General features: G+C 34.2%; 6 protein-coding genes across 14 annotated transcripts in view; 5 read left to right on the top strand and 1 right to left on the bottom strand.

Annotated features, from left to right (window-relative positions):
• Positions 1 to 689: 689 nt before the first annotated feature.
• Positions 690 to 5,244, top strand: LOC147395342 (cytokinin riboside 5'-monophosphate phosphoribohydrolase LOG1). The gene is made up of 7 exons (XM_086451459.1): positions 690 to 920; positions 1,900 to 1,997; positions 2,165 to 2,195; positions 2,858 to 2,957; positions 3,870 to 3,940; positions 4,188 to 4,331; positions 4,932 to 5,244. Exons 1-7 carry the CDS (start codon positions 801 to 803, stop codon positions 5,022 to 5,024), a joined length of 657 nt encoding a protein of 218 aa, XP_086307585.1. The 5' UTR covers positions 690 to 800; the 3' UTR covers positions 5,025 to 5,244.
• A 3,242-nt stretch (positions 5,245 to 8,486) lies between these two features.
• On the bottom strand, positions 8,487 to 13,040 carry LOC147395343 (BTB/POZ domain-containing protein At5g03250-like). The gene is made up of 4 exons (XM_086452081.1): positions 12,712 to 13,040; positions 11,458 to 11,527; positions 10,029 to 11,249; positions 8,487 to 9,597 (listed from the first exon to the last, which is right to left on the bottom strand). The coding sequence occupies exons 1-4, from the start codon at positions 12,768 to 12,770 to the stop codon at positions 9,064 to 9,066; spliced, it is 1,884 nt and encodes a 627-aa protein (XP_086308207.1). The 5' UTR covers positions 12,771 to 13,040; the 3' UTR covers positions 8,487 to 9,063.
• A 3,178-nt stretch (positions 13,041 to 16,218) lies between these two features.
• Positions 16,219 to 22,417, top strand: LOC147395344 (uncharacterized). Of its 3 annotated transcripts, none has more exons than XM_086451351.1 (16): positions 16,219 to 16,374; positions 17,362 to 17,518; positions 17,829 to 17,940; positions 18,022 to 18,138; positions 18,586 to 18,690; positions 19,167 to 19,250; positions 19,409 to 19,524; positions 19,745 to 19,846; positions 19,941 to 20,054; positions 20,173 to 20,238; positions 20,607 to 20,673; positions 20,805 to 20,858; positions 20,934 to 21,008; positions 21,204 to 21,239; positions 21,447 to 21,535; positions 21,914 to 22,417. In XM_086451351.1, exons 2-16 carry the CDS (start codon positions 17,499 to 17,501, stop codon positions 21,930 to 21,932), a joined length of 1,176 nt encoding a protein of 391 aa, XP_086307477.1. In that variant the 5' UTR covers positions 16,219 to 16,374; positions 17,362 to 17,498; the 3' UTR covers positions 21,933 to 22,417. The 3 variants fall into 3 exon arrangements, with proteins under 3 accessions (XP_086307477.1, XP_086307478.1, XP_086307479.1); XM_086451352.1 differs by having other exon boundaries at positions 20,173 to 20,229; positions 21,914 to 22,411; XM_086451353.1 differs by lacking the exon at positions 21,914 to 22,417 and having other exon boundaries at positions 21,447 to 21,752.
• A 7,422-nt stretch (positions 22,418 to 29,839) lies between these two features.
• LOC147395345 (protein ENHANCED DISEASE RESISTANCE 2-like) lies at positions 29,840 to 40,695 on the top strand. 2 transcript variants are annotated; one of them, XM_086451178.1, is made up of 21 exons: positions 29,840 to 30,298; positions 33,040 to 33,114; positions 33,205 to 33,258; positions 33,356 to 33,421; positions 33,506 to 33,567; positions 34,302 to 34,432; positions 34,510 to 34,556; positions 34,634 to 34,734; positions 35,211 to 35,306; positions 35,526 to 35,608; positions 35,683 to 35,754; positions 36,281 to 36,427; positions 36,521 to 36,837; positions 37,584 to 37,647; positions 37,780 to 37,955; positions 38,370 to 38,471; positions 38,572 to 38,622; positions 38,707 to 38,850; positions 39,019 to 39,114; positions 40,086 to 40,187; positions 40,284 to 40,695. In XM_086451178.1, the coding sequence occupies exons 1-21, from the start codon at positions 30,146 to 30,148 to the stop codon at positions 40,371 to 40,373; spliced, it is 2,229 nt and encodes a 742-aa protein (XP_086307304.1). In that variant the 5' UTR covers positions 29,840 to 30,145; the 3' UTR covers positions 40,374 to 40,695. The 2 variants fall into 2 exon arrangements, with proteins under 2 accessions (XP_086307304.1, XP_086307305.1); XM_086451179.1 differs by having other exon boundaries at positions 35,526 to 35,590.
• A 13,581-nt stretch (positions 40,696 to 54,276) lies between these two features.
• LOC147395346 (GATA transcription factor 8-like) lies at positions 54,277 to 59,323 on the top strand. 3 transcript variants are annotated; one of them, XM_086450736.1, is made up of 5 exons: positions 54,277 to 54,451; positions 55,040 to 55,115; positions 55,297 to 55,553; positions 57,311 to 57,565; positions 58,215 to 59,323. In XM_086450736.1, the coding sequence occupies exons 4-5, from the start codon at positions 57,317 to 57,319 to the stop codon at positions 58,995 to 58,997; spliced, it is 1,032 nt and encodes a 343-aa protein (XP_086306862.1). In that variant the 5' UTR covers positions 54,277 to 54,451; positions 55,040 to 55,115; positions 55,297 to 55,553; positions 57,311 to 57,316; the 3' UTR covers positions 58,998 to 59,323. The 3 variants fall into 3 exon arrangements, with proteins under 3 accessions (XP_086306862.1, XP_086306861.1, XP_086306863.1); XM_086450735.1 differs by lacking the exon at positions 54,277 to 54,451 and adding an exon at positions 54,458 to 54,831; XM_086450737.1 differs by lacking the exon at positions 54,277 to 54,451 and adding an exon at positions 54,458 to 54,831 and having other exon boundaries at positions 55,043 to 55,115.
• Positions 59,324 to 62,725: 3,402 nt separating this feature from the next.
• Positions 62,726 to 70,437, top strand: part of LOC147395347 (phosphoglucosamine mutase family protein) — a 9,823-nt gene continuing 2,111 nt past the window's right edge. For 2 of the 4 annotated variants that reach the window (XM_086449868.1, XM_086449866.1), the window contains exons 1-13: positions 62,728 to 62,876; positions 63,874 to 64,098; positions 64,320 to 64,386; positions 65,296 to 65,479; positions 66,493 to 66,545; positions 66,755 to 66,843; positions 67,130 to 67,366; positions 67,565 to 67,629; positions 69,351 to 69,411; positions 69,494 to 69,611; positions 69,683 to 69,764; positions 69,869 to 69,941; positions 70,018 to 70,079. In XM_086449868.1, the coding sequence (XP_086305994.1) occupies positions 62,870 to 62,876; positions 63,874 to 64,098; positions 64,320 to 64,386; positions 65,296 to 65,479; positions 66,493 to 66,545; positions 66,755 to 66,843; positions 67,130 to 67,366; positions 67,565 to 67,629; positions 69,351 to 69,411; positions 69,494 to 69,611; positions 69,683 to 69,764; positions 69,869 to 69,941; positions 70,018 to 70,079 (1,323 nt within the window). In that variant the 5' untranslated portion in view covers positions 62,728 to 62,869. Of the gene's footprint in view, positions 62,877 to 63,873; positions 64,125 to 64,319; positions 64,387 to 65,295; positions 65,480 to 66,492; positions 66,546 to 66,754; positions 66,844 to 67,129; positions 67,367 to 67,564; positions 67,630 to 69,350; positions 69,412 to 69,493; positions 69,612 to 69,682; positions 69,765 to 69,868; positions 69,942 to 70,017; positions 70,080 to 70,437 lie in introns of those variants that run through there. The other 2 variants (XM_086449869.1, XR_015180366.1) reach the window with 2 other exon arrangements.

Raw genomic sequence — 70,437 nt, forward strand, 5'->3', positions numbered from 1 at the left:
ATATATGTATAACCCCACAAGCCGGAAAAAAAAAAAATTGATAGAACGAAACAAAAACAGTAATTCATACAAAACATCATCTTCAATTCAACCCAAAAAACTCAAAGATCTTCGTAACTTTCAAGAAGAAATGTATGGTGTTTGAGTTCCAAACCAAATGAGAGAGAGAATCTTGAATTAAGAATTTTTTTTGTTGATATTGTCGGGTTTTAGATTTCATTCATCGGAGGAAGAAAGGAATCATTGTTTCGATTAAAATTTGAGAGAGAATCCCAAATTGATTTGTTTCTATCATCGAAACTTGATTTTTTCGTTATTCAGAGCTTGATCCACGTTATGGTTATGGAGAAGAAGATGGCTGTTGGTACAAATTTGGAAGAAAAATCCTAATAATTTAGATATTTTTAGTTGGAGTGTGTAGGAGAAAAGGGAGAAAAATGACGTGGTAAGTGGGTGACGTGACAATTATATTGAGATTTGTATTGATTAAATCCAACCGCAATAGAGGTAGTTGGCATGCTACTCTCCCACGAACGAGTATGACTATGGGAGAGCTCAGCTCATATTTTAATACTCCTTATTTAATTTGTAAGTATGTGTGTGGGCTGTACGCGTGCTAGGTTTTGGCACGTGCCATTCGGTTTATATATACTCATTAGAAAACGCACTAAAAAGTGGCTAAGAGAGTAGTGGATATTTGTATTTATACCCACACTTAGAGAGAGAGAGAGAGAGAACAAAGGAGACTTTTCTTTCAAATACTAAAGGCACTCTAAGCAAGACAAACCATAAAGAAAGAGATGGAGAGAGAGAAGGAAATGGGAAAATCAAAATTCAATAGAATTTGTGTGTTTTGTGGGAGTAGTCAGGGGAAGAAGAGTAGCTATCAAGATGCTGCTATTGAGCTTGCAAAAGAGCTTGTAATGCTCTGTTTCGATTGAGTTTTTTGGCCTTTTTTTTCAAATTTTTGTTAGAATCTGAACTTGGGTTGTTGATAGATATTGGATTTCTCTCATGGGTTCTGCTAGAAACTAGTTTATTTTATGTTCTAGTTATGGATTTGAGATAGGTTTACTTTGTAATGCTCTGTTTCCATTGAGTTTTATGTGTTTCTTCCCCTGTTTTTCAATTTTTTGTTAGATTCTCTACTTGGATTGTTGGTAGATATTTGTTCTCTCTGATGGTTTTTTGCTTGAAACATGTTTATGTTATGTTTTACTTGTGGATTTGAGATGGGTTTTGCTTGAAATCTATGAAAAGTTATTAATATTTGTGTTTTTAATGAATTGGGTAATTGGGCTCTCTGTTTGGTGATTGATTATCTCAATTTGAATTTCGTTTCAATGGTTTTCTTCTAAATTTATTATTGGTTATTACTACATATTGTATCTATAGAGTTTCTTTTCCTTCTTTGTTCCTTATCACTTTTGGAGTTGTTTCTGGCATGGTTTTCTTGAAATGTGGTCTGGTCTGTTTTTCTCTCTCCCTTGTTTTCTGAATCTCTCTCTCTCTCTCAGACATTAGAAGTAGGATTCACAATTTCACACATTCTGTTAATCTACTATCTTTTAGATGGAAAGATATTTACATTGTGTCCTCAATTTTCATCTTTTATTCATAGAATCTCCTTTAATTTGTTGGGTTCCTTTCATTTTCCCCATTGTCATCTACCCATTAATATTTGCATTTACCACTCTCTCTCTCTCATTATTATACTTACTAATGCTCTTTGAAACATTAATTAGTGCTCATTGAATCATCCATTTTGACATCTCTCTCTTTCTATTGGTAGATTAGTGGTAAATGTACTTTGATGGGATTTTTTTTTTCTTTTTTTGTAAAGTGGATTCTGCAGTAAAACATGGGTTGGCTAATCTGTTTGAGTTTACCTTATTATAGGTATCAAGGAACATTGATCTGGTTTATGGAGGCGGGAGTATAGGTTTAATGGGTTTGGTTTCACAAGCTGTTCATAATGGTGGTGGCCATGTTCTTGGGTAAGCTTCTTCTGTCCTTATCAAACCCAACAAACAAGCATATTAATCTAGTTGGGTTTCTAGTATTTGTTCTCCTCCACTTACTCTTCATCTTCTTCTTCTACACCTTATCCCAATGTTTGTTCTTCATCTCAACTGATTTTTGTCTTGTACTTGTCTCTCTGCAGAGTTATTCCCAAGACACTCATGCCTAGAGAGGTATGTTTGTTCCAACCCAGAAGTCCTTAAGCATTACTTTAAACAACAACAATTCAAAATATCAAAATCTTCTCTTTTCTAGTTGGGTTTATTACTTTCCAACACTTGCTTCTATAACTATTGATGTTAGTTATGTGTTGTGATACCAACAAAATGATACCAAATTGTTAATTTTTTCACTACTTTGGGTTCATGGGGTTTCTCCCTTTTTTAATTTTTTTCTTAAAGCTTCTTCCTTTTTTCTGGTTTTGACTACTTAGATTTTGGGTATTTTTCTATTTTCATGATTATTCTCATTTGTTACTATAAGTAGCTTTATTATTTTCTTTTCTATTTTCTATATATGTGATTTATCCTTCTGTTTATCTGCTCTGTAGTCTGTACCCTCTCTCTCTCTCTCTCTCTCCCCCTCCATACAGTTTTTCTGCTTTTAATTAGATTAATTCATAAAGAATTTGTCAAGTTGAAAGTTTTGGGCTGAGCCCACCACATCCTGCAACTTTTTTATTGCTTCTCTGCACAAAGCCCCATAAAAAGTTTTCTTGGAAAATTTTGCACTCTTTGGGGAGCACACACTCTCCCTCTCCTTTGGCCAACCCATTTGTGGTCTCTTTTTTATTTTGTTTGTTTTGGTTCTTATTTTTTTGGTACCCTTTCTACAGATAACTGGTGAAACTGTAGGGGAAGTGAAGGCAGTTGCAGATATGCACCAAAGGAAAGCAGAGATGGCTAGGCAGTCAGATGCCTTTATTGCCTTACCTGGTTAGTGTAAAACTCCTATAAAATTCTCAACCAAACACTCTTACTGAACCAAATAAAATATAAAAAAAAAAAGATGAAGACCCCTTAATTATTTTATTTTTCCAACTTTGTGAAAGATTAAATAGCACACATGTCTAGAAAGAAAGAAAATATGGTTTGATATTGTTTGTTTACTATATATGGAAAGGAAGTGTTTTGAACCTAAATTATCACAACTGTTTGATATTGGTCTCACAGAACCCAAGACCCATGATTAGAGAGCAACCCATCAATATCTGACACTGAAAATTAGGGTTTCTGAATAGCCTTACTTCTGTGGTAATTATGCCTTTTTGTTTTCTTGGATAAAACAGTATCACTACCTTTGGTTTTACTGTACCATCCACACACCAAATTAAGGGAAAAAGACCCATTAAAGCTTTCACCAAATAGTGTTGCCAACTATGACTTACTAGAGACTGAAGATGATGTTCACTTCTATTCAAAGACTGATAGTCTTCCTAAGTTCTTAAAATTTTGGTAAGTAAAAGAACGACTTGCAGGGGCAAACCAGTCATTTTACATTTCTTGGGGTCCCCTATCCTGTTCATTACATGGAACTATGGGGGAAAACTATTATATTTAATCCCCATAAAATTACCAATTCTATCATAAATTTCAAAATAGGTTCAACAAGCAAGAAAGTAAAGCATTTGATCCTCATAATCCCATAGTTCATGTGACATCCAAATTATAAGCCTCATTAAGATAGTTTCATAAGGGTTAATGGTAATTTTTTGCCACTTAGTCAAAGTTAATTACAATTCCTACTGGAATAGCCTCATTAAGCTAATTTATTACTACTATATTGTAGAAGTAATACTTTGATTTGTAGCTTGGTATATTGGAAAACTTACGATTATGTACATGCAGGTGGTTATGGGACTCTTGAAGAGCTACTTGAAGTAATAACTTGGGCTCAACTAGGCATACATGATAAACCGGTAATGCTCGTACTTTACTTTCAAAATTCAAAATTCTAATGTTTGCTTCGCCTGTAATTGGGCTTACAATTAACACCCCATACCGACCAATTGGATCATGGGGTGTTCATAAGTCGCTTAGTTTCCAATATTAAGTTGAGTACACATACATCCATATATCTAGATAAAGGGTTTAAGTTTTAACTTTCATAAGTAAATGGTTAGAACTAAGGAGCAATAAAGTTCATGTTTTTTCTTAATTTTTCAGGTGGGATTGTTGAATGTTGATGGGTACTACAATTCCTTGCTTTCTTTCATTGATAAAGCAGTAGAAGAAGGCTTCATTCATCCGAGTGCACGCCATATCATTGTATCCGCTCCCTCAGCAAAGGAGTTAGTGAAAAAGCTAGAGGTAACTACATAATATCAATTTTGAATATTATATTTCCCTCCTTACTCTTGCTTAAAATTTGAAAACCTACTTTGCCTTGTAATTTCTTGTTTCGACATTCGATATAAAACCCACTAATTGTTCATTGTGAACATTTTCATCTCTTTTGGATCAATGGGGCCTCAGCTCTCAATTCGATTATTATGATGTACTAGCAAAGTGTCGAAGCATATATATGTATTTAATAAAATACAACAGTTGACCCTACTCCTTTGTCTCAAGATTTATACCCATAAACCTCATATCTCGAGGATGGTTGCCCTCCTATCTTCTCTCTTCTTCCCCTTCCCAAGAATATCCCGAACTTTATTATCTTTTCTCTTTGACCCATTTCCAAAAACACCCCTGCAACTTTCTATATTGATTTTTCTCTTTCCCAATAACACCCTTCCAAGCTTATTGTTTTCCTCTTTCACCCCCTAAAGGGCACGGGCAAACTCTGGTATTTAACAAGTATGAACATGGCCAATCGTTTTACATTTTTGCATTTTTAAATATACATATCTAGTGTTTATCAATGTGGGTATGTGATAGTAACAAAGAGTTCTTCTCTTAATATAGGAGTATTTCCCTCGCCATGAAGGAGTCGCTTCAAAGTTGAATTGGGAGATGGAACAACTTGGCTACTCCCCAAAATGTGATATCTCTAGGTAAGTAGGAGAATAGGTGTGTGCAGAGAAAAGAGGAAGAAATAGTGGAGATGGATGTCGTTTTGGTGATTGAAAGGAGATAACCTTGAAGACCAACAATTTCCACATTAGGGGGAATTCTTTTATGTAAAATACAAGAAATTACCTCAATATATGAGGCTATATTCCCTTTTATCGGAAATTCAGTGTATCTTTAAGTTTTAATCACAAAATGCTTTTGAGTATATTATGTCGCGAAAATGGCAATACAGTTCAACAGTTCAGGGTGATTTCCACTCTGCATATCATGACAGTTTATGTATGTGACTTGGAATTTCATCTGAATTGCATCTCTCTTGACATTTCTAGTGTAATCGATAGTCACAAATTGTCATCATCATTGAAGCCTTATCTCAAAGATTTGGGGTTGATTGAACGAATCTTGCTCCTCCATTCAATTTTGTCTAGAGTCATGTCTTCTAGTATTGGAAGTGTGTTTATATTTGCCTTTTCACCGTCTCAATCAATGCCCACAAATATAATCATGTAAATATCATAATTTTGAAGAAAAATCATACAAATAAATAAGGTATTAGTACAAAGCCTTCATGGTTCTGCCCTTGAATTTCCCAAAGGATTTAGCTTTTTTTTTTATTAGTTAGTGGGGGAGTGGATGAAAACAAATTATGAACACAGGACATGGCACAAACACAATGGTTTTACCTACTTTAGCAAGTTCGCGTCGTATATATAAAAATTTGATTTAATAAATATAACGGCATGTTAAGGTTTATTTCTCTCTTACTTTGTAATGCTTATAGAGTGAGGGAGAGTAGCAAAGGTGATCATGCCCCAAAGAGTGATGTGATCATAGTCATCAAATTTGGCAATTTATTAAAAATGTCACAATTAAATTGTTGACTTTTATTTTTGATAAATAAAGATAATTTTATTAAAAAGGGAGGTCGAGATGACCAATCTGAAAGATACAAAGAGAAAAGAAAAAAGCTACCATAGAACCCAAAACCCCAGGAACCTTGTCAACTTTGATTGCTTTCCCCTGTCCTTGCTTCTTCCATGCAATTCCTCCTGAATGAAACCTTAGAAAAAATGGAGTAAAACATATTTTGTAAAACTTAGATGTATGTAAAACACAACCCTAACCTTAGCTCAAATTTTTTTTTTTTTTCCCATCATCATTTCCTAATTATTTTACCGAATTTTTCACGTTTTTACCTTAAAGATGTATTTCCGACCCCTGACTTGGTGGTTATGGTTATGACCTGAAGATCTCATCTGAAATTTAGATCCATGGGCGCCGTTGCTTATCTTCCCAATCTTTTAGGAACATCAATTAGACAGAGTTAAAAAGACTTGAGATAATTTACTAAATAATGCAAACTAGTTTCCCTTTAATCCAATTTTTTTAATTGTATGTTTCATCCCTAAGGCTTCTTGAATTCATTGAATTGGGTCTTTCATTACTAGTTGATATCTTCCAACTTTTTGACACCCACAATTGGTTTGTCTCCTCTTAGCAGTTTTACAGCTGTTAATTTGATAAATTTGTTTCACAATTCAGCATCTCCTCGAGTTGTGGAGGAACTCAAGAAACAGACAACCATTTTGATTTTAATTAAACCCAAATGATAGGAACATGCATGTGGGTGTCTCTTGATATTTTCGAAAATTAAAGGCAGAAGAAGGAAAAGAGTGGGAGAGGGACCTAATGTTGTTAATCAGCAAGTGTAAGAGGGACCAGGTGTACTTGTTTAGTTTTTTAACACAAGCAAGCAAGATAACAATGGTGAATGAAGAGGGGGCCCTCTCTCCTCAACAAATAAGACAACAACACGTGTACGTATGTTCGACGTGTCATCAAATGAGAAGGGAAGGAGGGCTACAGGTTTTCTATTAGAGAGAAGTGGACAAAAACAAGTGGAAGGAAGATCCATGTGTCAGGGATGGAGAGGGGGGAGAGGGCCATGTACCATAAAACATGTAAGACACTAAGATGACATATAGAACCTTGGTACCACTGGACTTTTAGTTGCTTGGATAACTCTTGTACCCATTATTTTAATAGTAAGGTAGTTGAAGAGTCAATCAAAACTATTTTATGAAAATGGTATGAAATAGAGCAGAAAAGAAGACAACCTTGGGAACATATCATGGTCAATTAAAAGGTCCAGTTGTTGCTATATGCTTGTGTGACATGTGTACCATGAACAATGCACATGATACCCAAGACATGCCACTTAACTAAAGTTGTTTATGTGAATATTAACAAAATCCCACTAAAAAGATGGAAAATAAAAATAAATTACAAGTTTAAAATTTTGAATTAAAAATAGAGTGGTGATAATATGACACTTCCATTACAGAACTGAACCATAGATCAGTTGCCTTGTGATACACAAGAAAAAGATTTATGATTATGCGTATATAGATGATTACTGATCTACGGGAGGTGACGTCAAAATATCATTACACTTAAAAATAACTATATTTCTTTATACAGTCACCATTTTCATTCATAAATAATAACTTACAATTAAAAAACAACAATTGACAATTAATATCTCTAGAAAGATCTTGGCTAGAGATTTTAATTGAACCATTCTTATTGCAATTTGACTTATGAACAGAGTTTTTTTGCCATTTGTATGAGAGTTTTCAGTGTGTCAAAGTGTAAGAATGATTTTGCTTAGAAAAAAAAAAAAAGTGTAAGAATGATTTTCAAAATCTTGATAATTAGTTGAGAATTTTTATTTTGATTATTACATCCCGATTTTAACTGTTAATCTAAATCTGATTACAGTGATATGGTCAATGTCATAAGAAATATTCAAGTTGAACAAAAGGAAGACCTTAGAAAAACGTAGATGGAGATAATGAAAGAAAATATCAATATTCTTTCAATTAAAGAGACGTTCATTTGAACAAAGTGGAATAAGACTCTGAAGATGAGGAAGAACCTAACCCTACCTAAAGAACAAGAACCTATTAGAGTCAAGTCTTTGGGAACCAAACTGATTGAGAACCAAAAGCAATAGGACTGATAAAACTCGAGAACCAAAACCGTTTAAAGAGGAATTTTTTATGGTTCTAGTTTTGAGTCCATTGATTTAAGAACTGGAACCAAAACCAATAAGAATCGAACACAACTGACTCATTGACACACCTACCTAATGCCGATTCAATCCAAGTTGGTCTTCGTTTGAGTAATGGGTACCTTGATTACATGCTTGGACTAAGCATGTAAGACCCCATTCCTTTTGGGTTTGGTTGGGTTTAGGTTCAGTGGTTTTGAGCTTGGGTTGGATTTGGACTTGACCCAATCCCCCACAAATTTGGCCTTAACGACAAATCGATATATTATTTGGTGATCTGAACCCAATCCATGATTTCATAAAATATGTAATATGAATATATAATTTATATTTGTTCTCACATATTATAAGATTGGATCCCTATTGAAGCAGAATATGGTCAATCCAAATGAGTTTGATAAATCAAATCCTTGTTGGATTGGGTCTTTACCGAGACCCAATTCCTTAATCGGAAGCCTAAGTTTTCAGATCAGATTTCAGGTCTAATCTATTCGAGTGACAGCTCTAGAAGAAAGTATTAGTATCCAACTCCATCAAACCCTGAAAGGGGCATAATCTCAGTTGAAAATTCCCTAATTTTCCTCGAGATTCACAATATAACAATTCCAATAAATATTTAATGATCTTACAATGAGTTGATGCCGCTTACAAGTCCAAGTCCGAAATGGTAAAAAAGTTTGAGATAATGAGAGCGGATACAAATACACTTGAATTTTCATAAGATGTGACTTAAACAGAATGGAATAGAGATTAATTTAATATAATTTACAGTATAAAAATGGATCAATTAATTAAATGAATTAAATTACTATCTACCTTCTAAGGTAAATTGATTTAATCACAAACTAATCCACAATAAAATGAAACACAACAAACTAACTCTCAACAGTTAGAACTTGGAACATAAAAAACCATTAAGGGATTTATTTTGTTACTCTAAGCTATACAAATTTACAGCGTCAACTCACCGTTTTCGTGAATTTGTTCACCGTTCATGGGCGGTAATGGTGGTGGCGGTGGGTCTTTAGTATTGCAAGGTTTCGAGGTTTTGTTACTGCTTGGCTGTAATTTTTTAAACCCAAATTTTTGGCAGAATATGTTCCAGCTACTACTCTTAGTCTTTCCCAGCTTTCCAATTTCTTGTTTCATGCTCAAGCATTCTTTCTCAAGCTCATGAACCCGCATTCTCATGTCATCGATGCCTACTACTTGATCTTCCTTCTCATCGTGCATAGGTTGATCGTTCTTTGGGAGTGCTAAGTTCCCACTTGGGCCATTCGAATTTTCGAGATTGTCAGATACAAAGAACCATCCGGAGATTGATGTGCGGAGCCGAAGCTGTTCAAAGAATAGAACTTGAACGATTACTCGGAGAGGTAACCTCTCATTTTGGGCTGCATGGGTACAAGCCTCTAAGGAGAGTTTCTGACAGTTCATGAGCCGACAAAGCAGCTCCCTCTCGGAGTCTGTGAGCCACGGGTGTGCCTGAAGTCGAGAAATATGTTACAAAGAACAAAATAGAGAATCGAGTAAATTTTCACTCCTATATATTATTGATATTAGTATGGCTTGAATTATTGAGACATCATAGGATAACATAAAACTTCTATTAATTAAGCGATCCAGAACGGTGTCCCATTTCTATAGCAACAAATGGTGTCTGTGTGGCACTTATTGGTTGGAGATTAAACACATTGGGCTGCGAGCTATATAAAAACAGCTTGTATAAGAGCCCGATATATTTTAAATTCCGACCAAAGCGTTCAAACATACTCAATTGACGTGGCATGTGCACAGAACCATAGATTTTCCTCACGATACATAAGGGAAAAATTTATGGTTATGTGCACTTTCCACATATACGTTTCATACAAATGTAATACCAATGAGAGTGCATGTAACGAAGATGTTGTTACCTTGAGGTATATGTCGATGGCACGGTAGATGCCATCATCAAGTGGTCTAGCATAATCGGGGATGACAGCTGCAAGAGATTGAAATTTTGGGAGCTTCAAGTTGACATCAGGTGCAACCTCTGCAAGGTACCCATCCACTAACTTGGCCACCATTGTCATTGGGGTCAATGGAGGGGACCCATCAATCAATCCCCCCTCCCCAATTATACAAGGAGAAGACGACCCAACATCAGCCTGATCCACTGACATGAAGTGATCAAGAATCCTCTGAACACAATCAATATCGTAAAGGGTCTCCACTGTGTAACCTGTATTTGGTATGAGAAGATCATCCAATGTGGCATGGTCCAGCTGTGCCCCAACTCTTTTTTCTAAGTTCTCTCTACATGATGGGCTCGCATGTAAAATAATTGCCGTTCGAAGCAGCCTAAGCAAGAACTTGGTCAATGCGACTCCCCTCTTATTGGGCAGTAACCCCACAATTTCTTCAAGAAGAGCCCGTTGATCCCCCTCTGACAGGGTCGAGATAGTAGAACCATGGATCGGGTTCTCGTTGAAGCTTGCATGCCTACTTAGTCCTCGTAGATACCTCTTTGCATAGAATGTGAGGGAGCCTGCAATGCTCTCGGGCTTCATTCCTCTCGATTCAACAGCCAATATCAACCTCTTATACAAAGGTAAACAAAGGAAAGAAACATCTTCATACCACCAATCCTCACCCACGGATCGTGGCTTAGCTCCCGTACATATTCCATTCCAAAAGACGGTGCCCCCTGGGCTCTGCATGTTATTATGGTGTCCTGACATGGGCCAACTGAATAAACTGGGATCTGCGCAAGCTTTCATTGCCAAGGAATTGATGCATCTTGAGACAATGTGAACCTCTTCCACGTCTGGGAGAAGGTCTTCACATGTCTTGAGAGCTTTGATGGAATCAGCCCAATTGCAAAAGACTTCGTTGAGGAAATCCTCTGTTTGTTTGATGAGATTACCCTCACCATAGGCTTCGGTCATCTGAAGGTGCTCAGCGGCACATCGAAGACTGACTACATTTAGGGAAGTGAGTTCTATTCTAACACCATAACAGAACTTGGCTACTAGTTCAAACGCTTTGGCTCCACCAGGTATGTCATGAAGCTGTAAAACACAGCTTGGTCCATCCCCACTAGAGGAATCTTCGATTAACTTTTCTAAGACCCCACTTCTGGAGAGCAAGGGAAACTGCACAAAGAAAAATAAAATAATTAAGCAATTTTGATACTATCAAATTCAATAACAGGTAAGCAAATGAAGCAAGATAGGCACTAAAGAAGAGCTGGTACCCATAGCTCAGTAGGTTGACATATTAAGTGTATAAATAAAAGATAGACATGCTTAACAGCTTAAGCAAGCAAAAGGCGAAGATCAAACTTGGTTGAGTTAAGCACACCTTGTGAAGATGAAAGGATATTTCTCCAACTTCGACGACAACATCACTCTGAAGCCCACTTGTGCAAAGCCTGTAAAAATTCATTTTCAAGGTCAACATCTCAAACATAAAAAATGAAAGAGGAAAAAAATACGTTTCAAATTCTAAGTGAAGCAAGTCTCATGGCCAAACTTGGGTTCAAGAGCTTTCGTATAGCTTTGTTGAGGGAGATAAAAAAATGAAAATCGCTCTTTTTCTGCCAAGGAAACAGAAAGATCAATCTGTATTTCACATTCTCTCTCTCTCTCCTCTCTCTCTCTCTCTCTCTCTCTCTCTCTTCTGTCCTTGACATTCCTTATGTTAGCAATCTCAATATCTCAATCGGTCAATTACCTTCACCCTTCACATTATATTTTTCAAGACTCGGTGATGAGGACAGGTTGTGGGGCATGAGCTTTGATAATGGATAACTTTAGTGATTCAAAATTCAACCTACCTCAAATCATGATAAGGAGAGTGTTAATCAGTGGCAATTGCTTCTACTTCATTTTTCTTTGTCATCTGTACAATATTTGCTTCCTTATTTGAGCCAAATTTATAAAGAAGTTGGCTTGCAATGTGAGGCATGTGACCTCCAACTCATCTCAATACCAATACTGGCTAGAACTTAGTACAAATTCAACATGGAATAAGAAGATTTTGAAGTACCAACACAACATGTTAGAAGTAGGACATAATAGGTATCTCAGAACCTCAAGTGAGTCCCTTATGGGCTTTTTATTGTCAAGGAATACAGAAGAGGATTGCTATAGATAGAATTGAATGGAGGAACAAGATTTGTTCGGCCAAGCCAATTTTATTTTTTTTGGTGATGAGGCTTTGATTGTGGTGAAATATTATAGTTTATCACTCACCACCCTCCAGAGTCCCGAATCAAATGGGAGGGTTTTATAAATTGTTAAAATCTTAGTGATGAACCCATCTAATTTTCTCAAACATAAATTCTTTTATTGAGTAAGCTAGATTTGAATCCATTTGGATCAGAATTACATTATACAGCTCATATATGCATATATACATTCATGCATAAACATGATCATACATTAACAAGCAGATACAATTAAAACCCAAAATTTAGATTTCAAAAGGAAAATCAAGTTGAACCCATTTCATTTTTTCCAAAATTATAACGAACCCAACATTCAAAATTAAAAATTTCAGATAAAAGAGAAAAAAAAAAAAAAAAAAAGGACTAGAAGCAATAGAAAGGGATACCAGGTTTGGCCTTCACGTTGAAAGGTTTCAGATTTGGAGCCCAACTTCATGCATGCCATGTGTCACTCTGATTCGTGAAATCTTAGAACTTTTGTAAACATTGAAACAACTTCAGAAAAGAATTCTCAAAAACTAATAAAGAAGGAAATGGAGGACAAAGAAGGAAAATGGGTTTTTTCTCTGTTGTTAATGAGAGAGAGAGAGAGAGAGAGATGGGTCCGAGTCTAAAGGAAGGAAGAAATTAAATGAGAGAACTACGTTTCTGTTTGTTAGATTTCAGCATTAAAATTCAAGTTTAAGCGTTAGAGTTGCAGGAATGTTACCAAACTTCACTTCTCAGATCCACTTTTAACTCCCAGAGAAAATTTTGTCAGTTTTGGTGGCCCCCAATTTAATCCAATTTTGATGCAAACGCTTTGCATCAAATAATTATAAAAAGAGATATTATATTGGCACACCAACTCTTACTAACAACACACCAATCTGGTTCTGATTTTTATTCTCGACCTTGTTGATAAATTACCAACATTATCGTAGGTAATGTTAAAGTGAACCCTCAATATTTTTAACGACAAGTTCGTTAATATTTTATCAGTAATCAGTAAGATCGTTAATTATAAAACCGACGAATTCACTGAAAAAAACACATGTTTTGAAATTAAAATGAATAATGTATTGAACTAACAATTTTGTCATATTCAACGTGTTAAAATGATAATTTGCCCTTTTGAAATTAAATGGTTGACTACACATAGATTTATGTTATAAGTAAAAGTTGGTGTGTTAATAAAACTTCTCTTATAATAAAGATATAAAAAATAAATAAAAACCCCTTCAAACTCAACGATGCAAATAACCTTCCCTCGAAGGTGTATCATTGATCAAGCTATTCGGCAAGGCTTTAGTTTAGTTGATTCAGATGAGTTCGAGAAAGTTTCATAATAAATTAGAAATTTTTTGGAGATTATACAAATAATGTTTTAAATTTCTTCTCGAAATCCATCATCTTCAACCTCCTTAAAATCGTATATTGTTCTTGAGATTTGAATGTATAAGAAAATAAAATTTTGATGAAGAAACGTAAAAATATAAAAAATTTAATGATTAATTGATAAATTTTCAACTAATTCATCGATTAGTTGATCAAATCTACTGATTGTAACAGAATTTTGGGAAATATTCAAAGGATTATCATTCATCTCAATGAAAAATTTAGCATCATGATCTTAGTAAAATCGGTCCATGAGGATTGAAGAGTCATTTTTTTGAAAAAATTACCTTTAGCTTATTTCTATGAATTATCATCCAACACGGGATGATTAATAGATAATCTTCTATTATTATTATTATTGTTGTAGTTGTTATTGTATTTAAAACTTTGATAGTAGAAATCATAGGGTCTTTTAATTAAAAGATTTTCTTTAGAAGATTTTTACGAGGATCAATTAATCGTGGAAGCCCCTCAAGGAACTTTGTTGAGTCGATTTTTTATTGATTTTTGTTCTCCTTAATTTTTAGTGGATTTTATTTTCAAAACCAGATTACAAAACTTGATTTAATTTTGGTTCCTCTACTTTAAATTGATATTTTTAACTTTCTCCATTCACATGTTTAATGGTAAATTTAGTGTCGGTGATCTTTGTAAATATTGGTTAAAGAATAATGTTAAAGTGACCTCAAGATTGGACCTCACATCGCACGCACTGACATAAAAGTGTATGGGAATCATAGATGCTTTTTCTCAAGTTACAAGTGAAAAAGTGTCTATGATTCCCATCCACTTTCATGTCAAAATGTGCGATATGAGATCCAATCTTAAGGTCACTCCAACATGCCTCTTAATCAAATTTTCAGGACAAATTAACATCACCTTTCATATCTCAAAATCTTGGCAATTTGTCCAATAACTCAGTGTCTTAATGGATAATATGGACCACGCCTTTGTGAGGTGGCTCTGGAACCAATCTTTATGAAAAAAATTCAGAATCAAAAATATAAATTTGAAAAAACAAAAAAGATTAGGAAGATTCAACGCAGAAGGAGCAGCACATGAAATTGTTAGTAATTCTATATACAATATAAAATGGGTCAGACTTGACACAAAATTCAAGGGATCGATCGTAGAATCAATTTTATAGGTTTTGCATCTTGGAGTAGATCTAACTAATAATAAAAAAGTGGGTTAATATAGTTTAATGTCTCTTAATTGATGGTACCCTGCCCCACTCGATGCATGTTGTTTCTAATGTGAAATTCAATTAAAACTGAACTGATGAGTTTGGATATGGACTTAGTTAGTATGATCCGATTCAAATTTGGATCTAGGTCCAAATTTTTTATTTAGATTTGAATTTGAATATACCTAAATCCGACCTAGCCCCGATCCATTTTATGCCATAATACTATTTTGGGGTGATTTAGGGGGTGTTTGTTTCAGATTGTAGAATCTGACTCTGATTATGAATTATTAAAATCAAATATTCACAAAACTGCAGAGGGCATGCATTTAATTGAAAATGAATAGTGGGCCATGTCTCGCATAAAAGAGAAGGAATCCTTCTCTTTTATGCCTCTTTTAATAGATAGTTGATTAGATTTTTTTTGTAAGACTTTGTGGATGGCGCATATTGCACAGAGGAATCAAGGGAACATGGTAGTTAACGTTAGTCTCGAAGGCATGTGGCAGTGCAAGCAAGGGTTGGATTTCGTGTTTCATCGATGACAGGGCAGTGTTACTGGTAACGCCACTTAGTACGAGATGATAAGGAGGACCGTGGTTTAAAAATTCAGTCGAGACTAAGACAATTTGTTTGATTCATCTTGATATCGTCCAACAATGAGATGGATTGACAAATCATCTCAAATTCGACGTGTCTATTAAACTCAGTCGATTATGTCATTCTTGAATGAGACAACTGGAATAAATAAGAAAACTCGTCTGAGACAATTCGATCTCATTCATGGATGAGACGAGATGTCAAAACGGGTTTTAAAACAATGAGGACGACGGAGTCTGTAGAAGAGGTGAGCATACTAATGAAAGAGGCGGTACCCTAGTGTAGGCCTTCTCCTAATAAAAGTGGTATGAATGTACATTGACATGGACACTTAGAAAGCTATAAACACTTGAGCATCAAAGGGGCCTAAGGCACGAAATTCAAGCGCTTTATCCATGCAAAGCTGAAATGATGTATTTTACCCAATACAAACTTGAACCCGTGATCAAGACCTTGTTACACGTTCTTCCCATTATTTAGCGTCAAAACGCTACAAACGGTTCATGCGAAATAAACAAATTGAAGAGCTTTTTCTTTCTTTCCATTTTCAAAGGTATTATGTTCCGATTATTAAAAAACAACTTCAATAAATCCGAAACAAATAATTTTGTGGATTATAAAATTTGATTATGAACAAGAATCAGGTTCTACAATCAGAACCAAACGCCCCCTAAGAGTTTAGGCTTGATTCGGGCAGTCGTGCTTACTACTTAGACGAAACTTTCGAGGGCATTTCCGTCACATCAAAAAATAATTCTCTAAAGAAAAAAAATAAAAATCGATCTCATTTGAAAGAGAAGGAAAACGACTTCTCCTACTTCAAACTCCAATACTCCATGGCTCCATAGCTACGTCTCTCTCATCGAAAACGTTCGATCGAAATTTCGTAAGCTTCTTAACCCTAATCTCTCCAAATGCATCTGAATCTCTTGTGTAATTTACGCTTTTTTCCTTAAATTTCCATTTTTGATTCAAGTATTTTAATTTCAAATTATCGATTTTCAGACGATCGATCTGTGGTGGATTAGAGTGGATATTTGATTCATAACGTTCTTCTTGAACTTCTAGGGTTAATTTCGATTTATATACATTTTTTAAAAAAAAATTTGATAGTGTTTTATGATCTCTTTTTATTATTTATGCTAATTGAATGAATCTCTGGACATTCTTCGAGATTTGATGGAATTATTTATTTTTTTCAAAATTAGGCTAAAATAATTTGGTGCGAAATTAGGAATCTATTTGCGAAAAACCCGATCTTTTAAATCCCTGTTTGACACACTAACGAAAAATCATATCAATTTTGTTAGAAACTAAATAGTGCTTGATTCCCGGTATCTCGTTTGTAAAATATTGTTCTTGAGTTAAATGTTATCATCACTTAGGGTAACTCCAAATTCCAAACTGAGGGTTTGGGGATGTCGAATATATGGTTGTTAAATTATAATTCCATACTGTGTTAATGGAAGCACTGTAATGTTATTTGATGAACACCATTTGAATTAATGCATTTATTTTATTTCTTTATTTGAAAAATTACCAAAAAAGGGTCAAAGTTTTAGTTAATTATAAAAAAAAATTACAAAATTAAAATTAAATCGCTGGACTGTCCACCGTTTTAGTAACTCATTGGGCAGTCAAATGTTTTATGTTATTTCATGAATTTGAATGACAAAAATACCTACCAAAGGCTTAAAACGCTGGAATTTTCAATGCTTTAATTTGTTTTAAGTAAAATTTAGAATGTTAGTGTTTTTTATATTTTTTTAATCAATGTGACATTTGACCCCTTTTGGTAATTTTCCCTTTGTCATTTTGGCCATTTTAAAATTTAAAATTTAAAATTTTCCTTTTTTCTTGGTTGCTTGAACAGTTTACAAGATCATTTGTGCTCTCAGCAAAGATGTACATTTTACTGAAGAATGCTGCATTTGCTTCAAAATTCACTTAAAGGTTTCGTCTCAAAATTCGACTGCTGAATTTTGAGTTGAGTGGCACTACCATTTCAAGATGGCGACCACTCATCGCAGGTTTGTTTTTTTATAGAGAGATTCTATTGCCACACCAACTTTTGCTAATGCCACTCCAATTCATATGTAAATCACCAAAGAATTAGCACACATCTTGGTGTGGCGTTAGCAAAAGTTGGTGAGGCAATAGAAGCTCTCTTTTTCTATATGCTTCTTAATTATATTTACTGCTTAAGATTCTGCTCCTCTGGTTCATCTTACACTTTATAAGTTAGTAAGATAGGATTCTTGCACTGATGGTGATGGGTCTCAAGTGTAATTTCTTTTATTACTCACGGATGGTGATGGGTCTCAAGTGTTTGTTCTGCAGTGGAGTTCTTAAAAAATCAAACAGCAGTGCAAGACTCGTTATCATGACTATTATGGGAGTTGTGTGTGGATTTTTTGTTGGTGTTTCATTTCCATCTGTTTCAGTTAGCAAGGTATGGATGTTAATTTACTAATGTTTTGTTTATGGTTACATCAGACACTTACAATCCTTTGACATGTTGTGATCTTTACAGTTTAACCTACCTTCTGGCCTTTTATCATCCAGAGATTTGCACACTTCTGATGATAATAGATTAATCAGATCTACCCGGCTTAACCTTGATCTGAATAGATCAAGTGGTAGTTTAAAGGTATTCATCCTCTTTACTGTTTAGTTGTTTATGCATTTCTACATAGTTTGTTCAAGATTGTTTTGCATGAAGAAAAGAAAAATAGATTATAGTTTTGTGCATCTGTGTGTGTGTGTTTATATGCATAAAATGACATTTAAAATGGGCATTACTTTACATGAAAAATTGCAATATTGTTCAAAAATTGCAATACCAGATGTCTTTGGGATTCGATTCCAGATACTTACTGCTCCACTATTCACTCGCTTTGTTGACTATGCTTTAGTGTGAGCCCTCCATCTTGAAGAATTAGGTGTGGTATTAATACATCTTGTTTCTGGTATATGATCAATGTGGTTGTACTGTTGATCATTAGAAACCAAACAGTTAATCGGCACAATAATTTGTTCACCTTCTTAAAATCCAATTGAGTTGTGACCTTTCTTGTGCTTCTTTTATTTGTTGCAGATATATGTTGCAACGAATCCTCGTGGTGCAGAGTCACTACCTCCAGGGATTGTTGTTTCCGAAACAGATTTCTATTTGCGCAGATTATGGGGTGACCCAAATGAGGTATGCTTTGTCATTTTAGTGGGTCTTGATTGTTTTGGACATTTTGTTTATGTATATCTCTCTTCACCGTGTGTCATTAACTACTTTGCATGCTTGCCTGCATACACTTAGCCTGAAATGGGACCAATTAGGTAAGTAGATAATGTGGAGATATGGCTGTGTATGACAGTGTTTCTGTTTCATCCTTTCATCATCAAAGACTCAGCTCAGCTGTTTGGAGTCACCTACCTTAGTCTTTTTCGGTCATTCCATGCTTCTTAAGGCATATTTTTCATCAAAGCATGCTTTGTCCAATCTTTTCATACTCTTTCCCTCTGTATACTTGTTATGGCTCATAGCAGCTTTGTTTGGTTTAAAAAATGTGGTAGCATAGGTATGCAGGCAAAATGTCTAAGGCTTCCATTTCTTGTGAATTTGGGTGAATATTTGAAAAATGAGACCTATTTTTCGTACCATCAATGGTTTGAAACCCGCAGGATATGAAAACTAGGCCAAAGTGCTTGGTGACTTTCACAGTTGGGATTAATCAGAGGAACAATGTCAATGCGGCTGTTAAAAAGGTTATATGAGTGACTCTTATTGTTATTTTTTTACATTTATTTAATATCAATGTGACTGTTAAAAAGGTTATATGAGTGGCTCTTATCATTATTTTTTTTTACTTTTCTTTATTCTTTGACTAAGATACTGAGTTTTCTTTCCTTCGGTTTCCTTGTAGTTTTCTGAGGATTTCACAATTTTGCTTTTTCACTACGATGGTCGGACAAGTGAATGGGATCAATTTGAGTGGTCAAAGCGTGCGATTCATGTTAGCGTAAAGAAGCAAACCAAATGGTACAAGTTTATAATCTTTTGCATGTTTTTAGGTTCATTCCTATGGTAGCACCTTATAGGTAGAAGAAATCTTGTCACTTGAAGATCTAATTAGATGTTCAGTACCTTCTGCATTCTATTGAAGAATTAGGTTGTTTTTTCTGCTTTATTATTTCTGCTGCAAAACTTTCAATCTCGCATACGATTTTTAACTTGTGACATCTTTTTTTATCTTTTATAGGTGGTATGCAAAACGATTTTTGCACCCAGATGTAGTAGCAGCTTATGATTACATTTTTATATGGGATGAAGATCTTGGAGTTGAACACTTCAATGCAGAGAAGTAAACACCGTGTTTTTCTTTAATTAAGGTTCTTGGCAAATTGTAAAACTAACAGATTAAATGCTTTGTATTTATATTTACATATCCTTACCAGGTATATTACATTGGTAAAGAAACATGGTCTGGAGATCTCTCAACCAGGTCTTGAGCCAAATAAAGGCTTGACATGGCAGATGACAAAGAGGAGAGGTGACAGTGAAGTTCACAAGTAGGATTTCTAAGTTCTCACTTTTTTTATAATTTAGTATAAATATTTTTAATCTGGGTGAGAATCTGTATAATAGTCCAGTTTACAAAAAGTTGGTGTATGTCTTGATTTTGTGCAGGGAAACAGAAGAGAAACCAGGCTGGTGTACCGACCCACATTTGCCTCCATGTGCTGCGTATGCTCTGTGTGTGTGTGTGTGGTGTGTGTGTGTGTGGTCATCAGTTTAGACCATCCACATGTTTGGATGGACCATAGCTGTAAAATAATACCACCTCTTGATCTAGATAGGCTGTTAAGGAGCATTCTTTCGACATGGGCAACATTTGATCATTGGGTAGGGATAAGTACATGGTTAGAGTTACATAAATGGTGTAACTTTTGGCTTTTGCTAAACTAAGGTGTGGGCCCACTGATTCAACATTCTTGATGACAAGTGGACAACAAAGTGTACCCATATGCACAAGTCCATGTCATGCATTGAGCTCTTTCTCTCTCTCTCTCTCTCTCTCTCTTGCTTGCTTACTGATTTTGTAACTCTTTTCATTGATTTAGTTTTGTTGAAATTATGGCCCCTGTATTTTCTCGTGAAGCGTGGCGCTGTGTGTGGCATATGATTCAGGTATAGTTGGATGATTCAGGAACATACTTCTCGATTATTTGGATTTTGGTTCCCCAATTTTGGGATCCAATATGTTGAATGCTTCAGCTTTTTACCTTCCAGTAACAGATTGTTGGATAATGGACTTGTAGAATGATTTGGTGCATGGATGGGGATTGGACTTTGCACTAAGAAGATGCGTTGAGGTCAGTGAGTTTTATTTTTCCGAAGCACCTTTAGAAAGACATTTCACTCCTTATTTGTCTTAATTATCTGGGCAGCCTGCACATGAAAAGATTGGTGTGGTTGACTCACAATGGGTTATTCATCAAGTCATACCTTCTCTTGGGGACCAGGTGAACATATATCTGAATTAACTTGCAAAATAGTCTTAATAATGTCTTTCTGTACTTTTGTAAATTTATGTTGAAGTTGTTTGATGACAAGTTCTCTCTTTCATTTAATATCTACATCTCATGATCTTAATCATTTAATTTTTCTTTCTCAATCTTCTGTTTTCACCACTCAAAAAATTCCTGAAAATTTTGCAGGGCGAGTCAGATAATGGAAAAGCACCATGGGAAGGGGTACGTTCCATAATATCAGCCGTTTTCTTTACCCCTTAATATTTCGAAATGATTTGGCTATCTTTGTTACTAATTATTGCAAAGTTACTTTTAAATCCATCTAGTTGTTGCTTCAAATGTTGATATTAAGAAGGAAAATACATAGACTTTTCTGTTTTTTTTAAGAACCACATCAAGATTCTCTGAACTAAATTGCTTCAAATGCAGGTGAGAGAGAGGTGCAGAAGTGAGTGGACCGAGTTCCGAAATCGTCTTTCCAATGCCGACAAAGAATACATTGAACACATGGGACTGGGGTAACTTGGATCCTTCTCTCTAAACTCTTACCTCTTCTCCCCCATTTCTGTGATTGCCTCGAGTCTTTTCACTTTTCCTTCTTCTCGAAGGGTTCCGAGAGATTTCATTTTTTCCAAGTTAAATTTTCTTCCTTGAAGAGTAACTTTAGTCCCCACATTTTCCATAGCTTTTGACGATTACACAAGAATGAAATTTTACTTTGTGCCTATAGAACAATACCTTAAATATAGCTTCATTGTATCTTTGTCAACTTTTTTTTTCCCCTTCTGCTTCATCTCTTTCCAATTGTTTTCGCCGCAATCCATAAGCCATTTACATCCACTGTTATAAAGCTCAAAGTTTATTAATTCAGCTTCTTTTTTATTATTGTGTAAAAGGTGGTTGATTATGTGGTGAGGACAAACAACAGTAGAGAAAATATGATGCTTATAATCTGAGACCCATACTAAATGTTGAGCTGCACACTTGACAATTTGATCTACGATTCTAAAATGCTAGGTCACCTATTGGATTTGGCAATAACCATGTGTAACAAAATCCAGATCTATGGCCCGCAATCTTTGACCATCCAAAATTTTCGGATTGATTCAATTAGTGTAAATCTCAGTCTTGGGAACCTTTTTAAGGCTTTCAATTTTACGTTCTGAAACCTGTTTGGAGATGGGTACAAGATCCATGCCTGGAATGCAGCAGAGATCCAACATATGATATAATACCCATATGTTTTCAAACAGATGAAATGTGTCATCTTCAGTCTCTTTGACTTCTATGGTAAATAATTTTTAACACATTTAACCTCATCTTCGAGCCAATGTCTTCACCCAACATGTACTGGGTAATTTTTTGGGATAAATCTCTAGGGTCGCCCAGCAAAGAGGGAGGGGTGCAGCATGAGATCACCCAACTTAATGGGAAGACTAATGATAAACTGACGCTCTTGACATGGCATGTGAATAGAGCCATAGATCTTTTTCCTTGTGTATCCCGAAGAAAAAGATATGGTTCCATGCACTGCCAAGTCAGAGAGCGTACAAAGAGTGTCCGTTTATCATGATTCTAATGGGAACTTTTATTGATACATGTAATGTTTGCTTACAAGGCAAGACATTGTACAACGACCAGTTAATGGGTATACATTTGCATGGTTATGTTAGGCAATGCTAAGTCACTGGTGGGCATTTGCTTGCTTATAGGATTGGCTTGTTTGTCTTCTATCATTGTCCATTCTTTGAAAATATTTTTGCTTTCGCTAATGATTCTGACTCAAAAAATTTCACTTGGTCTATATTTGGTTGATGTGGCAAGGGCACAAAACCATTGATCATTTTTCTTTGTGTATCACAAAGAAAAAGGTCTATGTTTCTGTGACATTGCCATGTCAGCTGATACAGACCTAGTGAAAATTTCCAAACAACTCTTTTACTTTTTAGGCTTGGTATGAGGGAATGTCAAAATTTGGATCTACTTATGATAGACGTAAAGGGTGGAACACCCACTTTGAATGGGTTACGTTGCCTATGTTCATCTGCCCATTCGTCACACCGCTTAAACGCCTTCTCTGAGTATACACCATTCTCCTATCAATCTTTGCAAATTGGTAAGCGCTTATGGGGAGCCCTCAGCATAGCTTGCATTTATAGGTGCCACCATTAGTATCAAAGCACCATATCGAGCACACTGCAGAGTCCTTCCATCATTGATCATATATTATGATGCCCCAGTGGGAGGTCATAGGTTGAAAATCCCAAAACAAATTGTATAGACTTTGGGTCAAAATTATCCTTGCAACAACTAAACCACAAATGATTTTTTGCCCACGAATTTTAATTTTAAGATTTAAAATCTTAAAATGGTTCATTGAACCCACATGTATTATCACATTTTCAATCTAACACCATAACCTTCTAGATTTTATGAAAAAACTCATATTCAAAACAAAACAAAAAAAGATTTTCAAGCTTGATCTTGAGAATTGAAAATGGATGGCTACTGAGTACCCAAATTTAAACTAAAAACTTCACGGTGAAAAATAAAGGTTTTTTTTTTTTTTAAAGTTCATAGAATTTGTTGGAACATGTTTTTTGAATGTCACAAGGAAATTTTCATTTTCATCCGTGGCAAGAGAGAAATTTCCTCTCTTATTTTTTATGTCATTTGCACTATATGTCAAACAGCTGTTGGGCTGTGATCAGAAGTCTCTAATATCAATATGAAAGAGGTCATAGATACCCATACTTTTTTGGAGAATTTTTATAATAATTTTCTTATCTAAAGTATTATTCCACTTAATCTTAAATGATATTTATATCCCATCAAAGAAATGAGTCCATTCCTTTTCTCCTTACGATGATTATAAGAAAATTTTAGTATCTTCTATTTTGCTTTTTCTATGCTTAAATTAAACTGATAAAAAAAAAGTTTTGAATAAATATATATATATATAAGTCAGATAATAATGAGAATGGACCCATTGGAAAGATCTCTAAAATAAACTATATTATTTGTTATTTCTATCATATAATGAAATTTACATGTGAAATCCCTATAATACCTTCAATAAATAAAAATAACGTTAATATTTATTCGAAAACAATTCCAGTACTTGACTATCACTTGTATTTGTCTGCAGCAAATGTCTTGTAAATTGTAGATGTGAGAAAGAAAAAAAAAACTTGTTCCTTTTGTTCTTATGGTTTGGATAAGATATAAAATAAAATAAAATAAACTTTTTTCTTGCTCAGATCAATTGTTTGAAAATGGACGCTCACTGAACTCGTAAACTTAAACGATTAGATGAAACTGTCTTGATGAAGTGGCACACTCTCCACCATCGATATTAACTACAAAAAAAATATATATATATGGGCTACATAGGATTTGTTCCCATGTAACCCAGTATTGTTAATTGCAAATCCATGTAGAACTCCCACCTAAAATTTCAACCCAACCCACCATACAAAATTAAAATTAAAATAATTATTAGAATATTACAGATAGAAGAAAAAAAAAATTGTTTACCAATGATCTAATATTAATTGATGAAATTAAGAGAGAAAGAATCAACATAAAATTAGAATTATAGAGAGATACAAAAGTCGAAGAACATTAAAATAAGTAGAACCAAAATTTAGTATGTATATAAATTTAGTATTGACAATGTAGAGAAATGTCTACTACAGGTTGATGGTTTAAAAACACCATGAAAGGACTACTTTCTTTATTTTGGTTCTATTATAAAAATTGACAAATATGGATCAAATAATTAGAATTTGGATCCCGTTCCCATTTTATAGAAACGATGTCTATGTGGCATGTTTTGGTCGGAGTTTAAGACACCACAAAGAAAATTTGTCTCTTTTTCAATTCTATTTTTTGTTTTTGTTTTTGGAATTGTATTCATTACATAAATGTGGCAGTCTTTGGATATATATATATATAGAGGGTTGGGATCCGTTGACTCCTAAGAATGATTCATTTAAAAACACATAGTCCCAACCCTTTAAACACAAAATTTGATGGTTGAGATTTATGTATATCTTGATAACACAAATCTCGGCGATGCTTATCCTAAGAATAAATTTCAACCATTGGATTTTGTATTTAAATGGGTTGGGAGCATTTTTTTTTTATTTTATTGCTTATTGTGGGTATCCTCACCTTTCGGGTGAGACTAATCCCACTATCACACAAACAGTTCCCCTCAGAAAATCCTATATGCAATTGGTTGAGTCGAGGTAGAGTCAACCAAACCCTTGAGGGTGGCCCCAAGGAATTCATTGCTTTTGGTTTCAAACAGACCTACCCTTCCTAAGGAACTTATCAAGGCTCAGCTTGCCACTAGGGGAACTCCAAGGGGTTCCCTATTCTCTCTATTTATTTGTGATTTTTGCCTGCATTAATATATGACATAATTTATATATATATTTTTATCAGATTGAAGCATGTTTGCTACATAATCAATCTCGTATCTTATTGGTTCGCATGCTTATCGAATTAGATTCTATGCAAATCCCAAAATCTCTATAGAAATCCCAAATTGTTAGATTGATGATAGATTTCGAGTCTGAATCCATTGGCCATCCATTAGGGATGCTAGTATCATTAAGTCTTAGCTATATTATAAAATAAAAAAATTGGGTAGAACTATAAAATATTAGAGATATCTTATGTGAAATGAGCTATAACATGAAGATGCATTAAGCTAATGTTGATCCCTTGTTGTTAAGCCTAAATAGTTCCACATGTCATAAATAGAAACCACTTTGACTAGGCACACAATGAGGTGGAAGGATCTCATTGATCCATCTGTAGTATCTTTGCCACTTGTCAAGGTATCATGTCGGCTAATTATAGCCATAAACCCTTAAGAATGCACCAATATGCCACATGGCATCCATGCACATTTGCCATCTTAGATTCCATTTCATTAGATCTTAATCTTTTATATAAAACATTAGTTCATCTGTCTCTATTCATTAAGGCAAATCTCCTTAACTTTTTCTAATGAGTCGTGATTTTCTGATCCCCCTGACATATGCCCCTGACATGGTATGGGTTAGAACCATAAAATTTTTCTCACAATCGTACATTCCCATAAACATATACAATTATGTGTCACGAGAAAAATAATCAATGATTCTAGCACATGCCATATCAGAGGGGGTGTCAGAAAGTCATTATTATTTTATAATATATAACTAGTAGGTTAGGAAGACTAGATTGAAGGTGATTTCTCACAAATATATAAAATTCCCCCAATGGGGTCCATCTTTTTTAATTAATTACTAGAGTTAGGTCATTGATTTTTTATTTTTTATTTTTCGATAAATAGAGTTAGGTCATGGATACAACCACATAGGAAAAGTTTGAAGTTTAAGAAACACTATTTAAATAAAAATTAAAACTTACATTAACCTAATTATATATTTAAAGTAACAGAAAAGTATAATTAAGTCATACCTAACATTTTATTTAAGGAACAAAAGTACTTCCCTTTCAATATCAGTTTTGTTTCTGATTTTTGTTGGTTTTCTTATTCTTGTATTGTTGTTTATTTGCTTTTTCCTTTTCTTGGATCTTCTTTTCTGGACATTTCTCATTCTTTAATATATTAGCTTTACCTATCAAAAAGAAAGTGGTCCATTCATGTCCCTTTGAAGTCAATGTGTCACTTATCGTACATTGGAAAAGTTACCTGTAAATAGGAGTTCTTGATTGTGATTGATGCATGCATGCAATTTATATTATTTTGAATTAAAATTTCCTTATCAATAATTTATAATAATAATAAATAAAAAAATTTCTTCTTTCAATTGAAATCTTATTCGATTCAAGGTAAATTCACGTTAAATAAAATTCGTTAATTTCGGATGTTTAGTTGTCCCATTCAAGGATGAATTTACAGTGAAAGCAATGGGGGCACTTCTTTTATAAGAATTTTCAAAATTAATAAGAATTTATGATATATTACAATCAATAACAATGGTGAATTAAAAAAGTCGTCATTATTTTCTTCACAAAAAAATTTCTATTTTTAGTTGACCTCATATGGGCAAAATCTTGACTCCATTAGAAATCATTGCGAAATTCACTCTAATGTTTTGCAATCTCGACGAATGGTAATTTGTGTCAAAATTTTCAATGTCCCTAATTTTTTTTTTTTCTTTTAAGAAATTGTATAGAACTTCATCATCTGAACAATCGCCACAACACAAACATTGCTCTGTAAAGATTCACATTAAGTAATTTTTCAAATTGACTTCTGCAAGTAGTGTGAATGATGTCTCCTTATAGACATTTAGGAGAAATGTTAGCAAGTAATACCTCAAATTCATTGAAAGAATTCCTTGCTTAAAATTCTATAACATGAGAAGGACATTTAAAGATGACATTTTTTTTTTAACAATTAAGTTTTGAGGTTGATAGGATCCCACTTTATATTAAAATAAAGAGAGTAATACAACTTTTGAAATATACAATGCGGGAGAAAAAAGACTTTAATGAAACAAGAATGGACATCTCTAAACCGCGTTAAGATGGAACATCGACACACAGATTGGTCTCTCTCTAACAAAGTTAAAAATGATTTCTTGATAAATCTTTAGCGAAGATTTGTTTGTCTTATGATAAGAATTTTTGTTTTATTTTTTTTTTAATCTTTTTTGAGGTTGAATGATTTTACGACATTTCTTGAAATATTATATTAATTTCATAAAATAGTAGAGAGAGAAATAAGAAATGAACCAGTCAAAAAGGGGTAATCCATTGGAGAGAGGGGTTGAAATTGAATTTGACCAAATTAAAGAGAGACAAAGCATAGATTTTGGCATGAAAAGAGGAGCCAAAAGTGCCAGTTTAGGGGGAAGAAAAACTATACTCTCCATACACCTCACAATCTCATCATCTCTAGATCCCAACCATGTTGGGTTGTCAATGGATCGGATCAGATCCGTATCCAGATTAAGGATTTGGGTTCTAATAAGAATCCAAGTTGACGATTTATCACACTGGTTTTGGGTCAATCATCTCTTGATCCGATATATATTTATATTTTATAATTTATTTGATTGTCGACGTATATATTCTACTTAATGAATAATTTTATTAATCAAATGGTATTGGATTAGAATCAATCCAAAAATATTGATTTTTCCGATAGAATGAATTAGATCAAGAATGATACATGTCATATCGGATTGGATTTGGGTCAAATAAATTTCTTATGAGAATGGTACTAATTTGGTATCGATCCAATTGGAAACCCGATCCATTATAACAGTCATACAACCAACTTTAGCTAAAATCAAAATATGTCGTATAAACTTAAAGATGTTATATTACCACACCATTTTTTTATTATAACACATTACAATTATATCATATATAACAAGTAAATAAATAAATTTTCTTCCTCCATTGAGTTTTGTCTAGAGTCCTATCCTCTAATATAGAAAGCAAGGGGTTTGAACTAAAAATAAAGAATAATACTGAAGTGACCTCAAGAGTGGACCTCACATCGCAGACCCTGATGTAAAAGTGTATGGAATCATAGATGTTTTCCTCGAGATATAAGAGAAAAAGAATCTATGATTCCTATCCACTTTCACGTCAAGATGTGAAATATGAGATCCAATCTTTAGGTCACTCCAACACGACTAAAATATAATCAATGCCAGCACCCTGTTTTGGTGCATTAAAAGTAAAAAAAAATGGTGTGGCAATATAAACCATCATATTTATTTACTAGAATTTTTTTTTAACCTATTAATAGAGGGCTGCTATTGCCTCACCAACTTTTACTAATGCCACACTAATTCCTAGGTAAATTATCCAAAGAATTACAGTAGTTGGTGTGAAAGCAAAAGTTGGTGTGGCACTAGTAACCTTGTTAATATGCTTAACTTTTTTAACAGTGCTCTCGTGGGTCCCATCGGCTTCCGTGTGGTTAAAGTATAAATTTTACCCAAATACCCTTCTCATAATGACGTAATCATACCTTAAATTTATTTCTAAAATGAAAATACTGGAATGACACAAATGGAGACACGAAGGTAATAAAAATGATGCGGTCACGCGCATAAACCATGGATGCTTTTTACTTGTATCTCGCAGAAAAGCATCTAAGGTAATGTGCATGACACATCTAAGTTTTTGTCACCCTTATGTCACCCCAACACGACTCTTTCTAAAATTCTTATTTCACCTCAACAAATGTGCACGACACATCTAAGTTTTTGTCACCCTTATGTCACCCCAGCACGATTCTTTCTAAAATTCTTATTTCACCTCAACAAAGTGTCCTGGTTTTTCTAGATAAAAATTATTCTATTTATTTATTTTTATCAATCTATTTAAGTTTTTTTTATTTATTTATCTTTTCTTTTCATTCATAAAAAGATTGAAGCTCTCATAGAATCCAAAGACTTGATCCCAAGACCTTAAGGGTTGGGTACCAACCAGTAACCACATGAACTATACACACGAATGCTTCAAATTACAAATACCATTTATTATAAATTTTCTTTGAAAAAATAAGATAGTAAATCATAATAAATTCCTTCAAGTTTCTATTGACATGCCAACTTTCAATAAGAGCAGGCTAGGATGTATCATATGAACTGGTGTGCTATTAGTAAACGTTGGTGTGGTAATAGAATCTCTCTAATTTCCCAAAAAATATTAATTGCGGAGCCACTAAGGCATTAACAAAGCTAATAAGGGTAAATTCGTTATTTCTGCATGTATTATTTCTGTCAATGTTTTGTCTCATATACGTAGCAATTCAGTTTCTTTAACAGAAAAAAAAAAAAAAAAGAAGAGAGGAAAGAGAGAGAGATAGAGATTGATAGATAGAGACAGAGAGAGAGAGAGTTCCATCGAATGACTCTCTCTTCCCCTTTGATGGGATCAGAGAATCATCTCATCTCCATTTCATTTCCAATTTTGTTTATAGTTTGGAATTCTATATAAACCTCTCATATTCGTTCTGCTGTTGAAACTCACCCTAAAAAAAAAAAAAAAAAAAACCAAACTTTCCATGGATTTGAGCTTTCAAATGATAATCAAATATTAGAATCAAGAAAGGTGGGATTTTTATTGGCATTTCTCAAATGGGTGTCTCACAAAAGGATGGAAGAATGGAAGGATGGATGTATCTCATTCGTTCCAATCGGATTGGTTTACAATACTCCCAAAAACGGTATTTCATTCTCGAAGATCACTGTCTCAAAAGCTTCAAATCGTTACCGATATCGAAAAATGAGGTATATTGGTCATTTTATTTTTACTAGTTTTCATGCTTTAATGATAGAAAACGAATAATCTATATAGCTGTTTGGTTTGAATTTTGACCAAAATGAAAGAACCCATGTTGCAAAAATACATGTTTTGGATTTTCTTTCTCTTTATTTGATGTTAATGTGGTGAAGATCAATGGGTCATTAGTGTTTTTTTTTTCTTTTTTCTTATTTGAATATCAGTTTATGAAACCCATGTGGCAGAAAGATAAATTATTGCTTAAATTTGATTATATCTTGATAATGCATCCCATGTGCTTGAAGGGAAAAACATAAATAGATTCTGGGTTTGTTGCGTAAAAATTCTGAGTTATTCTTGTCAAATTTGGTCTCTGGTTCTATATTATCGATAACCCATATTGTAGAAAGAGGTTTCTGGCTTTCTCCATTTTCCATTTTTCTTTGCACCATAATGGTCTGAATTAATGGATTGCAGAATCATTCTAGATTTTTTATTTTCAATTTTTTATTTTTTATTTTTATTTTTTTATTTTTTATTTTTTATTTTTTGAGGATTTATACATTGTCAAGCTGTTGTTGGCTGGTTGTCTTAATCTTGGGTCTCTTTGGTTTAAATTTGGTATAGGCCCCTCATTTGGCATCCATAATGGCTATGACCCCTTCTTTGAAAAGGCATAAGACCGCATAGCTGTGTAATTCAATTCATGGTCGACTATTTTAAATGGCTATTAAAGTGATTGGTCATCTCTATTCTAAGTGAATAATTTGGGGCAATATGATCGATGGTAAAATTTTCTCGTCTATAGACAGTATCATGCCATAGATCTCCTTTCGTGGGCATACTTTAAAAGTCCCGACCAACATTAGTATCAGCATCAACATCAAGATCAACATTCATCTCTTTCCGATCTCATCAGTTTTGGTGCAAGAATGTAACAAAAGAAATCGGTTCACCTTGTTTAGGATTTCATGATAATTATTGGCATTAATGAAGGATTCATTGTAGTGGGATAACAACTGTCTAGGAGTTTGAGGGAAAGAGCATTCACATGATGGGGGCAAGAATCTCAGACCCTGTTAAAATAGCATGCAGGACCCAATAAAATTAGCATTGGCTGGCAAGTAACATGGAGAGTAGTGTATTTACTACATAAAAATTTATTTACAAAATAAACAAGTTGACACTGAGTTGAGGCGAGACGGCAAACATAGAACAAAATGATATGAGAGCGTAGTAGACAACACTAAACCTGTTAGAGCACCAATGTAAAATCATAAGAGAAACCCTCTAAATGGACATCATAGCAGAGGAAGTTTAGGAAACCCAAGGGACATGAGGAATGGGAGAAGCCAAATATACACCAATACACAAACTGGTGGAGATTGAAATGTAATTTTTAATAAGAGTAACAACTAGAAAAATACCTTAGAAATAGAAAATTTTATTCAACAATTTTGACAGTAATGCCAAAATTATTTTAATAAATAATTTTCCATGTCAATATATGTTTCCATTTTGATTTGTGACGGACAATGTAACAAGGACACAAACACTTGTCTTTGTGTTTGAATTGATACTGATATCTCCCGTTTAATTCTTGAAAATTTCACGAATTTTTCGTTGTTTTCAATGAAAGTATTATTCTCCGGATTATTGAACTATTAGAACAATTCACGAATTTTAAGTTTAAAACAAATAAAATGTATTTTTTAACAATTTTTTATAAAACTCAATGGAAAAATAATGCTATTGTAACTTGTTGTATGTTGCAAAGTGTAAACTTGTAAGTTGTGTCGTGTAGCACAAGTCGACTTTGCAACTGCCATGCTTCAAAATTTCGGAGGAATCCACCTTTTTACATGACATGGCCCTCTACATTTATTTGAAATTACACCTTAATTTTCCAAATTGATTATTTGTCCATTGACTTTAGTCTTCTTTTATAATCTCAAGGCCCTCATTTTCACCACCATCATTATTACCATCACCAAAATATCATCACCTTTACCATCACCATTGCTATCATATTACCAAATTTTTGGTTTTCGAATTTTTGAAATGGGACGAATAATACACGTATGAAGCATATGCCGCATATTTTCCATTTATCGAATTTTGGACAGGATTTTTGCAATCCAAAATCGAATTTTTCAGGAATCAAATTTTTGACGTATTCCGAATTGCTAACAAGAATACTGACACTGTTAGATACCGTGACCCTCGAAGTGTGATCTGATACTCCGTAGATTGAGAGGTATATTTTTTAAAAACTTTAGTTCATGTTAAGTAGACAACATAGAAAGGATGTATTTAGAGATTTTATTCATTAAAATCATATAAACAATGCATAAATAAAAATAAGAGCTGCAAACGAAATATTGAATAAAGTGTGCTTGTATATGTCCTACACATGAGTACAACATGCTATTTGACATAGAAAATTCGTAGAAAATGGAGCACCTTTGTTACAATTGTAAGCAGGCTAAAATAAATACCAAGTTGTCTTCACCATGTTATTGCTATTGACATCCAATTATGCACAACATGTACTGAACTAGGATTACTTCGATTTATTTTGTGTGAAAGATTTGTTTTTTTTTTAATCTAAAAAGTTGTTTTGTATGTTCATTTTCTTCTCATGTTGCTAACCACTTGATTTTTTGGGGTTCATACTTTTGACCAAATGTATGTTGTTGATAAATATAATCAAAATGGCCCAACTAACATAACTTAATTCTTTTGTCAGAATCCTGTAAGAAGTGCAATAATAGATTCTTGCATTCGAGTCACTGACAATGGGAGAGAGAGCATTAATAGGAAGGTATGAAACTCAGAGCCATTTTTTCTCATTGGGGCAGTGATATATTTACTCTTTTTACAGTTTGATAATAATATGTGTTGCAATATGCAGGTGTTCTTCATTTTCACACTTTATAATACCTCTAATCACAATGATCAGCTTAAGGTGTGGTAAAATCCTTGTAAGATGGCAATATTTTTCTGTGTTGATATTCACTCAATAACTCATTGGTTTCTTATATTTTGACATTTCAACTTTACAGTTGGGAGCAAGTAGTTCCGAAGAAGCAGCGAGATGGATCCATTCTTTCCAGGAAGCCGCATTAAAGGTTCTAGATTGCTAACTTTTGCTAACCACCATGGTGATATTTTTTTTTGCTCGAGAAAAGACCGATGTTTTTGCATATTTTCAGGAGTATCCATGTCCAGGAGATAATATTTTGGAATGTGCCAAGAGCAAATGGCAGGCTTTTAGGTAATAGTGTTTCTCCCATCATGTCCACTTGAAATATATATATATATATAATATATATATATATATATATATATATATATATATTACTCCTTGATTTTGTAGTTTTGGACCTCTTGTTCTTGTGAATGTTTTCAATTTAGCTTTTATTTTCAAAAAATTAATTATATCGAAATTGTTTTAGGCAAATATTGGTGGTTCTAAATCGTAAAATTTATTACTTATAACTTCTTCTAGAATCTATACCTCTTCACAAATGGTAGGGAAAGTTTATAAAGTACATACTAGCAAAATGTAGGGTGTCTTCAAGTGGCGCCAAAAAGTAGGTCAATGGATGTGTCGTTGCTCTCCATGTCTTCATTTTTTTCACTGCACTTGACTTTGTTAAGTTTCTTCACAACCTTAAAGGATAGACAATTAAAGTAGGTTATCAATCCTTTGGTGGTGTCCAACAATGCTTTAACAAACCTTCAACGAGATTCAAGAAAATCTCTTTCTGGTATCTGTCAAGATATTAGAAGACATTAGAAAGTTCCCTTGTGCGGTTCTAAAACCACTAACTCCTACTCAAGAGGTTCGCAAAGAGAAATGAGAATAGAACTAACCCTTTTTCATGAAAATTAATCCCAAAAAATCCATGCATTTATTTTTGCCTTATGATCTCCATTCTTATGGGCACATCTTTGTTTAGCATCGATATTATTATTGCATGTTAACTTATCATTCGATTATAACAGGTTACAACGTACCAAGGGGACAAGTCGTACAAATTCCTTAGACTGGGCATTTTGTTCATCCATCCAAGCGGATCCAGTGACATCTGATGTTATCGCACCCTCTCCGTGGACAATTTTCGGCTGTCAAAATGGTAATGTAAAAATGTGTTTTTGGCTTTAAGATAGTTTGACAATTATGATTATCTTTTTTATAAAAAAAATTATACAGGTTTACGGTTATTTCAAGAGACAAAAGACAAGGATTTCCATGAGAAGGTAGGTATATAATTTGATTTAGCTATCATTGATTTAAAAAATATGGTTTGCTTGCTGAAATATGCTCCTACCCTCAGAATTGGGATGACCATCCAGCAATAATGGCGGTGGGTGTGGTTGATGGAACATCAGAGGCAATTTTCCGGACACTTATGTCTCTTGGTCCATCAAGATCAGAGTAAGATTAGTGGATTATTTCATCTTTTTTTGTTACTTCTGGCTTCTATCTTATGTAAAAACTATATGATATTATTGGTGTAGTTATAGTAAAGTAGCGGCTTTTCTCTTCCATAAGATGGTGCACATGCGCATTTATCTACCATGCCCCAATCCTACGGAAGTTTCTCCTTATATAAAATAAGGTTTCATTCCTAAGAAATATATAAATGTAAATCTAGTATAAATATATCATTATGAATTTTATAGTTGGTTAATTCTTACATGCACATGGTATAGAAAATTTGCATTCATACTGATTGATTGACATGGATAAGCTTGAACAATCAAAATTGGACTGAAGAATAAGGTAAGAAATATATAAATATAATTTACATTCTTAATAAATATATCAATGTGCATCTGGCCTTTTGTTTTGTTTTCTAGATGATGGATCGTCCTTGTTACATATATAAACTTCAACAAAATTTCTTGCAGATGGGACTTCTGTCTTTCTAGAGGTAGCGTGGTTGAGCATCTTGATGGTCATACAGATATTGTTCACAAGCAGCTGAACGACGATTGGTTACCTTGGTCAGATCCTGAACCTCTTTAATGTTTGTAGAGAAGATGTTAACTCGGGGCTTAGACCCATAGCTCAGTTGGTTTGACACATTGCAAAGCAACTTTGAGGTCATGGGCTCAAGTCCAGCTTACCCTTAAATAAATAAAAAACAAGAATGTTAACTTGGTTCCTGAAGAAAATCTATTAATATATTTTCCTCTTATTAAAACATGATAGTTGGTTGCCAGGGGTATGAAAAGAAGAGATTTGTTATTGCAGCGTTATTGGAGAAGGGAGGATGATGGAACATATGGTGGTTATGCATTTAAAAGAATGTTTCGAATTCTTCGGTGACTTCAGAGTTATCCCAATAAAAAACTGACTCCTTTTGGTTTTCTGTCACAGTAATTCTCTACCACTCTGTGTTTCACAGAAGGTGTCTACCCCAAAAAGGCTACGTCCGTGCCTGCCTTAAAAGTAATGTATGCTTTGAATTTGGATATAGAAACATTAATCATTTTCTTAAAACATTAAATATTTGCCTACCTTCATCTCTTTTTTCCCTCAACTTCTATCAACTTTATGGTGAAAAATTAAAGTTGGCAAGTAAAGGTTTTTATGCATAGAGAGAATTCTGTGGCCCCTAACACCCTTTATGATTTATTAGGGGGTCTGGAAGGAAAAGGGACAAAGCAATATATGATGGGAAGGAGAAATCACTCCAAGAGATAATAATAATAATAATAATTAGCATAAGCTATAGCTTTTTGGTGTAAGGTGTCTTTTTTGAGGACTTTGTATTTTGATGGGACCTCGTGTTTGGACCCAAAGTAGATTTTGATATTTCATCATGTACAATACTACTAGGATGGAGGGACTTGTCTCATCCTCCCATCCCGACTCAAGAATTTTCTTATATTTCTGCGATACAAATATTTGATCCTTGAAGTCCTTGCATTGTTTAAACTTTATTAATGAGTTACATTTTTTGGTTCTATTGTAGGTGGGGGATACGTAATTTCTCCTGTTAACCAAGGGAAACAATCTGTTGTAAAGCACATGCTTGCCATAGATTGGAAATTCTGGAAGTCTTATCTGCGAAAATCATCAGCAAAAGCTATAACCATTCAAATGCTTGCAAGGGTAGCAGGTAGTACTTCTATTGGTGAAGCATAGTTTCATCTTTTTTTCTTCTTTATAGTCCAACATGGATAAAATTTCAATTTTTTCTTTTTTTTGGCAGCACTGAGAGAACTGTTTAGAGCCAAACTAGGAAAGCAACCCTTCTTTGAGTTCGCTTCAGGAGAGATAACAAGGGATATTGGGTTGCTTCAGAGTGAAAAAGAGGACATCAAGGTTGAAGTTAAAATCCAAGCAGAGAATAGGAACAATGAGGAGGAGAATTCAATCGAAGAAAATGTGGAAAAATCGTCTTCTAAACATGCAAGCCTTGGGGAATTGAATGATGCGGCTGATGAGTTCTTTGATGTTCCTGAACCGTCAGATTGCGACCAATCAGAGAATGGGTGGTTTGATATGAATCCAGATGCGGGCATGCAGGTGCTTATCGTAAACTTCTATGTTTGTTTGTTTTTTTCTTTTTTCGAGAGCTTTTAATACCTTAATAAGTGTTAACCAATGTTCAAATTGGGTCCAATTTCACAAGTTGATAAGAAGAAGAAAAAAACATTTTTTTTATGAAAAACAAAATTTAGATATGCTACTCAAGGAGCGCCAGTGTTGGGTCATTGCAGCTCATTTCTTAGTCGACCAGTGATATTAGAAATGCTATTGATGGCCTTTGGTATTGTTAGCCAACCAACTACTCCAAAAGACCAATCTTTGGAGAGGGGAAGAACTATGAATACAAGAGGGTCAACAGGGCTTAACTGGGGTATGACACACCCGAGAGTGGAGGAAAATATACACTCAACACTCTCCCTCACCCATAAGTGTGGAAAGATTAGAACATGTGACCTATACGAACCTAGCACTCTGATTCCATGTTAACCAACCAACTACTCCAAAAGACCGATCTGTTGGAGAGCAGGAGAACTATGAATATAAGAGGGTCACTGGACTTAACTGGGCATACACACCCGAGAGTGGAGGAAAATATACACTAAACATTCAACAATCCTATGGTTTCACTTGTATTAGGATATATGGGAAGAAACTTGTCCCAGGCCATTTATTCACATGGCATTACATGTGGGGCTCTACTACTTTATAAAGACATTTTACGCTTGGCCTGTTATTTTGACTTCCATCTTATCACATGGACCTTTTGACATCAATAAATGCAGGATCTACGCCAACCCAGGCTATCAACGGCTGCTAATTTTGTAAAAAAATTGCATGATCTCGCAGGTGAGTCCTATTACACTAACCAGCAATTATTTATAATGATGGATGGAAGTCATATGTTAACTGTTTGTTTCATATAGTTTTTCACTCCCCTACCCGTTCTCCTAATGGCTTGAAGAATTCCGCGTGATGCAGTTCAGAAGAAAGTTTACATGGACTTACAAGGATCTGATAGGGAAGAAAGTATCACTTGCAACTATGGAGCCACTCTTGCTAAAGATCCAAGTTGTAGTTTAGCTTGCAGTTGGACAAAGGCGGATCCTTCTACATTTCTAATCCGTGGAGATCATTATCTAGAAGACCATCAAAAGGTACCCTTTTGTGCTAATTAGTGTCAAGGAAAACTCGGGAATTGAAAAGGACATTCAACCTAAACATTTTAACATTTTAAATTGGTTATAATCAATACCTACCCTCTTAGTGTATATATTTATAAATATTCAATTATAATTAGTCAGAAAGACCAAGCAATACAGCATCATATGAGGGTGCATAGCAAAAGAAGCTAAAAAGTAGGCTTTCTAGTTCAGATTTCTGCCAAGATAATCTGTAACATGTAAAATTGACTGACCAATTCATTATGTAATACTTCTAAGATAATCAATTTAATGCACAAATGGAATATATTAAGATTTCTATTTCTATTTCTATTTCTTATTTATTATGAATTATTATTAATTTTTTTATTGTTATTTTATTATTTTTATGTGTTATATATTAAACAGATCAAGTCAAAAAGCACCTTGATGCAAATGGTTGGTGCGGATTGGCTAAGATCTGACAAGCGAGAAGATGATCTCGGTGGCCGTCCAGGGAGCATTGTTCAGGTTGACCCATTTTTTGTTGCTAATTTTTTTTCTCCACATATATTTATATGTATATTTGAAAAGAATCTTTTCTTACAATTGATGCGTTGGAGCCATGCAGAAATATGCTGCACAGGGTGGTCCCGAATTCTTTTTCATCGTGAACATTCAGGTGAATTTGATCTTTATTTATTTCATTCTTCTTATGGGATCATCGACCGTTGGGATATTTACCATAGAAATGATCATAAACCAGGTCCCGGGTTCAACTACTTATAACCTTGCACTGTATTACATGATGGATACTCCTCTGGAAGGCACTCCCTTATTGGAGAGGTTTGTTAATGGAGATGATGCCTATAGGAATTCAAGGTTTAAGCTTATACCATACATTTCTAAGGTTAGTATGTATAGAAATTGTATTATCTAGAGAAATCATGTTAAATTAAAGTGTTATGTTTGCTTAATATGAAACACCTTAATTATATTGAGAGAAATTATGTTAAGCCCATTTTAACACAATCCATAAACTATATGATGGAGATGTTGTTTGGTGTTTCTCTCTTAGGGTTCGTGGATAGTAAAACAAAGTGTTGGAAAGAAATCGTGCCTGGTGGGTCAAGCACTTGAAATCAATTATTTTCGTGGGAAGAACTATTTGGAGGTAAAATCACAGTAGTCTTTATAATGGTAGACCATGAACGTGGAAAAGCTAATTTACTTATAGTCAAATGTGTGCCACACGACTTTTGAACATGATGATACACGACTTTTGAACATGATGATATAATTGTAGTCTGTTGATTGGACAAGATGGATGGAACCGTATGTTATACATATATTGATAAAACCGTCATATCGGAAGAATGTTTGGGTCAGGGAAAAAAAATGATACCGTATCGGCTAATACATTTCAGGAACATCCAATGTTTCGTATCGGTCTTGGCCGATACCGATCCATTCCGATATTTTGAACCCTACCCACTACACACACACACACCTACATTGGTATTCGTATCAATATATGGACCCGCACCCACCAACCCCACCCACCTCGATTGCTCACACCCACAACGCACACACGTATTCTACATGGCAGTGCATACAATATATGAATGTTTGGACCCCCATTACATGCATGAGCACACGTGTATTCTACACGACAATACATACAACATACACATTGTGAAAAACAAGGCAGCAAAGAGAAGACAAATTGCACATAGAATACAATGATTTACGTGGTTCGCCAGTGTGCCTACGTCCATGGATCAGATCACACTATTCTTTCAAGTTTACAACCTAGAGATCTCTAGCAAAACTGAGAACAGAGAAAAATGTGTTTCCCTTTCCCAATAAAGAAACCCAAGATGACTTTTCCCGAAAGAAATATGTTCAAGCCAAGCCCACTCCACTTTGGAAAAAGTCCTCTACGATTTTGCCTCTTGAAGCCCAAGCCCAAACAAGAATGCAAGACATTCTACATAACAGGTTTATGTATGTACCCCAATAACAAGTGTCTACTCAAACACACAGGCATTCACATTGGCAGTGTTTTGCTAATTTTAGAAGCAAAACATATGTCAGAATTGTCATATTCTTATCGCTAACATCCTACACTTCATTAAATTTCAGCTTGGGATTGACATTGGGTCATCGACAGTTGCAAGGGGCGTGGTCAGTCTTGTTCTTGGTTACCTGAACAATCTGGTTATAGAAATGGCATTTCTGATTCAGGTAACTCGAGTACATCTTCATTTGTCAATAACGTTAAACATATCATTCTTGTTTGATTCTTCATTGGTGTGGTTATTCTCCAACGTGTCTATGTAGGCCAACACACAAGAGGAGCTCCCCGAATTCCTTCTTGGGACATGTCGGCTTAATCATCTAGATACCACCAAATCGGTTTTGAAAAAATGATGATTTTCAATTGGACAATCTTGCGTCTACCATTTCCTTATGGGTCCCATCCCTTACCCAGTGATCAAGTCAGACGTGAAGCAATAGTGATCATGACTTGGATTGAATGTTCTACAAACAAACTATCTCTCATTTGTAATTCTTTTTTTTTTAAGTATATTCAGAAGTTGGACTTTGAGATTCTTAGGGAGGAAATGTCGTGTCAGTAACTTTGTAAAGACGTCTCCCTTATTGGAGCTCATTCTTCAACTTTTTGTGTGATTGGTAAATCTATTTCATTACGTTATTGATTATTATTGTATTAGTAATTTTGTTTGGTTGATGATTAATTGCTATTCGCTAGAAGAATCTGTCTCGAACGAAGATTGTTGTACTTTAAAGAGGAAATATCCGGCAGCATTTGCACTAGGCTGACATGAAATCATTTTCATGAAATTAGGGCCGTTAGAACGGTTTGAGATTTGTCAAATTCAAGAGGGTATGAACTGTTTAAGCTTGTACCCTATTCTCGTTTTCAATGCAATAGAATGTTGTTTGGTATTATGGTAAAAAAGACTATTTTATCATTTAAACTTATTATAACTTTTATTGTCACCTTGAATTTTTATTATACCCCAGTCGATGAAATTAAAAAAAGTTGTTAAAGGTTAGTGCAAGCCTTTTATTTTCTTTAACACGCCTTTCTATATCTTCGAATCTTCTTCTAGGGTTTTCTTTGTGGAAAAATTCATCTACAAGTGGACTCTAAGTAGGAGAGAAAGAGTTGATAGAGAGAAATAAAGAGTGGGTTCCTTCCCTGTGATAGTCATCATCAACAACAAACCTTTATCCAAAAGATTTGGGTTGGCTAAACGAATCAAGTTCGTTCGTTCTATCTAAGACCAAGTTTTTGTTATTGAAAGTCCGTCTGTACTTTCAATATCTCCATTCAATCTCTTTTGGGTCTTTCTCCTACTCTCTTAGGATCTCAACTTGAATATTTCTTCTAATTGGGTTTGTCACTTATTGGAACTACAAACCCAAACATTTATTTGACTTCTTAATTTATCACTTATCGGAACTATTAAATTTTCCCAAATGCATTCGTTTCTATATTATATGTGATGGTCTTTGCACTTATATATCTAAACATCTTCATCTCAACTACATTCAATTTAATAACATGAAACTTCTTAATTGCTCAATAAAGCATAGTTGGTCGTATTATTACCTCATAAAATTTTGCTTTTTAATTTAGTTGGTATGCACCTATCATCATAACACTCAAGAAGTGCCCTCCACTTAAACAATCCAACTTTAGTTTTACAGGCAACATCTTCCTTAATCCCTCCATCTTTATGTACAATAGACACAAGATGATGAACGTAGTCACTTCGGGGTATTTCTAGACTATTAATTTTTATTAGACATTCCTCGTCATGAGTTTTCATATTAAATTTGCATTCGACATACTCAATCTTGGTTTTACTCATGTCAATACATTGATACCCTTGGACTAACATTTCTCTCCATAATTCTACTCGAATTCATCTCTAATCTCAAAGTTGGACTCCTAGTCTAACTCCGGATGGATGGAAACCAACATACTTCATGAAAAACCAAGAGTACTATGGTTTGAAACCTTGACTTATCGAGGCTAAGTCACTACAAAAGGGAGCGTATAAGCGCAACACGTAATGATATTAAGTAATCATGACCTATTAGTAGAATGGAGATTCCATTAGGACATATATATAGAGACTTTGGAAGTTAAGTCACTAAAAAGGGGTTAATGTCAAAGACCAAAGAATGAAAATTGGAATCTTGAATACCCTGCCAAAATTATGCCTAACTTTGATGAATGGCAAGTACAATAGAGGACCAAATTTGAATTTCAGTCCTAATTAAATTTGAGGAATCTAAAAGGAACAAATGCCCATAGTCTATGTTACCAATATTTCTTTGACTAATAATCCCACCACTCATTTTTCTTTTTCATATTCATGTATCAAGGCGGCAATAACGGTGGTTAAATGACAAAGATATTTAGTGGGAAATGATTCAATGCTCTTCACATAGGAAACACTGCCATGTATTGTGATACATTCTTTGAGCCCATTTGATCAAACAAATCTGGCTCTCCCGTACACGTAAATCGGTTTGATTTGTAATGTCTAGCTGTTATATTTGACCGTTTTTCTTTCCTTTTTTGATATTGTGGGGCATTCCCAACAACCTTTGGGATAGGTCGAATCCCTACGGTTGCACTCCTAAATCCCACGAAAATTTTGTCATCTGTAACAAAGTTAGGAGGCCACCTAGTTTTGAGAACATGACCAGAGGGAACAAACCCCCTGTCACGAATTTTACCTTTTAGCCAATCTTTGGGGATGAAAATTTAAGTGTTGTTATCGGATAAGTCTGCTTTTAATGAGATATCTAATTCAGTGTTGTTGGGAATTAAACGTAAGTCAACGATATTATCTCCCAGAGACTTTACCATCTAACCTAGTCGACATCTACAGATTTGACTATATTTTAATCATAGGTATTGACTCTCTCTTTTTTTTTCTACTCATTATCGATGTTAATTGCTCATCTTCGTCAATCCTTCCCCCACAAATATGGGGTCGGATAAACCAATCCTATTCAGTCATTCTACTCTATTTAGAACTACATCTTCTATTAACAAAACATTATTTATATTCACTTTAGCATCTTCATTAACATGTTTTTGGGTCTTTGTCTTGTTCTTTTAGAATCTTTAAATTAAATATTTATTTTAATTAGGATTTTTATCAATTATCATTAAACGTGTTCCAATTATCTCAATCAACATTCTCTTACTTTATTATTTATGGAAATTACGTCTATATAATTTTCAAATGATTTTTAGTTTTGTTTTTTTCCTAATTTCATCTTTTCTAATATTTTCAATCTCTAAATTCCCATCTCTAAATGATGGAGTGTGACACAACATGCATAAATCATAAAGTACGGATCCTTTACTTCATGCAGCTACTCAACTCCCTGTCTTCTCTATGTATCAATGATACATCTATGGGCCCATGGACACCATGAATGTTGGATTTAAACAGTTTCTCATCATGGGCTTTATGAACATAAATTCGAGTACATTCCAAGCCCATGACACCTAAAGAATCCAATAGTTAGAAATCATCAATCATGAAATTTTCATGTATGGGCCCACAAAGGATATGATAGGTTGAATTTCAAAATCGGAATCATTGTTTTAAGAATCAAAATAATTATATCTTGATCATGACACGTGACACCACATGGTTTGAATTAAGTACTTAGCTACCTTCGTGGAACAGGTCACATGGCAGCATGTCTTGCCCATAAAAACTAATGGTCTTATTTTTTTAATTTTTATTTTACTATAAAAAAAATTTAATATATTATTTTTAGTAATTTTCAACGGTCGAGAATCCAGAGAACAATAGAAATCGTTGGACAAACGTACCTCAGTCAAGAAAGAGTGATTTAGACACACCCAATCACATTTTGATCAATATTAGAAGTACACCCGTGTTTTCAAAGTGATGACATGCCTCCGTGACTTAATTTTTGTTTCAGAGACTTATGTAAAATTACTTAAATCCCCTTACTTTCAACTTCTAATTGAAAATCCCTTAATTTTCTTCCAAAATCAATAATTTTCAGCCTCTCTTTTTCTTAAGGTGGGGGTGTCTAGACTCGAATGTCCAACTACCAAGAGCGAGGCAATTGGCCTCTTAGAGCATCATATCTCATCCAAATTTCTCAAGTACGTGCAATATCCCACAAATCACACATAGGTTAGTCGAGATAAATTCATGTACGTGACCAATGAGCGGATTTCAACTTAACACTCTTCCCTTTTTAGAGACAGGTCTTGACCACTATACCCAATACTCATTGATTTGTCTTCTTCAATCTTTAAATCTTAAAAATAATATAGAATCTTTGGAAAAGTAGAAAACTGGATTTTGGAGCACAAAACTCAAGGAACTCTTATAAGATATTAAAAATGATAGATTGAAGCGAGGGTTGAATAGGTTAAAATTAGTTTATCCTAGAAGTTTACAATTTGAAGATGACAAAATTTTACGACAGATTCTTCTTTAATTTTAAGGTTATCTTTCCTTCAATCTTCAAATCTCAATAACAAGATAAGATTTATGGATATAAAAATCAAGAGTTTTATACAAGACATTTAATATGATCGATTAAAGATGAAACCATGTAGGTCAACATAGTTACCCTAAAAGTTAACAACTTAAAACATAAATAAGTAAATAAAAATCTAGGAGAAAATTCAAAGGGTTTTGATTGTTTCGACTGAGATTGAAGACAAGGGCATTTAGGTCATATTATGTAACCTCTCAAAGAAAACCTAAGTCAAGTAAGCATGTCATCAGTTTGAAAATGCGGGGAATCTCTAATATGATCATAACGTGGAGGGGTATAACCAAGTTACCCGTTGAGAAACTATACACGTGTCTCTCTCTCCCCCTTTCCTTCTAGTAACTGACACGTGCCTTATTGTGCGGAGAGTGTGACCGGATGAATCGACTGCGTTTGTCGGTGGAAGTTTGTATAGTTGCCGACACGCCAGATATACTGCCGGTAAATTCGCTTTATTTTAAATCTCTTAAAAGTATGGTAAATTCAACCTTCATCTCTAAGAGGGAAAATGATATTAATTTGAACTTTGAATCGTGATGATTCGATACTTCTCGAGATACTAATTTAGCGGTCACTTACAGCCTAAGGAAGTATAACCCCATTTACCTAGAGAGAGAGAATTCGTTTCTTAACTTCTTAAAGTTCATTAATTAGTTCCGTTAAGTATAATTCAAGCAAGGCAAATTTCAAGTACAACATCTTAAAAAATTACTAAGAGGTGAAACAAAAAAAATATATTCTAGATTTGCTTATCTTTAAAATCTGGATCTTGTTAACATGTTTCCTAATAACCCACATTAAAGGGTAATAAATACACTTTGGAAATAAGCATATGTCATTTTGAGGGTATTTTGGTAAAAATTTATTTTTTGAGAGTGTTTTTTGAACAAGATACAATTTCTCATGTATAATTAATGCACTTTAATGTGTGTCCGAAGGGCACATGTAAACAAGACCCTTAAAATAGGATTTTGTTAAATACACTTTGGAAATTGAATTTTGTACTGAAAATACCCTTAAATAAATTAATTTTTATCAAAATACGCTCAAATTCAAATTTTATAATTGATTACTGAACTTAGTAAAATTGTTAATTTTATAATTGATTTCAATAAAATTAAATTTTGAATCTAATTTTTCGCATCAGAATTTTTTTCATAGGTAATGTACCGATGCTTTATAACTGATTTTTGCAGGTTCAACCTAAAAGCATTACAAAACTTGAGGTGAATATGTACTTTTTTATATTACAATGTAAATCATACAAAGAAAAAATGAATTGATTGTGATCATGTTGATCTCTGAAAACTATTTCAAATAATTGACAAAATAAGTATGGGAACTATTTTATATTAAAAAGTAAAAATAACCAAAGAGGGGTTATTTCTCTAATTTAAAATTTAAAATTTATTAGTTTAAAAATTGATCAGAGAATAAAAGCGAAATCTAAACAAAAATGGTAAAGAAACAAAAAATGTTGAAAATAATTTTAGGTCTTTATGTAGATATTTTGAGTGGAAAAGACAATCCCTAACATCCAATCCCTAACTCTATTGAGATTGCAAACTCTTTGTGGTTGATATGGTTTTGGGTTAGACCCACGATACGGTATTGAAGTGGGTACATGATGGTATGTAGGGCCCCCCCAAACTTTATGGATGATAGGGCCCATCTTGTCCCTTAAATCATTAGAGTTTGAGAAATTTGGTTGCAAAACGCACTCGATGCTTTGGTCCTTCAATATCAAAAAGTTCGTGACACGTGGTAAAATCACAAACATCATCTGCTTTTTGGAATCCCGAAGAAAATTTGTGTGGAATTGTCTAGTCAGAGCATATGGGGGTGCAGTGCACCTTGATATGTGGGTCCCACAACACAACTATGATTTACAACGTGTGGACTACTATTGTGCGCACTCTGCAACATGCCATTGGGCCCACAGAATTTGGTTAAACGTGGGGTTACGTGGTCTTTTCGTATGAGAGCATGGGAAGATGTACAGCAAAGATGATGAGGCCAATGAGGTACACAGTACATGCGCATGTTGTGGGCCCTACTATTATAGAAATTGAAGGTCCAATAATCAAATTAAAGCAGAATATGAGATTATATATTATATCTCCATATTTTAAGGGTTAAAAAAAAAACTTATTTTAAGAGTTTTTTCAAACCTTCAAAACTCTTTCAAACATGCTAATAATATAACAAAATAGCTAAGATGATAATATTTTAGCCAATTTCAATTTTATATAGTTGAATGTTGGGTGGTCAAGGTCAACACCTGGCAATTCATGAAAAAACACATGATCCCAATTTTATAACCATGAAATTGAGTAAGAGTCACGATCCAGAACTGTGTCATGTTCTTATAACAACGTTAGGTTTCTACGTGGCATGTTTTTTGTTGGAGTTCAAACACGTTAGGTTGCGTGCACGACTTGATTAAGAGTCCTAAGTGTTTCAAACTCCAATAAAAACATGACATAAAGGAACGGACATCGTATTGGATCCTAAGTCATTGAATGATTAGGATTCCATGTTTACATGATTGAGATCATGTTGATTCTTTAATGATTAAGCATTGTAAAATTGAGGATTGTAGTGGTCGATTTTGTAATAAATCGACCTCGATCACAATTTCATCATTTAAATCCATAAAACAATAGAAAGAACGTGAAAAAAATTAAAAGAAAACAAGTGTTTTTTATGTGGTTCGATAAACGTGCCTACGTCTATGGGCTTAATGAGCCATTTCACTATAAATCTTATGATTACATGACCTCCTCACTTCCCCTCAATTTTTTCTCTCTTTATAATGGCCTCAAAACCTTTAAATAGAAAAATCTTTAAAAAATCATAATCTTAATTAAATTACAATTAATTCAACTACCCCATATCTAGATTAATAATTACATAAGAGAGAAAGATTCCTTTTAAATTGGAATTCTTCCCTAATAAGATAAATTCCTCCTCAAATGATACCACATGTCCGTATCTGGATAAGTGTTGATGGTGCTAATGAACAATCCGGATGGGAGATGATTTTATCCCTCCACAAGGATGCTAAGATCAATTATTAAAAACAAAATAAAATTAATAAAATTAAAATAAAGATGTATTCCTGAAAAATATAAGAATAATTCTAACAAGTGATAAACTAAAATAAAGTTGGTCGAGATATCCTAAAACATATCCAATGATCGATTATGATAAATTTAGGGGCAATGAGTGGAGAGGCCTAAGAGCTTATAAGGAGAGAGAAAAGTCAAGGAGTATCCAATGTGGGATTGAACTTTACACACCCCCATGTGTGGGCCAAATTAGGCCAAAGCATGTGGAGATATGAGCTAGATGACGTGGATACTATGGTAAATTTGAGGGTCCAACTCAAAATCAATTGGCAATGAGTGGAGAGATTCAGGAGCTTATAAGGAGAAAGACAAAACAATGAGTATCCGATGTGGGACTAAACTTAACAAATTATAACTCTGATTAATTAAATTTTATAAATTTAAGATTTTACAATAGTGAAGAATATTTACAATAATAAAAATAAAAAATAAAACAACTCGTGAATTAGTAAAATTAGTATGATCACACTTTCAATAAGTAGTATTCTATTTTCTAAATAGAATTGAAAGCTGGAACATGATTCGTAAAAATAGTCCCAAATTGTTAGAATAAAGTTTCAAAGAAGACAGTCTATTTTGTAAGAAATTGTATTTGAATTTCAACTTGGTGTAAAGCAATTGCGTGATTGACTGTGGGAAAATCAATTTCTCAAGAAATAATGATTTTGTGGAGTTCTGATTTGTAATTATCTAAAAAATTGATTTATTGACCAAAAATGAAATTAGCCTATAATTTTGGCGATATATTTTCCGTATTCCATTGGAGAATGTGATTTTCCCATGTGTCAAGAAAATATGAAGTCCACTCTTTCAAATAAAATCCAATATTTCCTTATACATTCAAACACACATAATCGATTTCCATATTTATCAGACATGTTTCTACGATATTTCAAAATTCAAAATTCAAAATTCAAAATTCAAAATCAAATTTAAGTTCACGTTTCTATGATCAACCCACTTTGAATATTTTACCTAAATTATTTGACTTGGTGACAAAAGCTTCACCCTCTCTAATAACAACAAAAAATCTTTCGGATCGTCGAAGACACTAATATTAGGGAGTACGTCCACTTGAGATTAATATCAACAAGAGTCCGACTAGCCTTACTAAGATAGTGAGGATAAAAAGGCTTTATTAAGCCTCATCCAACGTCATAAAGACCTTGAGATTCGTAACAAATCTTCTGGTCTTTTATCGGTGGATGAGGTTTAGTCTTTTTCCTCACTATCTTAGTAAGAAAAGGGTTTCCCTATCAACAATTATACTTCAATTTATTTTGAAATATGATATAAATTGAGCTGCACATGAAAGTAGTGATGGAAATTTTCAGGTGCAACAGTGTGCTAATTCTTATGTGGCACCATAATTATCAGGTCCACTTGAGGATATCAAATTGGGTGATCATGATAGGTGATGGTCACATCTTACTAGAATATCCTTAATTCGTTCGAATTCCCTTAATGGACACCTTTTAGTTTCATGATTGATGATCCACACAACCTATTTTCTTTCGTCTCTTTTAAGTAACGAAATAAATACCTAATCAACTTTCTCAGCTGGTGAAACATCAAACTGATGTGTTTGAGATCAAAATTTTGACTCAATGATTCATCAAATCGACTCAACTGAGTCAAAATAATACATTAAATCTATTAATATTGAGTTTTTTTTTTTTTTTGTTACTATTTTAAAATTTTGAATCACATTTTTCTTTGAAAAATTAAACACATAAACACATAAATAAGGCCAAGTTTTCAACTAACATAGCTAGTTTCATAATCAATTTGGTGACTTGGCCTTTTTGGTATACTAAGTGAGTTGAAAAGTGAAAAATTTTCTCCAATACATGGTGTGAGATACAAGATGCTTTTGATCTTCATCACCAATCACCTATGGAATTCGAGACAATACATGAAAATTATACTATATTATTCAAGGAAAATGCATAAGTAACATTGAAATTTACATCGTTTCACACATTGCTGACGTGGATGCGTATTCGGAATCATAAATTTTTTTTATCGAGATAAGAGTGAAAAACATCAATGGTTCTATGGGCACCTCCACACCAGTAATGTGTGAAATGATGTAAATTTCAATGTTACTCTCTAGCACGACTCATTATTCAAATAAATTTTTTTTTTTAACTTCTAAAAACTATTGACTTTAATTAAACTATGCCAGCCCTCCTTTTATGGGTATTTAGATGAAATGGCTTATTTGACAATGTTCGCTTCTCCCCTATCACGCTCTACGATCGTGTGACCATACTAATGTGATCTTCTTTCAATCACAAATTGGATGTATGATATGAAAAAATAAACAAGAGAAAAAAAATTCATAAGATTTACATTAGCTGACCATGTTTACATTCACGGATAAGAGTTGAGAAAAAATTTCTATGTTTGCGAAAGATTAAAATTTTCATTTATGAAATCATGAGTTATCCAATTTGAAACCTACTCTTCCTTTTTGGTTATACAAATCGTAACCAGAACGTGTTCCTTATCAAATATCATATTTACCTCTAAGGCTAATATTTACAAAACTAGATAAAAATTACCCAAAAACAATGGCTTGATGTACCATCCTTTTGTTAGGTACAAGACATTTTTGTTACAAGGCATTAACATAATAAATATCATTTTTGTTGGTTTGCTAGAGTTTGATATTACATAATTCAAACCCATAATTATTCTACTAAAAGAAAAGTAATATTTTAGAGAGAGAGAGAGAGAGAGAATTGGAAGTGAGGGTAGGAGTACAACCCAAGTTAGTTAAAAGAGAAAGAAGGCATGATTGAGAGAGAGTGTATAATGGAAGGAATAGATGCAAAAGAGTAAATTTGAAGTAAGTTAAAAGGGTATGTGGGTTATGGGTGGAAGGTACATAAGATAAGGGCCATAGGGGGCGTGAAGAGAGGCCCATCATTCCCATTGTGTCTTAAACAAATCAAACCATTGGGTCCAAACTAAGCTAACTGTCCCTTGTTAAGTTTCTTTATTTACCCTTTTTTTTCTCTTCTTTTACTTTTCTTTTCTTTTCTTTTCTTTTTTCTCTTTACGTTTTCAGTTATTTTTATTCGTTTTATTTCATGCACATCTTATTTAAATTTTAGATGAATAATATTAGAGCATTTCCAATGGTCTCTTAAACTCGGATGGCAAGTCCAAATTTTGAAATAATCTCTTAGAAATGCATTCTAATGGATGTCTCTTATATAACATAAATACTAAGATCGATATTATATTTGGCATTGATTTTAACATATCTCATAATTTGTTAAAGTGACTTTTAAATTGTAAAATTTGACTTATGAATTATTTTTTACTAAATTGCCATCCAAACAAATGGAAAAAAAAAATTACTTTTGAGTTAGTTTTTTTATTTATTACCAAATTATCACCCAAAGCATATCAATGGTTTTATCTATTTAATTCCACCTTCAAACTTTGACGCAATAAATAAAAATTTATCAGAAAGGTTAAAGAGTTTGAAGATGGTGAACTTTGGGAGAAAATCAAGGGTGTTTGACTAGAGGTTGAAGATGAATGTATTTAAATCGTTTATCATTGTTATATGACAAAAGACCTTAGTCAAGGGATATGTGAGTTTGCTCATGAGTTTAAAAAGTTAGTATTAAGGTTAAAATTATTTTTATAATTAATTTATGTAGGATTTTGCTAATATGTGCCCTAAGGGCACAAGTTAAGGTGCAATACAGTCTTTGAAAATTGGATTTTGTAATGAAAATGCCCTTAAAAAATATTTTTTTACCAAAATACTCTCATATGCTAATTATCAAAGTTTATTTATTACCTTTTAACGTGTGTCCCAAACGTTAACAAAACCTATTCAAGAAAGGGAAATACTAAGATCCAAGATCTCATGAGGACGTTACCATTGTCCACTACATTTTTTTTCAATAATGCCCATATCTATTTTGTCTTTTAGTAAAAAGATAAGGGTATAATGATTTTTTACATAACAAGTATGTATTTACCTATTAAATGATTGTCTTTTACTAAATAAATATAAATGGCATTTTAGTCTTTTGATTTAAATATATATTTGTAATATATGTTTTAGCAATCAGTGTCAACATAATAAATATTTTTATTAAGGGAACATGATCCATTTAAGGAAAGGGAATGCTAACATCCAAGATTTCACGGGACGTTAGCATTGTCCACCACATTCTTTTTTTAATAATGCATATATTTGATTTGCTTTTAGTGAAAAAGATAAGGGTATAATAGTCTTTTACATTATAAATGCTTTTTTACCTTGTAAATGATTGTCTTTTACCAAACAAATGCTATGAACATTTTAATATTTTGATTTAAATATATATTTTTTGTATTAAATGCTTTGGCAATCAGTGTTAGCATAATAAATGCATTTATCAAGAGAACAAGATTCATTTAAGGAAGGGGGATGCTAACATCCAAGACCTCAAGGAGCGTTAGTATTATCCACTACATTCCCTTTCCAATAATACCCATATTTATTTTATCTTTTAGTGAAAAAGATAAGGGTATAATGATCTTTTACATAATAAATGTTTCTTTACCTAATAAATAATTGTCTTTTACCAAAAAAAATGTTAAAGACATTTTAGTCTTTAGATATTATTTTTTTTTTTTTTTTGTAATAAGTACTTTGACACTCATTGTCAACATAATAAATTCATTTATTAAGGGAACAAGACTCATTTAAAAAAGGAAAATGTTAACATCCAAGATCTTACGGAGACATTGACATTGTCGGTCACATTTCTTTTTCAATAATGCCCATACTTATTTTATCTTTTAATGAAAAAATTAAGGTATAATGGTCACTTACATAACAAATGCTTTTTACCTAGTAAATGATTGTCTTTTACCAAACAAATGTTGAAAGCATTGCAAACTTTTGATTAATTTTTTTTTTTTTTTTTTGTAATAAATGATTTGGCAATCAGTGTCAACATACTAAATGCATTTATTAAGGGAACAAACTCATTAAAGAAAGATAATATGCTCTTTGAAATTTGGATTTAGTACAAAAAATTCCCTTAATTTTTTATATACCAAAATACCCTCATATTCCAATTACTAAAGTGTATTAATTGCAGTTTAACGTGTGTCCTTAGAAAAGAGAATGCTAACACCCATTACCTCATGAGGATGTTAGCATTGTCCACCACATTCTATTTTCAATAATATCCATACCTATTTCGACTTTGGAAACTAATCAAGACACAAAGGTGACAAAAATGATGTGGTGGCACACACATAACCGTAGATGTTCGTATCTCACGGAAAAACATCTTCGATAATATGCAAAACACCACATATTTTTGTCACCCTTGTGTTTCCCATTGTGTTACCCCAGCATTGACTCTTTAACTTTTAGTGAAAAAGGCAAGGATATAATGATCTTTTACATAATAAATGCTTCTTTACCTAGTAAATGATTGTATTTTACCAAATAAATGTTACTGGCATTTTAGTCTTTTTAATTTAAATATATATTTTTTTATAATAAATACTTTAGCAATTAGTGCCAACATAATAAATGCATTTATCAAGACAATAAGACTCATTTAAGAAAGGGTATAATGCCCATACCTACTTTATCTTTTTGTGAAAACGATAAGGGTATAATAATTTTTTACATAATAATGTTTGTTTACCTAGTAAATGATTGTCTTTTACCATTGTGAGGACATTTTAATCTTTTTATTTATTTATTTTTGTAATAAGTACTTTGACAATTAGTATCAACATGATAAATGCATTTATTAAGAGAACAAAATCCATCTCAAGTCTCCACGAGGTTTTGGATATTAGCATTCCCCTTTAAAAAATTATTTTAGAAACTTCAAAATATAATGTAAGATTAATTTTGTAATTTAAAAAATTAAATAAGTTTTGGATTCCGAATTTGGAAGGATCATGAAGGACCAAAGGAAAAATTACATTAGTCAAATACACAATCTAATAATAGAGCCTTATCTTTGGTAAGAGTATTCCTGGGATGTGTGTTATTGGGATGTGTATAAATCTTGACCATTATAACCCGACCCATTAAGGGTTAGCCTCGGATGAGTCATGGAAAAAACATATAATCCCACCATTGAGATGCATTCTTGAGATAAATCTCCTTAAAATGTATCTTATCGAGATATGTACGTATCAAAGTTATGGATTTTCATGTTTACACGGTTGATATTATGTGTTTTCTAATAAGTAATTCTTCACGAGTCATCGAGACACTGACCCTTAACTAATATAAACTATATCAGTAAAATAACGATCGTAAGGGTACATTTATAATTTGAAATATTCATTAATGTGAACTTGGTTTTGAGAATACCCACCCTTCTGTGTCATTTACTCTTTGTCTATTATAGAAGACTGTGGTCAAGGGGCATATGATGTCATCAGTTTAAAAAATAGCAGTAGTAACTATCTTAAGTTGAAACAGAGAACAGTGGAAAGAAACTCACTTATAGTCTTCTTGCTTACTCTGTATTTATCTGTAAACGCTCTGTAAAGGTTTAATTTTTTTGAACTTGTGAAAATCGAATATCAATCAATGCGAGAGAGGTGGAAGAAATTTTGAATTTTTTTTTTCCTTTTTTGAAAAAAAAAAAAAAATGGAGAGAAGAGGGTGGTGGTGGGCCCAGTTGGAGTGTGTGTGAATACTTCAACGTTACGACAGTTTAGACAGTGAGAGGGCATCGTAAAAGACAGCTACCAATGAAGGCAGAGCCTCACCTACCAGAGGTAGAAACCCTAACCTTCTCTCCTTCTCACCTTCTGTTTTCCCCCCTTTTTAGGGTTCCATTTCAATTTCTTCTTCTCCAACACTTCCAATCTCCCCATCTTTCTTTCTCTCTTTAGCTTTCTGTTTCTCTGTTTTGTTTGAGTTTTCATGGAGGATTAAGGTTTTTTTTTTTTTTTTAAGTTAAAAAGGTTTAGGTTTGTTTAAGTTAAAAAGGTTTGGGTTTGCTTGAGTTTTCATAGAGGAATAAAGGGTTTAGGTTAAAAAGGTTGGATTTTGTTCCTCATTTTCTTCTTTGGGTTCGTTTCTTTGAAAGTGTTGTTGAAAATTGTGAGACTCTCTTGAACTGGAGATTTAAGCAGGAACTAGGGTTTTAACACAGGTTTGTACTGCTTTAACTTAGTTTTGTTTCAAGTTCGTAATTTTTGACGGAAATTCTTGTGACGCCTCGCTCTCTCGATTTTGCAAAGTTTTTTTGAGAAATTCCTAGGGAATTAGTATAGAAAGCTCTTTGATTTTCCAGAATTTTGAAGAACTTGCATGCATTTCTCTTGAAATATCACAGTGGTTTCGTTTTGCTTGTTTCGCAGGAGTTCGAGAAAATTGCAGCTTTTCGTACTAGTTTGGTGCTTTTGCTTTGAAACTTTGGCGCCAATTCAAGTTCAGGTCTCTCTCTCAATTTCAACTTTTATTTTTTAGAGTTTTTTCGGTAGTTGGGAAGAAAAGCCCTTTCATATTTTCCTGAAATTTGGATTTTCGAGAGCTTGCATGCATTTCTCTTGAAATATCCAAATCAGGGTTTCGTCTTATTCACATTCTCATTTCTAATTTCCCTTCTATTTCGCAGAAGTTCGAGAAAAATCCTGGATTCCATTCGAATTTCCTCCTTTTCTTCATCAGTTACTGAGAACCACTAATCCTCTGTGGTAGATTTCGCTCTTCTCTGCATCTTCTCCATTTGGACGACATATAATTGCAACCCTCCCAACAAAATCGCCATTGAAGGAGTAGAAACTGTGGGATTCAAAGGAAAAAAAGCTTCGATTTTTATTTTTTGTGAAGAAGAGCTCTGCAACGGCAAATAGCCCCTTTTTGATTTCTAAGGTTTGCTTCCAAAAAAGACTTTGTCCTATTTGCAGTGACGAGTTTGAAAACCGAACCGATGGTTGGACCAAAAATTTGTCAAATTGGTCCGGCGGAGGTTAGACCCTGATTGAACCGCTTTTCGGCCGTACAAGGGTTCACAACGTTATCTTTCTCTTTCCAATGTAAGAAGAAGGTTGCGTCAATTTACCATTCGAACCCTTGGCACTGGTTGGTTTTGAGAGATTCTATTGCCACACTGACTCTTACTAAGAGCACCCCAATATGTGTGCTAATTCTTTGTTAGTGTCATATAATTGGGGTGTTCTTAGTAAAATTTGGTGTGGGAATAGATTCCCTGTCGTTTTTCCTTGGGCAAAACCTCTCCCCAAACCTCGTCTTCCCTTTAAATTACCCAATCTGTGGTTAATTACCAGCATTTGCTAACATGCGCCTGGGGGTCACATTTGGTGGGGACAGTTTTGGATTGATTTGTCTGGCATGTCACGTGTCGGTGGATACATTTAGAAGCATTTCTGTTTGGATCACTTTTATGAGAATCACAATTGTGAAATTTGTCGTTCAATCTCGAGTCGACTCAAAACTTGATTGAGTTTACTCGTGAGTTGTCAACTTAGCTCAACTGGGCATTCAAGTTGAGTTTCAATGTCTTCAAACCATTTGTTTGGTGCGTGTTTAGAAGTATTTTTTGGGAAACAATTTCTTCGGGTATTTTCTAAATTATACAAAAAGTTTTGGTCTTTTGGTCATTGATAGAGTATCTTAGAAAAATTATATATGGTATTTATAAATGTGTTTTTGTAAAATAAAAATAAAAATTCATAATTTTAAGTTCCGTCAGGTTGTCGCAAATGTTGGAAGAAGCACAGAGTTGGCCTGGGCAACTTCTTGTTTCCGCCCAATTTTTGCTATTGAATTTGGTGGGAAGCTGGAAGCCAAGTATTTACTAAACCGTAATTTCAAGCCTCAAAAGTGCTTTTAGAGGCCAAAAGAGTGGGAAGCATCCCAAAAAGCATTTCTAAATGCTGCCCAAGTGTGTCAAACCCTACAATTAAGGACAATTTTCAGAACATCCAACATTCAAGACCACCACCAAACTATCTTTGATTGATATTATTATCGATCAACACCAAATTTTCTTCTTTTTTTTTTTCTCTCTAGAATTAAAAAATTATTCACAATTAGGGAATTTGGTTGTGAGAATTTATAACTTTTGTAACACTTTAGGTTGTCGTTGTTATCATTGTCAAAGCTCAATGCATTGTGTAATTTTTTTCCCATTTTGTCCGTTTGTTATACTTTTTTACTTATATTTTCACTAATTTGAAAAGATTTAGCTCTTATATAAATTATATCTATTTGGCTAATTAAGAGTTTATGCACTTTTCTAAAATCTTAATAGCTAGAAACCATGATTACTAGCATGCACCATAAGGAGTTTGTGCTAGGCAAGTGGCCAACACAGGCTAAAGAAAATGGGGGGCACCATGGCTCCACCCTGTTATCACGACGCATGTTGGATATTTTTTTCAATTAGGTTTCCTTTTAAGTCAATACAAACGGAACATTCTTGGATTATGGGTTACTGGTTTATTTACTTGCTAACAAGCGTAAATAAATCCGTTAAAAAAAAACGTAATTTATAAAAATAAGCTATCTTTTTTTGTTACTGGTAATCATTTATATTTGTAGGTGATTTGGAGGAAGGAATGTACAATAATTTTTTATTTTTTTTCATCCATATTTACGTTCTTCAGGCAAACATGATTGAGCCCAACTACATGGATGATATGGACATGGATTTCTGCGGGGATTTCTTTGACCAAATCGATGATTTACTCGATTTTCCTAGTGAAGATGTCGAAGGTGGTGACGTTGTTGGAGGAGATTGTAATAATGCCTTCCAAGGCATTTGGCCTGCCCCATCAGATTCTCTGGCTGGTTCTGGCTCCATTTTCTCTGGCAACAGCACCAATAACACTTCAGAGCTTCCCACCGAGCTCCCTGTTCCGGTGAGTTTCGTAGGTGGACAGTTTCCATTCTAATATGGTACCAAATAAATTAAAGTGAAGAATAATTGTGAGACTGCAAGATGCACGATTTCTTGTTGAAATTCGAAAGAGTCCAATTAGCCTTACTAACTTGGTAAGATTTGAAATTTCACAAAGGGCTATGGAGCTCATCTTTGTGGCATCCAAAAACATGACCTGATGCCACAGGGTTGTAGAGGACAAGATTCTGTGATCTTTGATTTTTTTGTTTTAAATGTTACTTTTCACCGTTGAATTCTAATTTGAACTTTAAATTTGGGAGTTCCATGGAAGATCGGTAGCCATCCATTTTCGAAACCTTGGATCAAGGCCCAAAAAATTGGTTTTTGAATTTTTTTTTTTTTTTAATATTCTGTTCCAAAAAATCTAGAGCGCATTGGTGTTGGATTGCCAATGTGGTAATCCATTTGAGCTCAAGGACCCTTGGTAAGAGTTAAAATCTTACTAAGTTAGTAACGAAAGTGTTTTTCAAGCTGAAAAGCATTACAGCAAAATGCCAAAACTACTCAGCAGAGATCACAAATTTCCCCCTTAAAAAAATTAAAAATAAAAATCTTCGAAGTAGTATCGATATTGTCTGATGTTTATGTTTCGCTATCCTTTGTGTCAGCATGAAGACATTGCTCAGCTGGAGTGGCTGTCTAACTTCGTTGAGGACTCGTTCTCTGCTGGAAGCATCACCCTCGATGAAGACTCCAACATCAAAAACACCACCACCACCACCAACCACAATAGCGACTCCCACCAATTCCGTACTTCGAGCCCAGTCTCCGTCCTTGAAAGTAGCAGCTCATGTTCTGGAGGAAAGGTCATACCACTCTCTCCCAAGACACACATACCTGGGCGTGCTCGAACCAAACGCCCACGTCCTGCAACCTTCAACACATGGCCCGCAATCCCTCTCATCTCCCCCACCTCTTCGGTAACCGAACCCTCCCCGCCAATCTCCACCTCAGAATTTGAGAATTTTGCGGAGTCCCATCCCTTAAAGAAGATACCAAAACCTGACATGTCAGAACAGAAGAAGATGAAAAAGAAGAAAAAGAAACTACCACCTCTACAAAGTGATACTGATCACTTTGATTTGCAGCAGCAGCAGCAGCAGCAGACTGTGGCAGTTAGGAAATGTTTGCATTGTGAGATAACAAAGACTCCACAATGGAGAGCGGGTCCGTTGGGACCCAAGACTCTCTGCAATGCTTGTGGAGTCCGCTATAAGTCAGGCCGGCTCTTCCCTGAATACCGCCCCGCAGCTAGCCCAACATTCGTCCCGTCGTTGCATTCCAACTCCCACAAAAAAGTTCAAGAGATGAGGACCAAGGGTGCCCAAAATATGGCAGCAGATGTGCCAGAATTCATGCCAAGGAGCAGTCATTTGCCTGATTACATATGAGGGATGGGAGAGGAAGAGACACAAAGTTCTTTATTTTGTTTAAATCTTTGTTTTATTCCTTTTTTTTTTCTTTCTGGTCGTTGTTGTACAGAGGTGGTGGGGGAAGGGAATAGGAGCAATAGATGATCATATTTTAGAAGGTAGAGAAAATTTGAAATGGGTAGAGAAAGTTGGAAGGCTAGGGTTAGGATTTTAAATTTTAGGGATGTTTAGGTCCATGTAGGGATTGAAATTTGTCTTCTTTTGGTCTAATTTTTTGTTTTGTTGGAATTCTTTTTGCAGTGTTGATTTTTATTAGGAAAATTTTAAATGGGTTTTGAGCTTTTGATGCATCATCTACATTTTCTCATGTTCAATGGTGGGTTTGGTACTCTGATGATTGTGTCATTTACAGTTAATCTGTAATGTCTGCTATTAAAATTTTAAAGAGAGTTATTGCCACACCAACTTTTGCTAACGCCACACTACTTGTGTCTAATTCTTTGGTGATTTATATAGGAATTGGTGTGGCAATAGTAGATCTCTTTTTTTAAAACATAAGGAAACCTTTGAAGGTATAAGCTCACCATCATCATCAAAGGGGTAGGCAATCACAATCTCCCACCAGAAAATAAAAATCTATCGAGTTTTTTACACAATTTGTGAAAGAAGAAATGAGGCCTGAAATGCTCATCAAAGGTGTATTTGTTCATTTTCTTTCAAATACTTCAACAAACTACAAAAGGAATAATCCCTAGTTTGGGATTGGTAGATTGTTAAATACAAATCTTACATGTTCCTTTTGATTGTGACAATAATTGGATTTTGTTGCATGTTACCTAATTGTAGGTGCATAAATGAGTGAACAAGACAGACATGTGTTGATTTATTAGTATGTTGAAATGGACTCGATTGACCAGTGAATTAAGTTGAGACATTCATGTGTCAACTCTTTCAAGACTTAAAGATGACTATTAAAGTGACACGCGATTGAAAGGAAGTACTCGGTTGAAAACAACTTTGGCCAAATAATCATCCTTACAGATTAAAGATGAGGGGATGATAATATCTGATAAGGATTTTTAGATTTTATAATTACAATTGAAGCGAAATTAACCATTGTGTTTTAGATTTTCGGCAAAGGTTGAAGAGGACAAGGATATTTCACTAAGCCTCTCATGAAAGTATTATCCACCAAAATCCGATAAAAATAATACTAAAGGTGAATTTGATTTGGATTGTAGAACATAATTCTGGATTCCTAAGGATTATCAGAATCAGATTATAGAAATTCATTTTTAAAAGCCATAATTTAATGTTTCTAAAAACTAATCTTATAATTCATAAAAGGAATGTCTGTATCAAGCTTTTCTAACAAATCTCTGTATCAAAAGTTCTCTCTATAGGTTTGTTGGAAAAAGACGTCGTGCCTCGCCTTGTTGAACGAGTTACATAACTCGAATCAGTAATGTTAGATTCACGAATCAACTCGGGCTACAGGCGAGTTTGGATAACAAACTCGGATAGTGAAATAGCGGCAGACATTCGAGAAGTGGTCATGCGGTGGGCTCCATCCACATCCCTATGTCCTATATGCTGCTTAGCCCCACCAATGAGATATTATCCAATCAGGATTGGGAGCTCTCTTTGCTACATCCAAATGTATCATTTTTTCAATCCAAACACTCCAAAATGCCACATGGCATTTTTATGGATCCACTGATGAAAGTGGGACCACCACACCAATATGAAGCTACCTATGAAACATCAGACTCATTGATTAGGTTGGTATGGAAAAACAACAGTTTTAAAAAAGAGTTCCCTCATCAGATCTTGGTGGACTATCAATTGGGCCATTGGGTCGACAATGTGGTTTAGCCCACCCGAAAAATAAGGGTTAAGGATTAAATCTTAAGCCCATAAAGAATGATGGCTCATAATTTTCAAGCTTATTAAAACCTAGCTGCCATATGTTGGGTCCATGATAGTATATATATAATACATATGTTTAGATTTAATGGAAAATAAATATATTTACATAGAATTGTGATAATCTGACGCCCCCATCAAAGAACTATAGATCATTTGCCTCGGGATACACAAAAAAGATTTATACTTCTACATATCCCGAGGCAAATGATCTACTATTCGATGATGGGGGTATATGGGGGGGTTAGAAAATCATTACACATTTACATATACAAAACACCATATCTTAACTAATGGTGAATTAAAATTGTATATAGGAATAAGTTGAAACTTTTGTGGTGAATTGAATAGGATCCATTGGACAAATTTCATATAAAAATAAATTATTAAAAAATTGATAAAAAAGTTTATAGAATCCGAGATGAAGATCATTTGGAATTTTTGCCTAATTAGAGCTTGGCCATATTAAACCTATAGGAGTAAAGTGTTAGATTTGGCGACATCCCACCTCTTTAAGGTTGGAATACCTACTTGGGCTAAGCGCCTATTCAATTCTCAGGTTGGGCTACAAAACACGTATGTCCAAGACCAGTTTGACCTGTAAGAACTCAAACCCTAGCCTAAAACTTTTTTTTAAAACTACATTGTCAACCTGTCTGTGAGTAAAAATGATTACCTCAACATCCCTGTCTGATTTTTGAAAAATGTCTCAAATCTGTAAGGTTTTCTAAATTAAAACCCTCCGATGAACAAGTTAGCAAGAATAATCAAATAGTGAGTTAGAGAATGAATCAAAAGTCTTTTACTTATGTAATCTTTTTTGTATTTATAGAGAAAGAATTTTAATCACTTTTGGTAAATTTTGCTAAAAATCTTGCAATTGATCCTTATCTTTTAGAAAATTAGGTCTTTCTATCGTAATCCTCTTCATTCATTTTTGAATTAAAATTCTTTCTTATTTTTCACCTTGGTCGAGAAATCCGAAAGTGATTCAAAATTTCTTTGAATCAGTGCTAGCGACCTATGGGAAATACCATGCTTTGACGAAGCCTCCTATCAAGATTCCCAAGGTTGATAAGGCAAAGACTGTCACAAAAGACAAAAAGATCCTCGATATGAGGTCATGATGGTCGACGACTACGACGACTCGAATCCTTACTACGAGGATATCCCGCAAACAATCCATCTTAAGCAGCCGCTCATCATCGACATCTCTTCATCAAAGAATCGAGTCCACAACACAAGCCCTTCATATTGATCGGGGAACATTATTGTAATTAGAATGCTAACCAAGTACAAAACTCGTCTACTTGGATTTGCTTTGATCCTTGACCAATTATTATATATAATAATCCTTAATTGCCAAGGTCACTCAGCTAATCTTATTTGAGTGGTTATTAAAAAATGTTGCCACGTGTCACCTTAGTTGAGTCTTATAATAGACTCTAGGGAGATGTGTATGGCGGTCTCGGTTGGAATCACTCATCCGCCACTTTCTTCATACAATGGTAGCCAGGTGGTTTATTTGTATTGGTCCACGTTGTTACGCATAATTATGCACCCACACTATATATAATATATATAAATATATTAAAAATTATAATACAAGTTATCAGCCAGGCCGTCCAACGAGCCTAAGATTAATAACTAAACAGATCTTAATAGTATTACCCAAAGTCCCAAACTCGTTCAATGATGGGCTGGGCCAAATCATGGCCCATAATCAGACTTGTCCAAGCAGTTGAGTATTTTATCACCCACATGTCGACGGTTAACACGTATGCGGAGTATTATATTAACTTACAACCGACTTAGGTGGCTAAAAACAAATAGACAGGTAGAATAGTAGAATATGCACACTCTGCGCCGCTTGTGCCTTATATTAGTTTCTCCGTCCATCATTTACTCTCTCTCTCTCTGTATTTGGTCTTCCATCGAGAAATCGCACAGACTTTAATTCTAAAATGGAAGGTAAAATTTTATTTCATTTTGGTTCAGTTCTTCACTAGTAATTAAAGTAATCTGTTTGTTTTTTTAGTTGAATTAATATTTGTTTCTTCGATCCATTTACGATGATTTGTTACTGGAATTTAGTTTATATTATACTTGCAAACCCTAGAATTCCTGAACCTGATTACTAGATCGGCATAAATCGACTTGTTTACGTAATTCCAGAACAAATTTAACTTTTTTGTTGCTTTTGATTGCTTATTTGTCTCATTAAAACCTTAGAAAGTTCTGTTTTGATGTTGAATTTTCAATTTATTTTTGATATCTCGGCAATCAAACGTTACCTTTAATTTATATTTGTAAATGTTGTTTTAGTTTGATCAAGTGGAATCGGTTAGGAGAACTGTATGTGTTTTATTTTTAGATATTTGTTTGAATGTTGCTGTTTTAATTCAATTAAAAGTTCATTTAAAAAATAAAAAATTCTGACGTTAGGGAGAGTTCCGGCATTTATAATAGTTAAGAAATTCTATTTCATTTGAACCTAGCTCGGTGAAAATCCTTTACCATATTAACAATTTTCTAACTTCATTGATGAAAATTAGAAATCAAACACACTATAATTTACTACCTTATTTACAATGTCCTTGTTTGTAATATATACGTAGATAGTCACCAATGTATACCTATACTAGGAAGTATTTACTATATGGTTGGGATCCGCATTACATAGACTCACGAAGATAGAAATAATAAAAAACCTGAAATCCCAACTGTTAAAACATGAGATCCAACAGTTGGGTTTTATCTTGGGATACATAATGGTCTAGATTTTGTGTTTCTTTATGAGTCCTATTTAAAGAGTCTACGGATCCCGACCCTTTAAAATTTCTTATATTTCATTGCAATACGACATAAGCTAAAAGATTAAAAAGTTTCCGCCACACTAATTTATTGTACACTTTAAGTAAGCTCATGTCGTGTATTAGATCTGATAGACGTGTGGATTTGTATGCAGCAACGACAGGGAAGATTGTTCAAAATGTTATGGTAGCACAGTGTTGCCAACAGAATAGAAAGTTGGACACCCAATACCGCAGGGACTGTTGTGTCCCTACTATGCGCAACTTGCTTCCCTTCCAAACAAGGAAGTTGGCGTGGACTGGTATCTCAGCCATGCGGTTGCGTACCTTGGCCAAATACCAGAGTGGTCTTGGGGAACGACAAAGTGTTTATTGCAATGGTCTGTTCTAGACTCTAGCTATCCAGGTTCATCTCAAGTGCGACCATAGTTCTTCTTTTGTTGCCTTAAAATCACATGTTGCACTAGTTTTTGTTATACTTTTATTATTCTTGTCTATGGTTTGGTTATGTTTACATGGGAATTTTGTTTAGTGAAAGCTTTCACTGCTTCAATCTGCTTTACTGTCCATGACAACTTCCTATTTTGGACATATTTTGCAGTTGTTTCGGCTACTAGTGCACCACCGTCTTTTGAAAAAGTTGATTTTTTAAAGCTTCAAAATGGAAGGTAATGAATTGATGCTTTTATTGCATGTTGTTGAATAAGAATCTATCATATCTTCTCAGAACAATCATAGCTCATGGAATTATTAGATTATTATGTTGCATTCACTTATAGTAAAATCAAATAGATAGACGATTCTACTCTGCTTTAAGAATAGTTGCTTAGTGTTGTCATCTGGAAAAGAAATGTAACAGCATAGTATTTGTATCTGATAATAGGACTTCTTGAGATTTGTTAATACCATTCATGGACTGGTGCATACTTGTAAGTTAACTTCATCTATTATAGAAGGCATTGTTCACATGTTCATCTCTCAAACCCATATTTTGCAAAGTGAGAACCATTTTGCTAGGATTTTGAGGCCCTAAGCATTGAGAATTGGCTGACGATGGGAAAATTGTATAAATGAAAAGAATCGAAATACTTGGTATTTTTCAATGGGATGGAATTGGGGTTTGAGGCTATGACACTATGCAAGGGGGACCTATCCATAAGCATCTTGATTGCATTTGTAACTTCTGTATAACTGTCATTTGTCACTCAATAAAATGCCAAATTCGACTTGATCTTATAATTTCGATGATTGGGTGAAATTAATGTATCGTGTTACACTGAGGATATAACCATTAGACCAAGATGTGGCCATTGAGCTTGTCTTATGGCCAGATCAGTCTTGTTTACTTAACATTCTTTGTGGCACTATGGCATTTACAAGTCTACACCTGTGTTATAGAGCATGCTAGATCAGTATAGAATCAAAATATTGATATTGGTATTCACCAAAATAAAATTCGACATTGAGCTCATTGTTAAGCCCTAATTCAGTCAGATATGATTCTTTGGAGCACTGATTTTGCTATTTATTAGGATGGGCTTATCATAGATTTTAGAGACTAACTTTAGTCCATGCAGTGATATTCGAGGTGTTGCTGTTACTGGTGTTGAGGGAGAACCTGTTAACCTCACTGAGCCTGTTACGGAAGCAATAGCTGCTGCCTTTGCCACATGGTTGTTGGAAAAAAAGAAAGCAGATGCATCAAAACGTCTGAGAGTCTCCATTGGCCATGATTCACGAATTTCTGCACAAGCACTACAGGTACTCTTTTCTTCCTTTGCATACTACGGAGTGTTAAATTTGAAGCAGTTTCTCAATCAGTATCCATATTATAATGTTTATCTTTGTTTATAATGCGACACTCACTTATGTGCTTAGATTTTCCTTCAATTTATGCGCTTTCTAATAGGAAAGTTGAGGTCAGGTGACTAGTGGGTAAGAATGTTACATCAGAGAGCTGGAGGCTACCTCTTGGGATCTTGGGTTTTGAAGACACTTTAATGATTGGGAAATTGATGCTCTAGCTTCCTTTCTTGTTAGAATTAATGTGGTGGTTATTCATCCTTCGGTTCAGATGAGAGCATTGGTATGGAAGCCCTTTGGGGGTGGGGTCTCAATTTGGACACCTTATGGAACTTGATTTCACTTTATAGATTTTTTTTTTTGCTTGGACGGCGAACATTGGAGAAATTCTTATGGTAGACCACCTCATAAACTAGGTGTTCCAAATCCCTAGTACCCGACCCTATGGAGCATTTATTCTCCAATTCCCTTTCTTTGGGAGTGTGTGGATGTCCTTCTTCGATCTATTTGGACTGCCTTGGTAAATGCCAAGAAGTGTGACAATGGTATTTCAGGGTTGGTTCGTCAAAGCCTTCTCCTGTAGGAAATATACAGTGGCGCCTCATTTACTTCTATGTCCTGGTCCATTTGGAAGAAGATCCCCTTTTGAAGTGGTGATTATGAAAATCAAGGCCCTTCTTGTCCAATGGACCCTCATCATAAAGGAGTTTAGAAGCATTTGGCGGGGTGGAATTATCCTGCCATTAATCTTGTAGCATATTGCTTTCTCTAGGGATTTGTGAGATCCTCTCTACTTTTCTCTCTCCCTATGAGTTTTCTTTCTCCCCTCTTTTCATAAATTCCTCTTTTACCGATGAAAAAACCTATCTAAATTTCATCCCCATCTGCCTGGCGTACATGGACATATATGTACGCATATTTCTTTATTAATTTAATGTTATTTTATTAATCAGAGTAGATTTAATTTTCAGGATGCAGTTTCTCGAGGTATTGCTGGTGCTGGCGTGGATGTTATTCAGTATGGGTGAGTGATAATCCTTATATCGATCATACTGCATAGGCTACTTATCTGAACATTTCTTAAAGTGGTTCAGAAAGTATATAATTTCTCCTCTTGTTTATCAGATGTTGGTACTATTTTCAAGTGTTGTTTTCCCCATGATTGATGCTAAACTTATAACTGACATTAGACAACCGAATGATGCTTATGTGTATCTTTCTTTTTATTTGTAGCTTAGCATCTACACCAGCAATGTTTAACAGCACACTCACAAAAAATGAAGAGTTTTTATGTCCAGCAGATGGATCCATAATGATAACAGGTATATTGTGAATGTCTCTTCTTTGTTAGATTGTACAGTGATGTAAGTCTAAGACCTGCAAGAGGACCAGCTCCTTTGCAATCATTTTATCATCATTAGAGTATTATTATTATCAATGATTGGAAGCATAATTTATTAATCAAATATGCTGGGTTTCAATTACTTCAAAATTGGCATATCCCACCTTAGTTTCCTCATACTTGGAACTTTCAATTATACCTAGGATTTACTGTAGAATGACCTTCTTATAAAGAGATTTTTAACTGTGATGTATCTATGCAAACAGCCAGCCATCTTCCTTACAACAGAAATGGGTTTAAATTTTTCACAAATGCTGGAGGACTGGGGAAAGCTGACATTAAGGACATCTTGGAGCGTGCTGCAAATATATATTGTAACTTCTCGGTTGAAGGTTTAAAAAATTCAGAACTAGCAGTTTCAGCATCTGTAAAGAGGGTGGACTACATGTCTGTCTATACATCCGATCTTGTAAAGGCAGTTCGCAGAGCTGCAGGGAATATAGGTACCACTTTTGAGCGATGTTTTACTGCCATTGAATATCTGGCGTGATGAAAATTCCTAAATACGATTTTTGCTTATTTTTTCTCTAGGGAATTTAGTCTTTCTGTCCCCATCTTGTGGATTGTGGACAGTTCATAGTTCTTACTGTTTGTCTACTGTCTTTAAGTGGTTTTCGTTTGATTCATTGTTTAACTTTCAGAGAAACCATTGGAGGGGTTCCATATAGTTGTTGATGCAGGGAATGGAGCAGGAGGTTTTTTTGCTGTAAGTGTATCCCCCTATGTGTAATATAAATCAGTTGAAGGGTATCATAATCATCGTCATTTGTGGGCAGCAACATGAATCTGTTATACTTCTAAGATAGTGTGGTATTCTCATTCTAAGGTAGTGTTGTTTTTTGATGAACCAATATTTTGTGCCACAATGGAATATTATATGCTTAATCATCATCATCAACCTTATCTCAACTATTGTAGTTGGTAACATGGATTCTATTTTGCCGTTCAACTCTTTCTTCATCCATATCTTCAGTCAAGGCATATTTGTCCAGAAACATCTTACTAAATCCATTTCACTCGCTTTTTCAGAGCCTTCAATCAATCATATGGAACCTATTTAAGTATTAATATCTGTTTCGGTCATCTGACATTTGAAAAACGAACCAAATTTAGTAGAAGGATATCCAGCAATAAAAAAATAAAATGTCCCTCTATAATGATATCCTGGGGGAGATTAATTTGTCTGTAATGATTTTGCTGCATTGTTAACCATCAATTGACTCAAATGGTGCTCTCTCCAGCAATAAATATTATATGAGGCAATGACTATACAACTTCGTGAGTCTGATAAAAGAAATGCCCTTCTGTAATGATATGCCAGAGGAGATTAATTTGGCTGTATCATTAACCATCAATTGACTTAAAAAGGACATCTATGGGCAAAGCCGATTTCACCTGCAAAATACCACTTTTGAATGCTTAGCTGACATACCTCCATCTAGCAGTTGCAGAAGTAACAGCACTTGCTCTTGTTATTCACTAATATAATTATCAATGGTTATGTCTTGGCCACCAAATTGGAGGATCCAAAGCTTTTTTAAGTAAAAATTTGAAATCAAGAAGGAAATGTGAAAAACTTTTGAGGTTGGCACATGGCAGTGCTAGGCCGGGGAAAAAGTATGAGGCAAAGGTACCATGTATTAAAAGGCTTGTGGAAGTTGGGATGAGTGCACATATCTTAAACCAAGATAGCCTTTAGTTTATCAACCTACAAGAGGCTTCTGGGTGGATTTCCATCATCATTAAGGCCGTATCCCAAATATTTGGAGACATCAGACTGCCTTTGATACTTGTTGGGGCATTTGGAGGGAGAAGAATTGTAGGCTCTTCAATGAAAAAGAGGTTTCCTTGCAGGCAGTTATCATTATCACTTTTGGTTTGTTGTTGTTGTTTTTTTTTTTTTTTTTTGTATAAATTGTACAAGGAGTTTAAAGCGTATTTTTGAGGGTGGGATTAAGTTGTATGGAGAACAGCCTGGTTTTTTCTTCGCCTTGTATTGGAAGGCCTTCTCATCCTCCTTTTCTTTTGATTTATAAATTCTTTTCATTATCAAAAAAATAAAACTTGCTAATCTCATAGGAGATGGGTCTTTCTCATCTCCAGTGATACCTCTTTTGCAAGAATTTTATTGTATTTTCTGTTGGATTGTTCATGCATGCACCAAAAGAAGCAGCACGTGCTTAACATTCCCTAGTTCTCTTATACAACAAAAACTTGAATGAAGGATTTGTGATTCTTCAAAAAAGTGCTAGAATACGTGAAAGGAGGTATTGCATGAATTCCCAATTAAGGTTTCGTTACTCATTTGCATGCAACTGAAAGCATACATAAGGTCTTAAAATAGCAAGCCTTGTCCTAAGATAAACCGTATCCAATAAAAAGTGTAATCCACAATTTGTTTACTGTTTTATTCCAATGATTACTCAGGGAAAGGTGCTTGAACCCCTAGGAGCTATAACTTCTGGAAGTCAGTTCTTGGAGCCAGATGGTAATTTCAAAAACTCTATTTTTGAAGAGATTCTGCAGGACAGGGAAAGTATAATTGATAACAGTTTTTTTTTTGGTATCAGGTTTCTTCCCGAATCATATTCCTAACCCAGAGGATAAAACGGCAATGAAAGCTATTATTCAGGCAGTCCTTGATAACAAGGCTGACTTGGGCATTATATTTGATACAGATGTTGACCGGTGATAATTTCTACCATTCTTGTTCATCTGATTTGCATATTATGCTGTTTCTGAACAACTGCTTCTTTTAGATCTGCTGCCGTGGATTCTTCTGGCCACGAGTTCAACCGCAATCGACTGATTGCTTTAATGTCCGCTATTGTTCTTGAGGAAGTAAGATTTCTCTGAATTTTCAGTTGTCCTTAGTGACCATTGCTTTCTGTACCTTTTTTCTGAAAAATAATTTTATTTTCTTCTGCTTGTGTTTTCACATGTAGCATCCTGGAACTACCATTGTCACGGACAGTGTAACTTCAGATGGATTGACTACATTCATTGAAAAGAAACTTGGTAAGCTGCAATTTGGATCTCTTAACATTTCATATTTGTTGGGGATTATATTTTCACAGCTTTTCGTTTTCCAAAGGAGGAAAACATCGCAGATTCAAAAGAGGCTACAAAAATGTCATCGATGAGGCGGTCCGCTTGGTGAGATTTATTTTTCATCACTTAATCTTAACTACACGTGCATTATGACAAACTGCATATTGTCGCGTAATCAATTTTTTTTTCCATTTGATTTTGCTTCTGAAATACAGAAAATACAGAATGCATGATCAACCTTTTTGTCTCCAATTAACCTATTTACTGTGAAAATTGATTTATTTCCTCTCATGGACTACCCTCAAGGCAGAACATCAGAAGTGGTTTAATTGAGAGCTCCAATCTTCTATTTTGGACATTATCTGAGGCCGGTCTTTTAGTATGCACCTACTTGAACTGGTCCATGTCATACTTTCTTGGACCCTTGGTGTTGCAAGGAATTGACTGTTTTAATTTTGTCTTG

This window comes from Akebia trifoliata, chromosome 8 (genome assembly GCF_017979445.1).
Source record: "Akebia trifoliata isolate Shusen 1 chromosome 8, ASM1797944v1, whole genome shotgun sequence".
Taxonomy (NCBI): Eukaryota; Viridiplantae; Streptophyta; class Magnoliopsida; order Ranunculales; family Lardizabalaceae; genus Akebia; species Akebia trifoliata.

What these genes read in the sequence shown, in the direction of transcription:
- LOC147395345 (XM_086451178.1), top strand. Translation starts at nt 30,146, where the DNA reads ATGGGTGTCTCACAAAAGGATGGAAGAATGGAAGGATGGATGTATCTC. An exon ending in GAGAGAGCATTAATAGGAAG is followed by an intron (nt 33,115 to 33,204) that starts GTATGAAACTCA and finishes TGCAATATGCAG; the next exon opens with GTGTTCTTCATTTTCACACT. An exon ending in AATGCTTGCAAGGGTAGCAG is followed by an intron (nt 36,428 to 36,520) that starts GTAGTACTTCTA and finishes TTTTTTTGGCAG; the next exon opens with CACTGAGAGAACTGTTTAGA.
- LOC147395344 (XM_086451351.1), top strand. Translation starts at nt 17,499, where the DNA reads ATGGCGACCACTCATCGCAG. An exon ending in TATGGGGTGACCCAAATGAG is followed by an intron (nt 18,691 to 19,166) that starts GTATGCTTTGTC and finishes TGAAACCCGCAG; the next exon opens with GATATGAAAACTAGGCCAAA. An exon ending in GTAAAGAAGCAAACCAAATG is followed by an intron (nt 19,525 to 19,744) that starts GTACAAGTTTAT and finishes TATCTTTTATAG; the next exon opens with GTGGTATGCAAAACGATTTT.
- LOC147395343 (XM_086452081.1), bottom strand. Translation starts at nt 12,770, where the DNA reads ATGGCATGCATGAAGTTGGGCTCCAAATCTGAAACCTTTCAACGTGAA. An exon ending in CAACGTGAAGGCCAAACCTG is followed by an intron (nt 11,528 to 12,711) that starts GTATCCCTTTCT and finishes GAATTTTTACAG; the next exon opens with GCTTTGCACAAGTGGGCTTC. An exon ending in CCATCGACATATACCTCAAG is followed by an intron (nt 9,598 to 10,028) that starts GTAACAACATCT and finishes TCTCGACTTCAG; the next exon opens with GCACACCCGTGGCTCACAGA.
- LOC147395342 (XM_086451459.1), top strand. Translation starts at nt 801, where the DNA reads ATGGAGAGAGAGAAGGAAATGGGAAAATCAAAATTCAATAGAATTTGT. An exon ending in TTGAGCTTGCAAAAGAGCTT is followed by an intron (nt 921 to 1,899) that starts GTAATGCTCTGT and finishes ACCTTATTATAG; the next exon opens with GTATCAAGGAACATTGATCT. An exon ending in TAGGCATACATGATAAACCG is followed by an intron (nt 3,941 to 4,187) that starts GTAATGCTCGTA and finishes TTAATTTTTCAG; the next exon opens with GTGGGATTGTTGAATGTTGA.
- LOC147395346 (XM_086450736.1), top strand. Translation starts at nt 57,317, where the DNA reads ATGATTGAGCCCAACTACATGGATGATATGGACATGGATTTCTGCGGG. An exon ending in CCACCGAGCTCCCTGTTCCG is followed by an intron (nt 57,566 to 58,214) that starts GTGAGTTTCGTA and finishes CCTTTGTGTCAG; the next exon opens with CATGAAGACATTGCTCAGCT.